The 71,690-nt window shown below is 34.6% G+C and overlaps 1 protein-coding gene across 2 annotated transcripts; it reads right to left on the reverse strand.

The window, feature by feature from the left end:
- Positions 1 to 28,211: 28,211 nt before the first annotated feature.
- LOC110456302 (brain-specific homeobox protein homolog) lies at positions 28,212 to 59,180 on the reverse strand. Of its 2 annotated transcripts, none has more exons than XM_021506952.1 (4): positions 59,138 to 59,180; positions 43,483 to 43,775; positions 31,838 to 32,031; positions 28,212 to 30,854 (listed from the first exon to the last, which is right to left on the reverse strand). In XM_021506952.1, exons 2-4 carry the CDS (start codon positions 43,745 to 43,747, stop codon positions 30,549 to 30,551), a joined length of 765 nt encoding a protein of 254 aa, XP_021362627.1. In that variant the 5' UTR covers positions 43,748 to 43,775; positions 59,138 to 59,180; the 3' UTR covers positions 28,212 to 30,548. The 2 variants fall into 2 exon arrangements, with proteins under 2 accessions (XP_021362627.1, XP_021362626.1); XM_021506951.1 differs by lacking the exon at positions 59,138 to 59,180 and adding an exon at positions 58,072 to 58,606.
- Positions 59,181 to 71,690: the final 12,510 nt, after the last annotated feature.

Below are 71,690 nucleotides of genomic sequence, written 5' to 3' on the forward strand. Positions count from 1 at the left end.
GGGGGGTTTCGGACAGAATTGCGACATTGATGAAGTGGAAAGACAGTTAATGGAAGATGATGAACTGAACAATATTTTGTTAGACTTATTTGACATCGGGAATTCTGCTAGTGCTTCAACACCAATATCGCCAGCTCAGGCAAGGACAGAAATGGCCTGAGCAATGGAAGCTACCAGGATGTCGAACAATCAAGCATCATCTTCCCTCTTTTTTTTTTTTTTTTTTTTTTTTTTTTTTTTTTTTTCTGTATTTTTGTTGTATTTTTTATTGAAAACTTTTAAAACTGGGCTATTTTTTTTCAGAATGGAACCGACAAATGGTGGGGGAGGATGTGGACCTTAGCTCCATAGGTGTAGATGACTTGTGTCTAAAACTACGACAATTCTTTGCAGAGGTCACACCAAAATGTTTTCAAGAATACCACAAAAATACGTTGGTAAATGTTCGAGCAGTCATTACCAGACACCTGAATGATATAGGCAGGTTAGATGTTGACATTGTCAAAAACAGATCATTTAAAAGTGCCAACACTTGACTTGACTTCCGGTTGCGAAGAGGAGAGCGACAGGTGTTTTTCGATTGAGCTCCGCCAATCCTCCCATGTTTTGCTATTTCCGTTACCCTCATGAATAATTTGTTGGTCTAAATGTTGTGTAACATATATATAATGCATTCTTGATACATATTTTTTGTTGTAGGACCGCACAGCGAAAACCTGACCCAGCATGTTAACCGTGCTAGTCAGGTAAATCCTTTAACAAGTTAGCTTCAGTATTTTTTCGTAGAACCGAAAATGTATTTCAAGTGTCCATATGTCGGTAACAATATATGTCTGAACAAAAGTTTTAAAAAATCTAGAGAAAGAAAAATTCTCCCTTCCTAGTGTCAATGCCAGGACTAGGTATCCTATTCTTATAACAGCCAGCAAAGGATATTCACTAAAAAATAGCAGTGGAACAGATTTTCCTTGCAAACTATGGGGACAAGCAGGAGCAAACACTAGTAAATTGGTCAACATACTACAGCGGAGAATAAGATGTACTGTGGAGAGGCATAGATCCGTGCTCTTCTACTTCTGGAATGGAACCTGTGATCTGACAGTTAAGGACAGGATGAATAAGTCTATAAATCTCCAATCTAGAGACAATGCTACAGTTGAACAAATTCTTCAGCAATATAGAGCAGCAGTGAACTTGGTAAAGAATACCCCAGGGGCAGACATCAAGTTCATAGATACCACCCACTACTCTATAGAAGTGTGGAACTTATTTAAGAACTCGCCAAATCAGTCGGATAAGGATGATGATCTTGAGCTTCGCCGCCAGGTTAACTTGCTGAACACAGGAATTAATGACCTTAACAAGGAATTACTTACTAGTGGCCTTCATCTGAACTCATGTCTGGTCAAAAGTCGTGGAGGAAAAAACAAACCATGTCGTTATGCGCATAATTTCAAACTTGTGCGCGACGGAATACACCCGGGACTAAGCCTTGCAAAAGCCTGGTCACTCATTCTCAAACTGGACATAGCTGCGCTCTGTTATTTTGTCCCACCAAGGAACGAAGACGGAATACAACTACATGCTGAAAATGAGCTCCTACAACAGGTCAGATACACATACCCTCAAATAAGTCGACGACTGTATTCTATATAAATAACTGGTAGTTAACTCTAACAGCATACTCATGGACATGGTCTAACCTGGCATGGAACCCGTCCTACATTATTTGAATCATAATATAAGGGAAAGCATAAACCCCAGCATGGAATCCATGCTAGGTGCCTACATTCTAACATGCTAAACCTGTATGGACTGGGATATTTAGTGTAGTATCAACCACCACGTCGCCCTGAAATTAATGTATGACTGAAATGGATCAAACTCCAGAAAATCCCTCAACTTCGATATGAGGCCAAGCCAGCTACTAGCCAGGGATAGTAGTACGCCAAAAACTTGCCATGTTAAAGGTGAAAGCCACATAGCCAAGAGATTCCGAACTGGACCTTCCCCAGCTAAACAAAGTAGTAGTACACATAAGTGTAACAACTGTAGCACCAGTACCCACAAGCCCACTTTGTGCTGCTCGGGATGTAAATTACCTTAATGCCAAACATGTTCCGGTCTACAAGTTACAGTATACCAATTCTTTACTAAGGGAGATAATCAAAACTGCAGAAGGTCGTGCAACAGCTGCTCTAACACACTGCCTACAATGGAAAATATAGCAGCCACCCTATCTAGATTGGAAGTACAAAAAGAACAGCGTATGACCAAGCTAGAAAAGAAAAATTGAAACCATTGAGATAACAAATAAGGAAAACATCAGAAGTGAGGTCAGCGACTTGAAGAAAGACGTGGTTGAAGAGCTTCGAGCAGAAGTTGACGCAATGGTCGACCATCGCACCAAAGAGCTGGAGCAGAAGCAAAATAAAGAGTTGAATATCATCCTTATTCGCGTGCCTGAAAACACTGAGCAGGATCAAATCATTTCTAAAGAAATGGATGCAGCGACCATCAGAAAGCTTGCTTCAACATTAGATGTTGACAATCTTGAGTTGGTAACAACTTACAGAGTGGGAAAATAGTCTGAAGATAAGGTCAGACCAGTCGTAGCCAAGTTGGGCAATAGGAGCCAAAGGAAGACCCTTCTAGAGAATGCTAGAAAAATATCAGCAAAAGCAGAAGAACATCTCCGTAGGGTGATTCTATTTAGGGACTTAACAAAGGAGCAAAGACAAGAACAGCAAGATAAGAGAAGAAATAGACGTATAGTTGCAATACCAAGCGACGGGACAGTTGGGCTGGGAGTAGATCCCATGGAAGTTGAAACCATAATAGATGCCCACAGTGAGACAAACACCAATAATTTGAATGTTGGGGTAGAAGATCGTACTATTGGTGATATGAGCCCAATCTCCAATATGGTCATAAATAGTCAGTTAACCGCTATAAGAAGACCACCCTCTCGCCAGGAATCAATGATTGACCCCGATGATACCGTAATCGGTGGTATGCCAATCTCACAACAGTCCGGGGATGCAAATAGTCTCTCGCACAACTCCCTTAATCCATAAGATGACGGTTTTAAAATTTTAAACACGGACGGCCTAAATGTTTTTTACACTAACGTGGACACGCTGACAGTCCCGAAGATGGAAGAACTAAAACCTGTTGTTGAAGAAACAAAGCCCGATATTATCGCAATAACTGAGATACTCCCCAAAAACACACTATATTCGATCCTTGGGCCAGAACTTTAAACCTAGAAGGATACAATCAGTTCAACAATAAAGAGAAAGATTTCCGGAGAGGTGGGCCATCTATATAAGGGACAATTTAGACGTAATCAGTTTGGATGACAAGTTGAATTATCAAGAAGCTGTATGGTGTAAAATAACACTCAACAAAACTGACTCCCTCCTATTGGGCTGTGTATATAGGAGTCCCAATTGTGATGGAGAGAACTTTACCCAGCTCAGTGAAATGTTTAGAAAGGTTAATTCAACCACACATTCGCACCTTCTCATCTTAGGAGACTTTAACTTTAAGGAAATCAACTGGAAGGAAAATACTACTGATGTCAATGAACAACATGTATCGTCAAAATTTTTAGAACAAACCCATGACTTCTTTCTATATCAACATGTGTTACACCCTACAAGACTCAGGGAGGGAACTATTCCATCAGTTCTAGACCTCATACTCACAAATGAAGAGAACATGATTGATAATCTGGAATATAAAAGTAGTATTGGACCTGGTGACCATCTATCGTTAATTTTTAAATTTATATGTTACACTGAAGACAAAGTTGGAGAAAAACCAAGACTAAACTATTTTAAAGCTGACTATGCAGCTATTAGAGAGGAGCTTTCAAATGTAGAGTGGGATGTCATGAATACTATGGATCTAACCGAATCCTGGGAATTCTTAACTGAAATAATATCTAAAGTTGTTAAACAAAATATACCAGTGAGTAAAGGACGACCAGGAAAAGGAAAGGACCACCATGTTCTCGACAGGAAGACTCTTGAAGCAGTAAAGACCAAAAGGAGAAAATGGAAAACATATGTACACTGTAAAACTGCTTCAAACTTCAAATCCTACCAAAGAGCAAGGAATCAAGCAACAAGGGCAATTCGTAATAACACCTACCATCGTGAGGAATTGTTAGCTGTTAAAAAATAAAAACTGAACGCAAACTCTTTTGGAAATATGTCCGTAACAAAGCTAAGACAAAAGAGAAGATAACACAACTGGACAAAGGGAACGGAGAACTCACAAAAAATGACCAGGAAAAGGCTGAGGTTCTAAATAACCACTTATAATAATAATAATAATAATATACAACATTTATATAGCGCCCTATATAATTTGTAAAATTACTCTAAGTCGCTTTACAACATATGGATAATAGTAATGGTTATAACAACAAAGGCTTGTAATCACTTTCATACATTTAACAAGCAATGTGCACATAATTGAACAAATAAAAGGGTGGTATTTACATGACGTCTTTGCAAAGATTCTAAAATGCAGACGTGAAGAGGTGAGTTTTTATGTCCCTCTTGAACTTGGCCAGGGTATTTGACTTCCTAATAGCAGATAGTAAGCTATTCCACAACGTAGCCGAAACCCTCCCAAAGCATCTGTTTCCGTAGGTCACAGTACGAGATTTTGGGACACACAACAAAGATTCTGACTCCGANTAAGAAACAATTTATACAAAGATGGGGATGAAATTGGCCTCATTTATATATCATATAAATGACGGCCTGAAACATAATCGTATACACTTGTACAAATGTAAAATGGACAACAATTTTCTGTCAATTTGATAAAAAAAAAAAGGGAGGAAGAGGAAGGAAGCGGCTTGTGATTGATATCAGGAATAATAGCTCCTACTTTCGGAATGATTTTGTTTCTGTAAAAAAAAAAAACGGCTGGCTTGCGTGTTACATCCCAATATTATTGTGAATGTATGCCAGTACGAGTGACTGCCCTAGGCCTTGTCCCTAACAGTAAAGGGAACTAAAACTGATCAGCGCTAAACGATAGGATGCAGGTATTGTTCGTGTATATGTATCTCTCTGTGATTAAATAATTGTTTGTTTGAGTGAGATTACGGTTTCGCTACGCTTATGGCGATATACAGAGGGTACATGTACCTAGGGAAACGACATCGAAAATAAGATAGGAGGGACAATTAAATACTAGGTCAAAAGTGTTTCAATATGGGCAGCTGAGTAATTTAGTTTTCGTCCATACAAGATACAATAATTTGTATTCAACGTCGCATATTAAACAATAAAACATTAGTATTGAAGTGTTATTCTTGCGACAAACATGGGGTATAATAACAATCACCTACATGTAATTACAAAGGCTAATTAAATGACAAACAAATATCAGAGAGTGTACACGATCAAAACTGCACATACATGTTGTTCCTTTGGCAGAAAAAGATCTTATTCTGCAAAGGGGCCTAAAATTGGTAACCAGTTACTACTTGGAGTGGGAATCAGTTGATTTATTCTTTCCTGAACGTGTACAGGTTTGTTGGAGTAACAAAAGAAATTGAATTCGGGTACATTGTAATCGTGAGTTAGATCAATAGTCTAGTTTCTAACATCGATATCGAGAATAAGGCCTAAGAATCGTTAAGGAAACCGAGTTCATAAAAAAAACAAATCCGGAAAGAAGGAGTCGTAGACGTAGCGTTCCAATAAAATTAAGACTAGACTTGTAATTCCGCACCTCTACGATACACTCCAATACAATATTTGTATTACAAGTTTACAATACTTGTATTGGTGTGAATCGTAGAGGAGAGGAATTACAAGTCCAATTTTAATCAGATTGAGGTGTTAAGGATAGAATGAGCTCAGAACATGGTTATACCGGAAAACGGGAACACATGAGCCCGGGAAGGGCTGTTCTGGAAGAATAAATACTTATAAGTGTTGTTAGGCTACGAACAACATAGGCAAATTCAGAAAATCCCGACTTAATATTAAAAAGTGTCACCAATATACAATTACGTAGAAATTACTGCCTTAGTGGTAAGTATACGTGACAAATGTATGTAGCAATTCAGATACTTGTCACTGGCTCTTGAGAAGCGCATCGACTATTTTGATGGAGAAAAAAAAAACAGTTTGTTTTAATCCGAGATATGTATGTCATTATCATCTATATACTACTTTATACCACCTTTCGGTAGCATGATAAATTCATTTTCATTGGTTGTTAGTATGAGAAGAAGTTGAGAACGGATTTTACCATTCCTAGCACTTGGGAACGTATTTTCTGAAAAAAGAACGTCTGCTCGCGCCAGATGACGTCCGAAACCGGAAAGAGTGTCCACACAAAAGTGACCCGCGTAAGAAAATAGTCTGTCTTAAACATATCAATACAAAGTTACGGGAAAAGATTGTGAGAATAACAACTCCGTTTCAGGTGTAAATGTGCATATGGAAAAGTCAATGACGATAGGATTGTCTTAAAAATAAAAATAAATCAACGTAGTTAAGGTTCATTGTATTCCTTCGCGCAAAACATCTATTTGTTTACGTCTGTCAAAGGCGATCGTTGACCATATTGAGCTTAGAAGTCATTTGTAAAACATGTTGTTTATTTGAGTTTTTTAAATGGAGAAACATATAAGGTAGTAGTATATAAATGATAAATAGTTTATCATACAGTATTTTCAGAGTTTGTCGTTCGAACAATTTTCTCATCGCTCGCACGTGGATAAAATATCGAGTCCACCTGCGGTGGCCTCTCAAATGTATCTCGCCATGAGAAAATTGTACACACGACAAACTCTGAAAATACAGTGTGATATTCTATAAGTATCAATTTTGTTTTAATTAAAAATACAAGCCTTTTTTTCTTTTCTTACAAATAAGCATATCGTTCACGCTCAATTTGGAAGCTGAGTTTCCTGAAATGTATAGGTGGTAATGTGCATCAAATACGATTTCTACTAGGGTGGTTCTCAATTAGCGTGGATCAGTCAACTTAACGTTTCACAAACGGGTGTGTAAAATCGTCAGCATTACACGTACAATTGCTAACTTAATTCATTAGAACAAACTCTTATGTTACGGTTGTTGAGTAAAATAAAAATTTCAGTATTTAAGTCAAAACATGATAAGATACAAGTGTTTACTTAGGAGTGGTGAAGCTGCCATGTTTGTAGATGTTCTCCGTGATAATGTTAGTATTAGGTATCCCTGCTAATTACTCTGCTTACGGCATCATGTTTAACACTCCTTTCCTCCATTCATCTCTCACAAATTGATAAAATGCACAAATAGGGATCGAATGGACCATTTGTACAATAAATCGCGCGCACAGCGTCAATTAGTTGGCAGTATGGTAGGACTAAAACCATTACTAACACATTCAGATTATAATTTGACATTTCACGCCTTCTCCTCTCGTCCGCCAGGGTTTGATAACAAGGTATTGTATAAATGCGCAGACACCGCCAGCAGTGACAGGGCGCGTATGATTGCCTCAGTCTCCTTAATTAATTGGCGATTTTGCTGCAAAACTTTGATGCCCAAGGGGACTACAACTCTGCAGCTCTTTCAGCCAATTACAAGCTGCTACACGAGTCCCTCGCTTAGCGACAAGTGATGATGTTATCGACATTTACACAAAAATCGAGTGGACATCACAATTGTTGTAATACTGTTACTACAGTAAACTGGTTGAATCGCTTCGGTACTGTGAGACATGATTACATTGTTGACATAATTGGTATTACACTACTTACCTTTGTTTGTTTTTGTAAAAAGTACGTGTAATAATATTTTATAATGATATTGTTATCCCGATCTATTTTCTGACATAAAAACTGTTTGTTTTGATTAAGAAACAAGGCATCAGGACGTTTTAAGGTAAGCCCTCCTTCAGTGATATTTGTGTTAAATTTAACATCTTTATTCCAAAACCATCACAACACTGTCCAAGGAAAAGGAACACTCCCTAAAACACATGACAACCCGAGAACTGTGTTTGAACTAATGTGTCGAGAACATCAGCACCCTGATAAGGTCCTGACATTTCGGAGGCATTGCTTTTGAGCCGCGCCAAACATTTTATACATAGCTTTTAACAAGTAACATGTACATTCTTTCTTCAAAGTTTTATCCAAAAATTTCTTTAAAGACAGAAAGGATAAATGCAAACGGTACGTTTTTGTATAATGTGTTATCCCTCAAAATTTATAGTCTTAATTAAATCGGGTGTTAGAAACAGAGCAACTCTTTCATTTTACTTATCAAAATAAGATATAATTTTATCTTGAACATGCCATTATGATATGGACCTTTGCGCGATTGCACCTTTAGGCCGTTTTTCTAAATACAAATTATTTCTTAACATTTAAATTTTGTTTGCTTGAACCCATTGACGAAAACGACATTCATTTTTGCATAACACAGGTGACCTCATCACTGCGTATTGGTACACTTCAATGACGTAGCACAGGGCGTACTTGGTTCACGTCCGCCGTGATGCAGTCCTCGATGTAGATTTGTTATGCCTAATATGAGTTAACACTTAACATGATTGGCTTGATTTTTAAGTTCATATAAGGTGTGAAAAGTATGTGATAATAGTAAACGACTTGTATAAACTCTAAAAATTAAATTGTGAAAATGGAACTTTATTTTGGTTGTTTTACATTTTCCCTCGAAAACACGTTGTTCCCTCTACTGCGTTGCCCCCGTGTATAAATAGGGGGAAATACCTGATATTTTTTTTTATTCATGCTTGCATCGGAAAGTTCGAAGCTTTTAAAAATGTAAATAATAAGGAATGAAATTATTTTTTGCAACATTCATGAGGTCATAAAATGATTCATGGAATATGTCAAGAAAGCCAATGTTGTTATGACCTCATGAATGCTGAAAATGTGTACAGTGAGTATTTCCTAATAATAAAACTTGAAAATAGTCATAAGATATCGTATACAAGCTTGATAATTTGCACTTTATAATTATAATGTTTATAAATAGGTAATCAATGAAATTACCCTGTAAACATAATCCCTCTCGATATACAATGTTATGATATAGCATGCCATTATTGTTACCTTGCAAAAACACTGCTTACTTTATACTGTTAAATTACTGTTAACGGTATTAAATGATCATATTGATTACAGTTTGAATTGTCATATTGTTTATTACAACGAATTGTCAAATTGTTTATTACAATTGATTGCCAAATTGTTTACTATATTAAATGGCATTTTTTATCATATTGAATTATCATGTTGTTTAATGTATCAAATGTATTATGTTGCTAACTGTATTGAATTATCATAGTGTTTACTGTATTGAAAAGTCATATTGTGTATAACAATTAAATAGTTTACTATATAGAAATGTCATGTTGTTAACTATCTGAAATGTAATATTGTTTACTTTATAGAATTGTCATGTGGTTAATTGTACTTTAATGTCATGTTGTTTACTATATAGAATTTTCATGTGGTTAACTGTACTTCAATGTCATATTGTTTACTATATTGAAATGTCATGTTGTTTACTATATAGAATTGTCATGTTGTTAATTATACTTCAATGTCATGTTGTTTACTATATAGAATTGTCATGTTGTTAATTATACTTCAATGTCACGTTGTTTACTATATATAATTGTCATGTTGTTAATTATACTTCAATGTCACGTTGTTTACTATATATAATTGTCATGTTGTTAATTATACTTCAATGTCACGTTGTTTACTATATATAATTGTCATGTTGTTAATTATACTTCAATGTCATGTTGTTTACTATATAGAATTGTCATGTTGAAAATTATACTTCAATGTCATATTTTTTACCATATAGAATTGTCATGTTGTTAATTGTACTTCAGTGTCATATTGTTTACTATATAGAATTGTCATGTTGTTAACTGTACTGCAATGTCATGTTGTTTACTATATAGAATTGTCATGTTGTTAACTGTACTTCAATGTCATGTTGTTTACTATATAGAATTGTCATGTTGTTAGCTATACGTCAATGTCATATTGTTTACTTTATATAATTGTCACGTTGTTAGCTATACTTCAATGTCATGTTGTTTACTATTTACAAATGTCATGTTGTTAATTATACTTCAATGTCACGTTGTTTACTTTATACAAATGTCATGTTGTTAAGCATATAAAGGGCCATACCGGTGAACAGTATTCTGGTTATAGAGAAAGTCTTGTAACGAGGTTGTCTCCAGATTGATCAGTCATACATTACCACTGATACAGAACCATTTACAGTAAAACACTTGTTGTAAGATTGCGTTAACCATCACCCAACTCAGCAGATTTTCTGTAATAGCGTTACATGCCTTCTCTCTTTTTGAAATAATGACTATCTCTACAAGTTTGAACTATCTGAAAAATGCTGGTATGTTTCAATAGAAAAGCGACCACAGTTCACTTTTAATATTAAATTATACATTTGTCGAGTATATTTATGTTTAATTTCTTTTTCATTTTACATTTTTTTTTATCGACTATTTATTGAACCTCATGAATTCTCGTCTGTTGATGGGCTGATAAACATATAATAATAAATCAATTAAAGTTAACTGCTTGAATATCGCATCGTTAAGAAGTTTGTTCTATTAAATCATGCTATTTACGTTATTGAATTGTCATATTGTTTGCTTTAAACAAGCCATCACCGAGGTCGGGAACTGTATCAGCACCTCTATAGTATATGTTTTTGTTAAGGAAGGGGTGCCATTTGTTTGTGTTATGTGTCCGATTTCAATGGTAGTTATATAGCTTGAAGTTGCTAGCAGTCATGTTAGAAAGAACATATGTTTCAGATGACATTTAGACAATACTCTAAATATATGAAATGTACTGATACATTGATTTGCGTTTCGTTCCAGGTCCGGTAGTTTGGTGTGTTTAGTTGTAGCCCCCCAGGGGTTGTTATTATTATATTGAAAGGTCACACTGTTTACTATATGTATGTTTAACTGTCATACTGTTCACTAAACTTGAATTATCTCGTTGTTTACTATATCTATATAATATCAAGCTATAAACATTGTATAATACATTGTATAATACATTGCCATTTTGTTTCCTATCTTAAATTGTCTCGCTGTGTACTATATCTATATATATCAAGCTATAAACATTGTATAATACATTGTCATTTTGTTTACTATATTGAATTGTCTCGTTGTGTACTATATCTATATATATCAAGCGTTCTGATATTTAGACTATCAGCGTTCCTTGTCCGCGATGCACTCAGCTTAATTGCTGCCTTCGGCTGTCTTTTGCCGAGGGGACTATTGGTTTTATATAATAGCTATATTTTCAATTATAGTATATCAGTTCTATCTTCTTGTAATATGATGTATATGTACATGTAACTGTTTTGTTTCACTGTGTCTTGATAAAGGAGCGGATCGCTCCGAAAATTTGACAGCCTAAACTTGTCCACACTGTTGGAATTACTTCTTTGCCCCATATATATATCAAGCTATATACTACATTGTAAAATACATTGTCATTTTGTTTACTATATTGAATTGTTATATAAGTATTATTTACTTTGTTTAAATAACAAGGGAATTTGCAATAATGAATTATCATATTGTGTACTATATTTATACAGGACCAACAGGGCGGTGAAGACTACGTTTTTCTGTTCATCGTCAAGATTTCATTGAGAAATATGTTCTTCCCGTGCCTGATACGAAGGTCAATGCTTTTGTGATGCTAGCAAGTGTGCCCTGTTGCCATGCTGTGCCTTTTTGTCAAGTTGTGCCTTGTTGTCATAATGTGCCTTGTTGTCACGTTGTGCCTTCTTTTAACGTTGTACATACTCCTATGCTTTCAAATCGTTGGATTTCACTTTGATAACTTCCCGACGTTCATCTCGAATTATAGTTTTCATGCTGTGATGGATGCCTTCGGTATGGCATTTCAGTGAGATAGCACTATAACGTCGACATCAGATCCGCGTTATCACAAGGAGGATATTACACCAATATACCCTGCCTTCTGCATACATACACACATGCATCCTTGCGCTACACACATAGTTGTTAATAGGACGTTAAACAAAATAAAACCAAACCAAGCCACTCCGTGTTTTGCTTTTTACTTACATATCATATCAAATGTTTTTAATCGTATGAATCATGTTTTTATCATAAAAAATCAATAAATATGGTTCTTGATGTAAGCTTTTAATTAAACATGTGATATCGTTAAAAAAAACATGTATATTGTCGACGTGTGTTATAAATATCACTGACCAAGGTATGAAATTAATTACTACATCGTACAGTGATAAATCACAATAATATTACTTACTACGTTATAAAATATCAATATTATTACCATATTTTCCATAGTATATCGGCATGACTGACCATATTATTATATCAAAATTACAAAAATCATAACGGTCACAAGTATTATTTTACTGACGAAACTGTCAGGGTTGAAGAATTTAGTAGACAGTTCAGCGTTTTGCCATTAATACATGTAACATAATTTTTATTAGGTCGCCATGAGTTTCTTCGAAAACAAAAACAATACAGAAATTTCAATTACTTCTTCTTAAATCATTTATTAATTCTGATGCTTACATTAGCATATAAAGTAACAACTGTGGTGTTATATCTAAATCCCTTCTAAGAAAGGACAAGTGTTTTAGCGAGATTAAACCAAAGCACCCCCAGACTTGGCAATTTGCAACAAGGCATACAAAGAGATATCTATACTACAGTGCCTCTCTTATTTTCATATCTCAGCATATTTTGGTAATAAAATACAAAAACCTTAAAAAAAACATAAAAATACGTTAGAACATATAGGAATAGTATTGTACGGCACCCAGTAGTCTAGAGGGAGGACAGGGCACCATTCTCCATTCGTTGTATAGTAGTAAGACCATTGTAATACACTCGAGGGTCAAGGGGATAACTGGTCACACAAGTGACCGCGCGAGCAGTCTAATGGTTTCCTTGTTTGGGTAGTGGAGGACCTCTTCTGTCCACTCTCACGAGATTGGGCGCTTGACTCTACCGCGGTACTCGGCCATAAGTACGTCGGCTAAATCAGACGGCCAGCTCCAGGCACTACCCGAGCCGGATTAATCCGCCCGGCTTTTGTGTCGAATTCTATACAGCACTGCTGTGGCTTTGCTCGTGTTTAGTTTGCACTGTAACCAATGTAATTCAAGTAAAGACTGTAAATATTTTTTCTAACTGGCGCTTTAGCTTGAATAGAAACTTCAGTCTTGCAGAACCCATTAGCGACATTATGTGAAAATGTGTGCTATCAAGCATTTGCCAATTATAAATTTCAAATAAATATTTAAGTAACAATTTTAAAATTTAAATTGTTTGCAGGAGCTTAAATAAATAATTGACAAAACGGGTTCTATTTGAGATGATAATGTGTGGAAACAAGTTTTCCTGAAAGATTTATGAAAGAAAAGTTTTATTTTCATTTCCGTCTATTTAAACATGTTTTCTTCATAATGCAATAACTAGCTTTGCGAACATGATTCTAACAAACCTATACTTGGTTAGAACTTCTATAAATCTTTATTATATTTATTCGAAACCTGATAGGTGTCATAAGGTCTAGAACAAAAAACAAACAAAAATTGACTTGCTTTGACACAGGTTATTCATGTCTGTTCACAGATGACTCTAAAACTCTGGCATATATATAGATATATGATTATTTAGGAGTTATATTTCCCATCGAGGGTGCAGAATAAGTTGCAATAATCGAGTCTTGTCGCGAATTTCGAACCGAAGTTATGTACCCGAGGTAAAGACTAATATAATCTTTCACCCCCTTGGGGGTGAGATAGGGTAATCTCAACCCGAGGGGTAAGATTCTTAAGTTGTCAAACACGAGGCTTGCCGAGTGTTTGACAGCTTAAGAATCTTACACCGAGGGTTGAGATCACACTGTCTCACTCCAAAGGGGGTGAATGATTATTTTTCTCTTACCCTGTGTTTACCCTCTTATGTATTTTATATAGACGTTACATCAATGCAAGACAATGTTGATGTGATGCGGCTGAATTGTCGACGTGACGTCATTGTATTGTTTCCGTGACGACATGGAATTGTTGCTATGACGTCATACAATTGTTGAGAACGTGCAAAGAACACATGTAGCTTGTCTCAACCCTAGGGTGAGATAAGAAAATCTCACACCGGTAACTGGTGGATATCCCTGTCCAGGGTAGGAGAAATTGCTATCCTACATACTTAACATATGATATGAGTTATATTCTTAAATCGCTTGTTAATTTATTTGAATAAGATGTGCAGCCATCCTCTGGCGAAATATCTTCTTCTTCAGTACTAACCGGTCTCACATCATCTAAACCACTGAAAATTTTACCATTATCGATACCAGGGGAAATAGCGTATCTCGGTTTGATCCAAAGTTATACATATTTAAGCTGGAAAATGAAAATTCAGCACAGTAGAAATATACACTCATATGCTGTAGGGTTCATCATTCCCTTTTACACTTTTGATAACGCCACATCGTAAGACAGTCACTAGGAATAATAGTGATACTGAAATCCAACTGAAGTAAAGATTTATAAGCTGCTTGATCCCTTCTCAAGTATAACAAACTCTCACTCTATCGAAGGCATTACTTGGAATATGCAGTCCTTGGATCTCTCCTCTTAATAGGCAGCTTGATTAACGTTACATTTGACTTTTTCATCACGTGATTTACATGTAAGTATGACAACGAATGGTTTACTTCCTATATAAGGAAGGACCTAACACCTCATTTCGTACGATGTAAATAATTGAAAATATAACCAACTTGTTGAACAGATAATCATATGACTCAGACATTGCCTGACAAGAACACGGCTTCTGATCTTTTTAATAATATCTTCTCCAGCAACCCAGGGGGAGTAAAAATAGGTATTGGGTGAATGTTGCGGTATCTGTGCCGTAGCATTCAAGTGAGGTGGTACTATAAATGATACCATTGGAAGCACGGTCCCACTACAAGCAAAACACATTACATCTCCAGCACGCAATCAGGCATACACACTAAGGGAGATATTAGCAAGGTGGCATAGGACTAGTAGTTAGAGCATGATAAGGCAGCTCCTGTGAATTCCTCAATACTGATTAATGTATATGCTAATTGTATTGATTGTATAAATTGTACATCTATGTACTGTAAAGCACTTTAGAATGGCTTTTTCTAGCTAGATAGGGCGCAATATCAAGTGTTGTATATTATTATAAATTTTGCTGTAATTTGAGCATTCTTGACTATATCTTGATGCACAAGATGTAGACTAGCTAATACAAATAGTGTTAAACAAATCCTGTTTTCTGTAGTTAGAAGGGTTTTCATTTTTGAAATTCAAAAGTATCCTAGCAAACGAAAATCTTCTTGAAGAACCTGAAGAGGATGATAATCGAAAATAAATATGTGTTATGTACAAGACAGTAGCGCATAAAACAATGTTTTATAACTGTGTTCTACGTAACCCGTGCTACTCTATAAGCCAAGTAAGAAAGGGTATTATATGGAGGAACATTAGTGTGAAAGCCACCATATAATTTTCTAACTCCTGACTGTTTATCGGATAAACGATTGTTAAAGAGACGATTAACATTAATCTTACCTGATATCGTATTCAGCATTCTGTCCATGCAGGTGTTCGTAATAGGGATTTTTACAATGGTATTCATGCAGGTGTTCGTAATATGATCCTTAATATATTTTAATATATTAATGGCCATTCAGCAATACTTCAGATCACCACTTAATGCGGGTAACTAGTAAACCACTTACTAATCACCCTTGTTTAACACGCTTATATCCAAGGGTTATGATCCGTCTATAAAGACTTACTGAGATTTCAATTATCAGATGTAATCATCTTGGGATAAATAAATAATCACGTGCTTGATTTCTGATAATTTGCTAATCATATTACATACACTAAAGAACTCTGAAACACATTTTAGAGTAATAAATAATATTTAAAGTACGAAGAAACAAAGTCCATAAGGAAACATGAGGAGCGACAAACAGAGTTAATACTGCACAATTTCCTTCGATGGAACACGTGTTTGAAAGTAGAATATCGAGTTTGTTCAATTTAGCATACTTTGTTAGATATACCACGACAAGTAGATAAAACTAATACTAAATCAGTATACAGTGACAGACTGGCTGGTCGCTGTGCTATATGACTCAAATCTTCATGGCACCGACACACTAAGGATTGGTGCAATTTTAACTTCCGGTTTCGTAGCTAAATAGCGTTTCAGCGCCTCAAATGACCATAGAAAAGATTTACATTAAAACCATTGAAAACCTGCACGAATAGGACCAGAAACACGTTTAACATAACCGGACTACAGAAAAAGTCTAATATCTTCTAGTATTCAAGTATGAACGAAATGATATATATTTCTTAATTTCATAAAGACCTTATGTACCGTTTAAAATCAAGACTCAGAAACCAGCCAACATCAACCGAGCAACATACACCGGGCTTTAGTTGTTCGACTCAGAAACCAGCAAACATCAACAGAACAACATACACCAGACTGTAGTTTATCGACTCAGCAACCAGCAAACATCAACCGAACAACATACACCAGGCTTTAGTTGTTCGACTCAGAAACCAACAAACATCAACACAACAATATACACCAGACTGTAGTTTATCGACTCAGCAACCAGCCAACATCAACAGAACAACATACACCAGATTGTAGTTTATCCACTCAAACACCAGCCAACATCAACCGAACAACATACACCAGGCTGTAATGTATTGACTCAGAAACCAGCCAACATCAACAGAACAGCATACACCAGGCTGTAGTTTATCGACTCAGAAACCAGCCAACATCAACAGAACAGCATACACCAGGCTGTAGTTTATCGACTCAGAAACCAGCCAACATCAACCGAACAACATACACCAGGCTGTAGTTTATCGACTCAGAAACCAGCCAACATCAACCGAACAACATACACCAGGCTATAGTTTATCGACTTAGTACCTGTTTGAAGTTATACGTTTTTCAAGGGTACATGTATCATGAACATGCTTTTTTCCTACAAACGTATGTAAAACAAACAAATGGACACACAAGCGTGTTAATTGCAATTGAAGTAGGTCTTTGTTGTCATTGTACATTCTACCTGGGTTGTCCCCTTACATTTTATGTCAACATTACTATAACGATGGCCTGACTTTATTCCTGAAAATTATCATGATGTATGTCATTTTTATTTCCATACCACACCGTATAACTAGGGTTTAATGGTGTCTCCTTTAGCCATTGTTAAAGTGAGATTGTTGCTATGTTAACTTGCGATTTGATGATAATATGCCATTTTTAAAGAATATCATGCAGTTTATACATGTTGTCTTGTTTTCCATCAAAATATTTTTCGTGCGTGTATGATACAAACACGAACGTTTTGAACTAGTGTATCACAGAGCAGATCATGGTGATGCAGCAATCCAATACGCTGAAACGTTGTACTACTAGTGTACATCCATAGTAATCCCTGTATAATTTCTGTGTTTTAATGTCAAATATTTTAATATTTTATTATTTGCAAAGCTTTATTGATTAACTGTATATGGGCTCTGTACAAAGTGTCCTCTATGCTTATATTGGTAAAGGCCTATTTTACCACGTGTGTATGGACTCTATATATCACCCACGGGATTCATCCAGTTATTTGTCTACATCTGGGGACGTTTGTTTGGCCCTGGGATGGGGGATGGGCGACTTGTCCCAACCACTCTCGCATATCCTAGGCCCAAATTATTACACGTCTTATGTGCTTTTGCCAATTGCATAGCTCCAATAATGTTAAAATGCTACTGTTAGATTTTAATTTATAATTATGTACGTATATGTAATATTTTTGTAATCTAGAATGATAGGAGAAGAGTGAGTGTCTCGTAAGTCTAGTATAGACTGGATGTAAGGGTAGGTGAGCAGACATATTTTAGAGATTGTAATACTTGTACCTTTTACATGTGACACTATAATAAACTAATTTGAATGTGTGTATGTTGTCTCTGGCGCAATGAAAGGGCATTAGTAATACTTAACTTAAATACTTTATTTCTAGCAATTACATAACACGATAGGCACCTGCCAACACTGTAATTACGGGGCACGACACCGGTCAACATAAATAAATAAATTTAATAAATAAATAAATTAATTAATTATTTTTTTTTTTTTTTAAATAGATAGATAGATAGATAAATAAATAAATAAATAAATGGATGGATGTATGTATGTATGGATGGTTGGTTGGATGGATGGATGGATGGATGAATGAATGAATGAATAAATGAATGAATGAATGAATAAATAAATAAATAAATAAATGACCAAAACAATTACCATGATTTTGATAACATTGAATTAATTAATATTATGTTGTTTATAAGTTGAGTTATCACAATGCAGAACATACAATACAACCTCGTTATCACACGGGGAATAAAGTTTACCTCTCCGATTAAAAAAATCGAAATTCCACTTCCTTCATACCCCTGAAACTAATGCAAATGTTATAAGTAGGAAATAACTAATTTCAACCACATTTCGATAAAATTCTAAACGCAACGCCTTTTGACTGATCCTACATAGTATTTAAACGTGTTGCTTTAATTGTGACGTCACAATAAAGACAGGTCACAAGTCGCCATATACATTGTATAAGATAATATGATACCTGTCATTATACAATCTTGCTTTTTTATTTTTCACAACGTATTGACGTTTGTTTACATTATTAAGATTTAACATCCGCTCGTGTTCCCTACCCAAAATATATCGTTTCTTAGCATAGCATAAAAAAAGATTGAGAAATTGGTCAAGAAAGTCGTGATTGATACTTATCATATTTATCTATTAATATGAATATTGATAAAATACATACAGTTACACTGCAAACTTCTTTTTAAATTAAAGATACTTTTTATTATTTAATAGAACCCATCACTTCGTACACTGCGGTTGAGTTGTCTAGTTATATATATATATAATAATAATAATATTAATAATAATAATATACAACAATTGATAAAGCGCCATATCTAGCTAACATCAGCCACTTTAAAGCGCTTTACAGTACATAGATATACAATTAATACAATTAGGATATACCATTTTTGTGGAATTCACAGGAGCTGCCTTATCAAGCGCTAACTACTAGTCCTATGACACCTGGCTAATATCTCCCTATGTGTGGATGTCTGCTTGTGTGCTGGAGATGTATTGCTGTAAAACGCACAGTACCATTCAAAAAAGAACCAATGTTTTATTAACAGGAATTTCCAGAGTAACGTGTACATACCCAATGTAAGTACTAGAAATTCTCTTAAAAACCACGTGGTTGCTGCATTACACTATAAATCTACCTATAAACTAACAAAAATATCTAAACTAATTTTTATTAATTGTTTGGGGGGTAATATTGTACACGAGTGGAAAATAATGTTGTAATTATACATGTAATTACATGGGTTGTATATTACTTGGTACGTGATTTAAGACAAGCTACGTTGTATTCAGTTAACCGAGCTACATCACAACATACATATCATATCTATTGATATGATCATCTTTAATTGCAATATATATACAGATGTATGACAAAGTATGAAATGTTGATAATATTATCCTTTTTCCATTTTTGCTAAATTATGCTGTCATAACTTTAAATATATAACTCAAACCAATGTTATAGATACATATGATGACATTCAAGATCATAGTTATCGTAAGAGTATGCTTTTCTGATATGTTAGGACAGCAGGAAGTCCAATTGAAACGTAAAACAAAGTAAAGAGTGATAAAGGCATGTTTTAAAACTAATGATTCAGTTGTGACGGAAACCGTGCTCATTACATCACACGCCATTACACTGAAACCGTGAAATCAGAATAAAGACCATTCCATGCCTGGCATGTAACTAGAACTTTAACTAAATGAAAAAATATAATATTCTACAAGATGTGAGGGTTTGACTCTAAATATGTTTATAGATTATGTTTCTAAATGCAACACTATACCTTTTACACTAGTCAATATAAATCAAAATAAGCGTATCTTCATATTAAAGCAATAAGTCATCATGATAATTAGCTAGACTTAAATAAACTAATATGTCGTCTTTATTTAGTTCGACATGACAGAGGGTTATCATGATCTGATTAATTATCACCATACAAAATAAAAATAAGTTACAATGAAGATAAATTACACTTAATTCGCAAACTCATGTCCATGTTTCATTTGAACCTTACTCGTTAGAACTAATAGTCTCTGGGTGGGTATTGTCAGTTTGACGGACTCCCTATGTTATTGCTGAAGTGGTGACAAGGTAATGATGGGGTATATATTCTGTTAACATTCAACATATGCCATGCAGTCAGTTAAAACGAACGCTAAAACTTTGTCAGTTATTCGGTGAATTGTGTCACCATATTGATTCAACTCGGGAAAGGGTGATCCAGATTTGGCGGGACTGGGGTTTATAAACCCTGTCAGAGTGTTAAAGGTGACTATATGCCTACCTAGGTGTAGAATACGTAACACCTCCTCGACCACATAATACCTGGCTACAAAAGGTGATAACTAAACCCTACCCTATCTACCTGGGGCGGCCTCGGGCTAACTCTAATCCCATTATGTAAATTGAGTGTTGATTTTAATTCTTTTTGACGGCGTTTAAACACGAACAACACGTCGGGTATAATGACTGGCACGTTAACTCGTTAGACTGACCACTCTTTCAATGGTCATTGTGATGACTATTGTGGTGGTCAAAGTGGACTTAGTCTCACCTAGGTGGACACGGAACTTTATCGAGGAAGTATTGATAGCTTCATGGTTTGAGAACATATGTAACCAGTAGGAGTCCTGTCGGGGCCTACTTAATTATGATGTGGTCCTTTTTTTACTTATTCGTCTGCTGGATAACCGAACTACTCCGTAGTGAAGCGAACGTAAAATGAATCAATCAAACAATCAATCAATCAATCAATTAATTTACTAATTGCACATATGAAAAGAATCTTATCTCAAATAACGATATAACACGTATGGGTCATTGTTATTTTAACCCTGCTGATATTTTATTCTCCCAGTGAAACATTTAAACAATGTTTCCTCCTGATATCCTTTTTTATATCTGAAAATGTGTGTTTACACAATATCAAACTAATAGTCCTTTATCAACACAACACAATACGATTTTATTCTACATTAACATATCAGATATCATGTAATGGGTACCCTTAACACATTGCTGTTGATGAATTCACAACAAAAACAGCCTATTGCTGTTGATGAATTCAACCTTACATTTGCATTTTTTCATATATTTTTTTGAGGATGAACGTAAAACACAATCATGTGTTCCACTTTAAGAACACGTATACATATTGGCACATGATACAGTATACCAAACATTCTTTAATCACACTGCAGTATAAAGCTGTCATGTCCTTGTGATGTGGGGGGCCCAAAATGTTAAATTGTAACTTGGTCTAAACTACTGTTGAAGAAGGAGGGCAAGTGCATAAAACGCATCAAAAAAATAATTACAGCATTTAGATGAGTTCTGTTCAGTTTCAAATCAATGATACGAAAAGTGTTTAAAACAAATATGTAAAATTCGAATGTCTGCACATAAGTTAAATATTGAGTGTGGCAGATATAATAGAACTGAAAGACAAAACAGATTGTGTACAGTATGTGACCAGAATGATGTCGAGTATGAGTTCCATTTCATTTTAAAATGTCCTTGCTATATTGATATAAGGGTGAAACTTATTAATGAATATTATGTTAGACATACAAGCATGTATAAATTTATTCAACTACTTGCTTGTGAGAATGTATCCGAAATTAGAAATCTATCGAGCAAACAAAAGGAGATCTGAGCTTGCTGGTTAGTGTTCACTCTCCACGGTGAGTGTGTGTGTGTGTGAGGGTGTGTGTGTGTGTGAGGGTGTGTGTGTGTAGGCGTGTGTGTGTGTTCATATTGTATGTAACCTATGTATCATATTGTTCTGTATATATGTTATAACTGATAAGTCAACCGACTTAAAGTAATACAGAACTTGAACTTAAACTATTTCGGACCCAGACACAATTGTGGCCATCAAGATTACGGCAAGCTTCACGGATTAAGAAACTCACCAAAATAGTCTACATCTACTGACTGATGAAGGTACAGTGGAAGACACATATGAAGTTGTATCAATAAAGATAATTGATCATTCAGTATGCCAAACATGAATATATTACGCTGCACAAGGAAGTTGTTTTGTCCTTTAAGTGATGAACAGACTGTCATAAATAGTACTGTATAAGGGGTATTGCAATTTTTCAATCATTGGTGAACCCAACAACGAACTGTGTATAACGGTTTATGTTTACTTTTACTCAACATGTTCATGTTCACTTCTTCTCAATCAAAACATTATAATATATTCAACTTCAAGTTTAAAGTTTATCGGTTTGATGAGGTACATAATTGTACATGTATGAGAGTACAATAATACACATTTGTAAAGACAAAACTTAAAACATCAGTATACTGTCCAAATTATAGCACTGTCTTATAAATTAATATAAATTGTATTTATATATTTATTAAGTAAACACAAAATAATACTTTCATTAATGGTATTTTAGTTTCATCCCTTAATCAACATGTTGTGAAACTATCTGTTTCATTGATGATTTATTTTTCATTCTATGAAATAATAAAATTGTGTTTGTTTTTAAATAACGTTTTATACAAAGCGATGTGAGTTTACAGAGCAGTAGACTTAGATAGACAATATAAACCATACGAATGAGCACCAGTAGAGCCTTTGTTAAATGAGCACCAGTAGAGCCTTTGTGAAATGAGCACCAGTAAAGCCTTTGTTAAATGAGCACCAGTAGAGCCTTTGCTAAATGAGCACCAGTAGAGCCTTTGTTAAATGAGCACCAATAGAGCCTTTGTTAAATGAGCACCAGTAGAGCCTTTGTTAAATGAGCAGTGTCTACCTATATAACCGTACTGTTGACTGGAACATGACATTTAAAAAAAAAAAAAAAACATTTATCGATACATTAAATAACATAAAACATGAAATTATCTCACTCTAACAATCGTATGCTTATCAAATGCTTAAGCTGAAACCGCAACGAAACAGGGTGGATGGCATACACAAGATAGTGTTAAAGAGGGTTTGTCTATCACACCGGAAACATTTACACTGTTTTTGAAGTGTTTGACTTCATTAACTGTCAAATAAGGATTGTCGAGTGCCGTTCCCCTTCCCTACAGGAGCTTTGAAACTCGCAGAAGCCCATTTCATAGAATTCGTGCGGCAGGATAACTTGTTTCATTTGCATATAACATTATCATACAATTGCCCGTCATATGGTAGCTGGTTGGTCCATCGGCAGTCGATCAATATACGGCCACTCCCGTCGCCGTGACAAGCTCCATGGACAGGTGCTCCCTCCTGATCAGACAATTAGCGTTCCTCTACAATCATTATGTTATGTGTGTGTAAGGATTTCGAGGTTAAATGATATAAGTAACCGACATTTAAAGCGTGTTTGTCAACTTCATTAATGTAATCATTGTCCTAAGTATGTTTGGACATGCGTTCCTATCAACAATTAAATAAAGCTTCTAATTCTCAAACACTGAAATGTTTCTGTTGGTTTTTAAACTGTTCAATAAAGGTTGACGTTTAAAGTCACACTGCGTCGTTACTTTGTGTGTTTGACTGGCTAAGTCAGGCGTCAACATCTCAATACAATTAACACTTTGATGTGTGGTACATGCGAGTCGCTGTGTTTAGATACGGACAGATGACTACCATTAACAGGACAAAACATGTTTACATTCTGTACACGTTAAGACCACACAATTCACCCCTCGGAATAATACGTCAGTTCCGCACTTTTGTGCAACGTAATTCTTCATTCTCTCTTCTGTTTATGTAAATGATGCCTGACATTATGATACCATCAGATAAACTTTATATATTTATCATATTATTTAGTATTCTTTTTAATGCATCACCCTCTGAAGGTTAAGCACCGACTCAAAAATCTCCATGTCTTCTTGATGGTGCTTTCCTTTGTTCAAAGATTTTCGTCATTCAAAGATGTCTTCTCGGTACGGGACAAATGTGTGGAAACAACTACCTACTAGGTTTGGTTTGGTTTAGTATTGTTTAACGTCCTATCAACAGCTATGTTCATTTGAGGACGGCCTCCCCCGTGTGCAAGATGCATGCGTGTAGTGTATGCGTGTGTGTTTTGGGAGGCTGCGATATGTCCGTGTTTGTCTCCTTGTGCATAGCGCGGATCTGATGCCGACATTATAGTGTTACCTCACTGAAACATACTGCCGACGACACCCAGCAGGACGCCCCACCCGGTCACATTATACTGACAACGGGCGAACCAGTCGTCCCACTTCTAAATGCGTTAAGCAGGAGTAGAAACTACAATTTTAACAGACTCTGGTTTGTCTCGGCAACGGGAAAGAATACAAAGCCTTCCTTACAGGGGCGATCGCTCAACTAAAGGTCAAAAGTGAGGCATTGTAAAGGGAGACATTAGGAAATATAAAGTTGTTTAGAAAGAAGAGAAAAGAAAAGATCCCAAATTTAGTAACTACATACTAGTACAAAATAGTATGTATGTTTTCAAATATGACAAGTTTTATCATCCTCGATATCCACTTTCGCTCTCTACAGCCCTGGAATATGTCACAAACAAATCGAAGACTCAATGTGCAGCACCTTGTGGATGAGACTCCCTTTGTAATCTTCAAAGGAAAATTATCAGCCTAGTGATTGGTCAGGTATTTTTACCTGACACCAATCAAATAGCTAGCCGCGTGCCTTCAATTTTGCTATGGCATATTCCAGGGGTGCAGTGAACGAAAGTGAGCGCAACCCCTGGATATCGAGGATGCAGTTTTATAAAAACAACATCGTTGTGATGTTGATGTACATTGCCTTTTGTTTATATTTTGCCTTAGTTGTTCAAGGCTTTTACAACCGACTATAAAACATGAAAATAAGAAAACAATTTAAGAGAAACATACATTGTAACATAACAGTGAGCGTGCACAGATGAGAAGATAGTGTGTAAAATAAAACTTTTTTTTTGTAAATTGGGCAGACGGAATGTGACCTGTGCTCAGTTATTAATATTGAGACTGTATGTATGAGTTTGTATTACAGTAACTAATAATATTTCAATTGCTTTTATAAAAAAATGCAGGGAACTGAAATAAAACCTTTATCTATGCAAAAAGAAGGAAAATATGTATACGGAGACCCGTAAAAAAGTACAAGGAGAATAAGACCAGGGCCCGTATTCATGAAACCGTTCTCATGCTCAAGCATGGATTCTGTGCTCAAACCTACTTTCTTGTAACTCGCTTAAATCATGTCTAACGGTCAAAAAGTCAAATGTAAACAATGAAAACAGTTGTCGGCTTTAAGTCTCTTCAATGTTTTCTCAAATCATTGAAAAAATAAGATCTGTTTAAGAAATTCGGTTTGAGTACAGATTCCATACTTGAGCATGAGAACGTTTCCTGAATACGGGCCCAGGTGCTCCAGAAGGCTAAGCATAAGTAAATCTAGGAAATGTCACGTCCTTGCATCGAGAACTTTGGCAAAGTGATAACAAATCACAAGGCACACTATAATGAAATCCTCGACCTAAACTTCACGGAGAGAATTACGTATTTCTCAATGAGATTCTGATCAACACTTGTCAATATTCGTCATCAACCTGTATCTTTGGAAACCACGTGTTGAAAGTTTTAAAGTACATTGAGAATAGGACCAGGTGTTCCTTAAGAATAAGCGTCCTCACTTCATCGACAACACTTGTCATGTAAATCTAGGTCAAACGAAAGTAGGAATAATACAAAGAGTTCATGCCTATGCTAGTTTACTTTGTTGGCAGTAGTTAAACAGTAGCTTTCTGTGAATACTGCGATATCAGATACACAAACTACACTATTTGGGTTAGAAGTGTAGTTATACATTCACTGATTTTCTTTTATAGCAGTCGTATTGTTTTGTTTTTTTTAATTGTCATGTTTCAATTTTTATGACGAAATTCTTTAATAGCGTAAAAGAGTACATATATCTTAATGTCATAAATTGCATTATGATGGAAGCTAACGTCAGATAAAAACTGTAAACAGGGTCATTTTGCACAGATATTGATTGTTTTTGTCGCCATTTTATTGAGGCTACCTGCATTCGCCAGGCACACCGTCTTTGTGTACTTTGGTATTTAAAAATGTTTTTGTACTGGTCATCACAAACGAAAACTGCTAATATGTAAATGTTAACGTTTTTAATTGACAAGTAACGTTGTTATTGCGTAATGTCTTGTTCTTAATTTGACAGAAATGGCAGGAAATATGTGTTAGATATTTTATTTTGGTATTTTTACCGATATCAATTTACTGTAATACCTGACAAGCACAAATAAATCTGTCTCATTGCCAATAGAAATTAACCAGTTAGTTTGTCAAACGTCATACTTCTGGAAGTATAATCCATCTCTTTTATTGTTTCAGAAGCATTTGACGTTATATCGAACATTTCTTGCATTTCATCATACGGGGTATTGTTATGATTGTGACGTCGCAAGACCTGGTTGACTTGATTATGACGTCAACTATCCTGTCTGCTGATTATTTTTGACAGTTCGTTGGTAATTTCCTGTTGTTTCCGGAAATAAAATAAAGACAATGAAATTGTTTTCAGTGAAAATCATAGAAATTTTAAACGTACAGTATAATCAGACTTATTCTATATTAGTATCATGTAAACCTCTCAAGATAAATAAGTGATATCCAAAGGGTAACATTAGTGTTTCCTTATTATCATCCTTCAAACTAGCGTATTTACACGTGAAGTACATGGACAAATATATATTATACTGTAATGGACCTCAGTTTAGGGGTATCGATCACGAGAGATCAGATCCGTTCGGACCTGGTGATCTTAGAAACTGACCAATAAGAACGGCTGACGACTAAGCTGTACGATAAGCGGGACGATTTCGACTTTCTGTTTGTGAACGTTTCCCCTTCCTTGACACTAGCATCCCAGCTTTCCTTACGTAAGGTGTTTACATGTTGCAGTTAATTCGTTATAAATCTAATATGAAGGGAAACGAATGACAGATTCTTTTTATCATATAATACATAGTAAACTGTATAATTGTGATCTGAAACGAATATTTTGCACTTCACCGCCTCTGAACGGATGAAAATTGCGTCCGCTTCACAATGACGTGACGTCACATTTGTTGTTTTTATTCGATCGTGACGTCATTTCCGGAGTGACATTACGCACGTTAAATAAACATAATTTATGTGATGGCTTTATGGCACTGTATAACACGGTATTCATATTCAAGAGCTTGTGACTTTACATGGTTTTACCAAGTTCTATATGGCGGGTGTGGTTGATAAAGCAAAATGCGCTTACTCTGCCGGAACACCTGGTCTTATTCTCGTTGTATTTTTTCGAAAGGTCTCCGTGTAAAATATTCCTTTGGTCATATTTCCCTTTAGCTTAGTTTTGTTTTGAGGTATCGTGTTGCTGACACTATGGTATGGTCTTGTTGTGATTTGATAAGATCAGGTTCGTAAATAAACAGTTAACCGAGACTGAAGTACATAACTGTTTATACAATCTCAAGATTTTACCTTCTCATTCCGAACTCAAAGAATGATCTGCGTTATGGTCTGTAAAACTGTTGATATCATGGAGTTTATAAAAACAGACTGGTCACATGACGTCTTTTCTCCAATCAGAGCTGTGAAATCGCAGTAGGTGTACATATGTATGATACATGTTACACTGACGCCATCCAATACTATACAGGCCCAAGGATCACGAAACGATTTTAAATCTGAGTTTGTATTGAGTTTGGACTTAGCCAATCCAAAATAACATCATGAAAGTGACGTCATAAGTGATTAGCTAAGCAAAAAAAAAAGTCTAAGATTGTTTCATGATCCCGGGGCCAGGAGTAAAATTATAAGACAACAAAGGACAAAAGTAGTATTTCTTATTAGTTTATTCATAGTTTCAATATTTCAATATTTCTCCGACGGGTTTTAACACAAATCATTGTAAGCACTAATACTATAACATGATAAATGCAACATGGATCTCCTGATGCACACGTGTACGTTAGGTTTGCGCGTGTCAGTTAAGTCACGTGCGGACAGGACATACGCGTGCATACGACACTAGAATGCATGCATAAATCTAATAAAATGTTAAACAATGAAAACTGTACATTGTTATATATAGCACACACGTGTAAGTAAACTGTCATACACTACATACATGGTATATGTTTTCATACACGTGCATCCACCATTATTACTCGTTAGTTCTGAACTAACATGCCTAAAAGAGAGTGTGACGTCAGAGCACGTAAGTTTTGTGTTAACGTCACAGTGACACATCCCATTTACATAAATTTTGTATGTCATACGAAACATTCCCATTGGTTACAGAACGATTGATACAGTATTTGGATGAGACTAAAATTAACAAAACAAAACAACATAAAACATTTAAAATATGCATTGTAATATAATACAGTTTCGTCTTTCTCTGACACAAAATTTTCCACATAACAGCACGATAAATTATCATCTCACTTCACTACAAGGATACAAAGATTGGTTTCTGCGAGTGAAAGTGGGTACGCAGGGTGACGGACAAGGGTGGAGGTAGGTACCACACTATGGGAGAAGGGATGGGGAAGGTTGGGGGTGAGCACCACGATATGATGGAGGGGTACGTGAGTTGGTAGACAAGGGAGGGAGGTACCGCAGGGGAGGGGGAGGTGGTAGGGGAGTACGTGAGTTGGCGGACGGTATTAGGAGAACAAGTGAGTCCTTGGGGTGGGGGACTGCGTACATAGTTCATGTTACGAGAATAGTTTCATTTTATATGGTACCGTTGGGCTTCCACAGAAACACCAAACCTGACGACATGCGCATGCGCATTGTGACTAACACTACATGCGTATGGACCAGAACGTTTAAATCTGACTTCATTCAGTCTTGGAACTTTTGAGATACTATAGGTAGTGTGCTTGTTCGTGCTGCTGGCGGATTACTGTTTCTTTGATTAATATAATGGATTGTGTAGCCTTTCATCTGTTGTTATGGATATATAGAATTTCATCTGTACTGCTGGTATGGATATATAAACTTTCATCTGTTACTGCTGGTATGGATATATAAACTTTCCTCTGTTACTGCTGGTATGGATATATAAACTGTCATCTGTTACTGCTGGTATGGATATATAAACTTTCATCTGTTACTGCTGGTATGGATATATGAACTTTCATCTGTACTACTGGTATGGATATATATATATAGTTTACCAGGTATCACTACCTGTACTGTTCGTGGAAACCTGCTACACGTACTCAGAGACATATAAATTAAGCCGAGTATATACGTACTCTGACGTACGGTAATGTCAGCGTTGAGCTTTCATATTTTGTCAGATCAAATAAGACAGTGTTTTATTTAGGACCTCGCTCGTGGACAGCTCGTTAAGTCTCGTCATCTTAAATAGTGACTTTTAATTGGTTTGGAATGTTAACGATGTAATTGATATTTCAATTATAATGTTACATGTCGTACATGGACAGCTGAGTGTTGTTTACAAATGTTTTACCATTAAACATTTTCATGTTTCTATTTAAAACGTTACTCTCATTATTTTTCGCAATTATTTGACAGGGAGAACCAAAGGTAAAATGTAGAACTAATGAATGCTTTAGCTGGATGGTTGAGTTATATGTAAAAAGTAACATATCATAAACTCGTTGTCACATAAAATGTAAATAATTGAGCACCAATTAAATAACAGAAATGAAAGGGAATGCTTCGCGGGGACAAAAGTGAAAGGGAATGCTTCGCGGAGACAAAATGAAAAGGAATGCTTCACGGGGACGAAATGAAAGGGTTTGCTTCATAGGGAATGTTATGGCGTTATGGCGTAGTCTGTAATGATTACTTAAATAAACGTATCATTGGTGATAGCATCGATAACAACTTGTCGAAAATGACTAAGAAATATTGATAAAAAAAACGTCAATTATTAAATAATACAATGTTAACTTAGATAAATATTCAAGCGTTTCAATCAAATGAGACGGATCCAGAAAACTAAGCGGAAAAGTTGGCTTTGTACATCGAATACATGGTCTAGGCTTGTTAACAAACGATATCAATATGGTGGATATATCAACAAATACACCCAGAATTATTACAAAACTTGATACTGGATCCGGTGTGGTTGAAACGTTAATGATAAAGTTTATGGCGGTCATAACAATGATATAAAATATGATGATGTACAATTTGAAATAATTAATCATGGTATCTTTTCACTGTCAGAGTCAACAACGTCGATTTCCTCATCTGCCTCGTTGTCAGAATCATCGTAAATGGTAACACCAGAAGCACTAGACTGCGCATGAACGTAACTGGAATTTAATCTTCCACTCGACAGAGATGGCATGCCCTCTACAGGCGAGCTGTCACCGTGTTTAGATGAGAAATTGTCTGCAGTATTTGAGTCGTCATTCATTTCGCTGGTATTTTCGTCGTCGTCGGCGTCGTCTCCTTTCTTTTGTAACTTTTTATGTTTCATTCTTCTGTTTTGAAACCATGTTTTTACCTGTAACAATTCAAAGGTATTTTGAAATTAAACAATCAAATCACTTTTTAATTTAAGCATGTTTTATTCAATATGTAACAAGATATCATGGATGAACGTATGTAGTAATCCTAATTAACCGCTCTTCGAACGTGATATTAGTAAAAGAGAAAGAGACCACATTTTTTGTCGTGATGTTTACACACAAAGAAAATTAGAAATTCGCTGTCGATACGAGTGAGCATTTACAGCTAACGAGACAACGGTTACCGAGACAAGAGTTAAAAATAAAACGGTTACCGAGACAAGAGTTAAAAATAAAACGGTTACCGAGACAAGAGTTACAAATAAAACGGTTACCGAGACAAGAGTTACAAATAAAACGGTTACCGAGACAAGAGTTACAAATAAAACGGTTACCGAGACAAGAGTTACAAATAAAACGGTTACCGAGACAAGAGTTACAAATAAAACAGTTACCGAGACAAGAGTTACCGAGACAAGAGTTACAAATAACACGGTTACCGAGACAAGAGTTACAAATACAACGGTTACCGAGACAAGAGTTACAATAAAACAGTTGCCGAGACAAGAGTTACAAATAAAACGGTTACCGAGACCAGAGTTACAAATAAAACGGTTACCGAGACAAGAGTTACAAATAAAACGGTTACCGAGACAACAAAGGCAACGACAACAGTTACCGAGACAACAGTTACAACAACAACAGTTAAAACAACAACAACAACAGTTACAACGACAACAGTTGCCAAGACAACGGTTACCGAGACAACAGTTACAACGACAACAGTTGCCGAGACAACGGTTACTGAGACAACAGTTGCCGAGACAACGGTTACCGAGACAACAGTTACAACGACAACAGTTACCAAGACAACAGTTACTGAGACAACAGTTGCCAAGATAACGGTTACTGAGAATAACCAAATTGAAATGAAATACATCTATGAATCAACCCACAATACCGGAGAGGCAAAGTATACCTGAGTTTCCGACAGACTGAGCTGAGAGGCGAGCTCCACTCTCTCGGGAGTTGATAGGTAGCGTTGAGATTCGAACCTCTTCTCCAATCCATTTAACTGTTGGTCACTGAAGACAGTGCGCGCTTTCCTCCGTCGGCAGTGGGTATGTTTCCCCGGGGTGTCATGTTGGAACAGGGGGTTTAGTGGGAAGCCGGCTGGAAAGAAGAATCGGATACAGAATATTAAACATAACAGTTTAGTAACTTTTTAGAAAGGGAACTTGTGTTTGAGCATACTGGAATGTTTACAAAATAGTTAAAGTGTTTTTCACGAGACCGTTACTTACATGTTAGTGTTCTAAGTACAAAGGAATACATATGTAATAAATAAATATATAAAAATAAATGAATGAATAAATAAATAATTACTTAGATAAAGCATCTATAAAAAGGTCAATAGTAAAGGCTGGTACCACGTATTCTGAAGGGAACTACATGTATAGATAGCATTTATGTAAATGTCTTTTGTAGTTGTACACGTAAATTGACACGAATACAATATGATTTAAACTAAATAGCAGAAATGTGCCGCAAACTGGAACTTTTTTGGCCGTGCTCATAAAAAACTTCTTGCATGCAGGCGATAGTGTTTATTTAGATAGGACAAGTTTTGTTTTATAACTCCCAATAAGGCAATAGTATTTAGTTTAAGCGAGTTTACATTAAATAGAAGTGAAACGTTAGAAGTAAAACAAATCAGTTTAATTGCAGTCACAGACAGAGAAGGAATGTGCGCCTTTAAATGAAAAAGAGTATCTGAACAAATCGTATCTATCAAATGATATTGGCGTGAAAAATATAAGAATGGTAACTATGGGTCATTAAAACACGATTTGTAATACACGCAAAGCTAGCGGCTGGATACTAACATGCATATTCCGTCTTTGCGTATTGCAGAAGTTGTAACGTCATTGGTTTGTGTGAGAAAATTACGTCGATTTCTCAAAAATTTATGACGTTACTCTCACAAACAGATGACGTAATAATATTATTCAATACCTGTTCACAAGAGAAACTAGCTCTGTAAAACGAAAAGACGGAATAAACTATATAAGTGTTTTGAAGACAATAACGGATTTTACTGAAGCAATGAATATTTTAGCAAATGTTGTTATGGTCCTATAACACACATTGCTATGATGACAAACTGAATAAAGCCCGGCAGGCATTATGTAAGTTTGTCAGCAATAGAAAGGGGATTATAGGACCATAACAATATTTGCTAAAATATTCATTATATATATTTGCATTTTGATAAAGCAGCTACGCGTTATTTAGTCATTTCGAACAGTTCTTTGAACAGCAAATTAAGTCTTGACAACAATGTAATTGATGACCTTACAATAGCAAACGTTGTTATAGTCTCATAACAACATTTGCCTTCTCAATGCATTACAAAGGAAGGAAGCAGAGCAACTGTGAATATTTGGCGTTAATGTCAATTGTTAATTTCCATACAGCTGGGCAACAAAATATGTAACTTATACGCGTCAAAAGAAACAGAATGAGGTTATCTAAAATACTAAAGAGTGACCTTTGTTTATATACTCAACATTAAAACTGGTATGTAACGTGTCAGACTTAACTGTCCGTTCCTATGTACTTAATTTATCTTACTGATGTAAGCGACGTTTCTTTATATTTGTAATGATCTAAAGGGCTGTTTACTCAGTGGATGTGTCAATACGTTACGCCGAATTCATGTACAAGTGTACCTCGCCTGCCTACATAATGGTCCGAGAGAAAGTTGAAATAAACGGACGGTATCTTCCACTTATAAGCTGAAAATCAAAATTATTTTATAACAGTGAAATGTCATAGATGTATAATAGTTTGGGATGTGTTAAATGTGACGTGTTTTACGTCTGAAATGAGCATTGTATCATTTAAAAATCATGTTAATACGTATAGTTAAGCTGCGCAGACACCGACACACAGGATATACCGTCTTATCTTAATGATGTAAGCGATCAGTCTTATTTAAATGTTACACAACGGCTATTGAGCCCGCTATCGTGTCGTCACAGCTTCAGTGTCGATATTGCCCGGATGTCCTACGACAGCGTGGAGACCGTATCTGAATTGCCAACCTAACACTATACAACGAGTGTTGTATTACGAAACCTGTGATAATGAGTGTATTTAAGATAGAGTTATCTCCCCCTTTATCGAAACACGAGTAAGTCTCGTTGACACAGTGGTATCGCTAAAGGATAAGATTGAAATGTGAAGTTCACTTCCGTACAACATGTGGTAAAGGTGGTGATAACGACTAGTGCACGTTAACGGAGACAAGAGTAAGTCACGTGATATCACAGACGTAGGCTGCAGTGTTTAGTTCTGTTAGGTCAAAAACGAAAACCTAACAATCAGGAATAAAAACCATAAGCAAAAAAAATATTATAAAAATTATCATCAATCACAACAATAATCATGATTCCTCTTCTGACCGGATTTAATTTTTAAGATATTTATTGCCACACATTGGGGAAGGGATTAGGCACAATTTATCAGAATAAATATGTATCTAATTTTTCTCTCTGCATTCACAGTTGTATTGTACCAATGGAAACATCAAAATTATTTGATTAAGTACATTTTGAATTGAACATTTATTGTTTTCTTTTATTGTTCCACCTGTCCCGAAATTAATTTATTAAGATCCCAGAATATTGATGATACTCGTCCTGCTATGTTCTAATAGGTTCGTGTTTAGATAAAATAAACTGTTTTTGATTGCTTATTTTCAAATTAATTTAGTTCTGATTTCCGATCTGCTACGTTTTAGTAAATTCGAGATTCTGGTCCGTCATATCGTTCTATGATTTTACGGATAATATTTTTTTGGCATTCTTTCGAAAGTTTCAAGAGCCCTGGGCAGTCAAGAAATTGTTAAAAGTTCAATTCACTTCAAGAAAAATAGTGCATATAATGTGTATCAATGGTACACACAAAACAGTTTTAAATGTTATTTTAGTGTTTTTATTGTGAAAAAAATCGATCGTGAAGTAAAAATTACAGATTTAAATATTGTTTTCATGAGCTTAAAAGACATTGTAAATAATAGTTAAGAGTAATTCAAATTGGCGCGTTTGAAACATCCTCTAAATGATATTTATGTAGACACCCTGTCGATACTATTTATGGGCTGTTTTATCTAGTAAAGCCTTCAACTTCTATTACCGAAACAGTGGTGAGTCAGTATCACACGCTGGCGCATTCACTTAACATCAAATCTGGTCGTTATAATGGGGTTCCGAGAGGTCAAAGGATATGTTTAGCTTTCGATAAAAATTATATTGAAGATGACACACATTTTATTCTTTTTTTTTGTCCTGCTTATTTTAGTAAGAAACACATACATTAATCATTAGTACTACCGACGCCCCAGTGTGTATAAGTTGTTCCGATTGTTGTCACGTAAAAGTGTTAAAACATTCGAAAAGTCGAATTGGTAACTATTTACGGCATGCTACCGCCAAAAGAAAAACCCTAATATTGTGATATTGCTGAAGTATGATTTCAATATTGTGTGATAAATGCAAAAATATGTATGGAGTTGTCCTCCGCCGTCTTGAACATTGCAATAAGTATCTTTTATTATGTATATATCTGGCTATATTGTGTATTGCATTCGGAAAAAACCTTGAAACATGATCTGACGCAAAACTCAAGGGGAAATGGTCTGTACTCAGACACAATCAGTTTCAGTTTAAAAACAAATCCTTCACCTACTGCTGTTTCATATTTTTTTGAAAAATTTTATGTCGCTTACTCATAGATGATTCACTATTTAGAGGAAAATATTTTTGAAATATTGTCAGCGCACCCCAGCCTGTTCTGTAAGTTTTTTTTAATTTCCTACTATGTATAAACAGCTTAGTTGAGAACATGCTTATGACTGAGTAAATATTCGGACTCGTGTGTTTTGTCACACTACAGTAAAGTGGTACTCGTGTTATTTGGCAATTAAAGAATACAACGTCATAATTATCTATATATGAAAAGAAATATGCAGATCTGCGTTCAATACTGTAACACGTTAAATTCAGTTACAAGGCACCAATACAGTGATTAGCCTATCGTTGTTACTGACTTATATACATCACTGATTGTGGTGTAAACTAATACCATCACACGCTAAATAGACTGGTAATACGTAAAAAAAACTATATGACGAATCGGATAGACAAAGGTCAGCAAAGTAATGCATAACAATCGGTGTCTAAACTGTAGGTCTACGGTCCCCGGGGAATCCTCACGTTGGAAGGGAGATAACTCGTCGATAGGGACTGATACACCCCGGCGTTACCTTACCAAGACCCGTCCGTTTAATTCAATTGGTAGCATACTTAACAGCCGTCACTAACACAGAATCGTCGGTAGATCAACGCTTACTAGTAATTCCATCAATTACCAACTCAATTATCTATTTATGTTTAAACAATATGAATCAATTTTTACATTTTTATTAATTACCCCTTGGTTAAATTAATCAGAAATATAATTTTGATATGCAATAGGGGAATAACGGAAACATTTGGTTGACTGTTTCAAACTTGGTTATTTTATTAAATATCATATGTTTAACTCTAAAAATGTAGATCACTTGGATGTCTGATTAAAATGCAGCCGATTAAATTCTTCATAAAAACTTAGGGGCTGGTAGCCAGTCTTTTAGGCATGTCGGTATACTTAATAAATTAAACGGAGTGGCTATTGACACTGGTTAAATTAAACTGGTTTACATGCGAAAATGTTGACACCGCTAAGAAACGTAGTGATGTGTATGTTGTTATATATCTAGGCAGTGTATTGTTGCACAACTGTACGTATCGGTTATAGATGATTTGTTAAACGGAAAGTAATTCCGTGGAAATAACTGGGTTGATGTTTTAATTTGAAACTATATTTGACAAATACTGAGAAATGAAAAAATAAAGCATTATTATATCGTTAGATTTTTTTTTTCTACAATTTTATATATTTTTATATTTTTATTTGACCAAAAACAAACCCTATCAATTCAAAGCTATTGTATTTTTGACCTTAAATAATTTAGTTTTCTGATTAGAAAATCTGATATCAAAATCGTTTTTAACTTTTGATTTTTAAGCGTTCCAAGGACACATAGAAACGTGTACAGGAAATGTCCCGACGTTGTTTTTTCATGCTTACAGTGTATATCTCAATACGAGATACAAGAAGCTTTATTTAAAGCCGTATACATATGAACACGGAACTTTATTTATCAGTAGGTGTGAGCCAATATTACTAACTACGACAAGATCAAAGATGCATATCAACTGTTATGCTCACATAATAGGGTACAATAAAGATATTGTACTGTTTTGCTGAACAAAACTGTTTACGATAAAACATAAAATTGAATAGAACTTCATTTAATTGGTGATTGTTTGGTTGCACACGATCACAGAAGCGTATAAATAAACAACGTAATTTATATCGACAGGTGTTGTAAAGATGCCGTGAGACGGTCTGATCCGACACTTTGTGTGCCGGTCCGACACGCCAAGTGCTCTCAAGCAGTCTGGTCGTAAGTAAAAGTCAGACGTCGGGTGAGGGATTACCTCCCCTTATATCCCGCCTAGCTGATGAAAGGGGCGAAATCGGCGTGAAAAAACAGTCAGGAGAATCAACGGATTAAATGCACGGCACTTCAAATATAATTATTTTGATAACCCGACAAATCACCGACAGACAATCCATTGATTTCGGGTATTAACGCAAGCTAAACACGTCACGATGTGATCATTACGGCAATTATCTCGCGCGAGCTGTGCACCACGTGCGTCCATGTAATTATGTGGTCAATCACTGAAGTTTGTAAACACGGCGGGGAGGACCTCAACATGTCGAGTGTACAGCGGTCAAAATATTGATAATTATTAATTATATCAAAATCAGTCTTTGTGTATCCGTCACATTCTACATTTCGTTATTCAAGTTTCAATTTTGACAACCTCATTATCAAATTAGCGGTCCTTTCCGTGACCACGCTCTCAACACAATGGAAAATGAAACAACGGAAAACAGTGGTGTTTTTGCGCCGGTAAATAGTTTCCGTATATTACTGTCAAAACGTCGATATCTCAACGGCTCGTGTTTTCTTTTGGTGACAAAGTCAAGTCTGAGGAAATGTTCGGGTCCGCATAGTCACGTCATTAATAGAAGTTCTAGTTTAAGTGAAATAACGCAGATCAGAAAAAAATAATTAATAATTGAGAATATAATGTATGAATCACTTGAGCTAGACACTGTAATAATTAGTTTAAGTAAATGCTGTATTAACTAGTTTATACACAGAACATGTACTTACAGATTTTGACAATATATCAATTATACATAGTATAATTTGTGCGACGTTAATAGTTTGTTAACGATTATAAACAGTATTCGCTATTTAGACAAACACTGTATTAATCATTAAGACATACAATGTATAAACTAATGACACAAACACTGTATTAATCATTAAGACATACAATGTATAAACTAATGACACAAACACTGTATTAATCATTAAGACATACAATGTATAAACTAATGACACAAACACTGTATTAATCATTAAGACATACAATGTATAAACTAATGACACAAACACTGTATTAATCATTAAGACATACAATGTATAAACTAATGACACAAACACTGTATTAATCATTAAGACATACAATGTATAAACTAATGACACAAACACTGTATTAATCATTAAGACATACAATGTATAAACTAATGACACAAACACTGTATTAATAATTAAGAAATACAATGTATAAACTAATGACACAAACACTGTATTAATCATTAAGACATACAATGTATAAACTAATGACACAAACACTGTATCATTAATTAAGAACAGGCTGTATTAACTATCGGCCATTAACTATTTGGACATGCACTGTCTTTTTTATTCCGACACTGCGGTAATTAATAAGAAGTACAATCTGTAAATTATTATAGTATAAACTTATCATTTATCAATAATTTAATGTATCAATTTTTAAGACAAGTTCTTTATTAACGTTAAGTCTTGCGACTTATCAGTGTAAACATATAATAAACAGGATACTTAAATATGTACAAAAAGTCACATTGGTCACAGAAGAATGAACAACAATGCAAACATAAACAAATCTGATCGGCGTGCAACACTGTATTAATAACTATTTAGATAAGCAAGGGATTTAGAAACTGTACAGGTTAACTTTAGACAATTATCTCTCATATACAAACATATCACATTTGTTCAGTTTGAAATCGGATTTTTTCTTCAAAAATAACAGAAATAATCGTGAATGATTCTGAAACAGGAGCGCTTAGTGTATCGATTCAGTGTATAGTCTTGTAAGTTCAAATTACTGTTTATTTGGTTGTTTCAGTTATTTTTTGTAAATGTCCACTTATTGTTTAATATACGTTTAATAAACATCTAGTAAGTGTTTTGTACCTGCTAGCCGTGTGTTTCAGTTAGTTTTAATGGATGTTTAGGAATCATTTAGGTAAATATTTGGTAAATATCTCAGTTAATGGTACAAGACATGTAGATAAATAAAAATACTTTTTTAATGAAGTCTGAATTACTTATGAATATCAGAATATTAGCTCGAAACAAGTTTCGGACGCACTATCAGTTAAACATGCTAATTGATGTTCTAGTTTTGCTATAATCTATTTATATTAGATACATTAATAATTTGTGAAATTAAAATAAAATGTAATATAAATAGACATTCACAACGATGCTGTCATCATTGTCTTATTACAGAGACTAATGAACAGTGTTAATATAAGACATGTCCGCTAACTTTAGACGTACATTTGTATAAACGATCCAACCTGAAGTCAGTAAGATGATACGATTGTTTCAATTCAATATTAAATTTCTATCAGTAAATATGTGCGAGCTTTCATGATACAAAAACACTACATTCTCACCAACGTGTCACTAAAAATAATCGAGAAAAATGGAACACAACATCGAATTTAAACAAAAGAAAATATGTTGGTAATTGTTGATAATAATTAATTACATGTTAAACTTTATTATTTCTCGAATAGTAAACGCATTCTTCATTAATATATCATTAACTAAAATCAGAACGTAATACTCAATTACAACATTGTCTCTCTCTCTCTCTCTCTCGGGCGATTCAATCCGTGTGCTAAGGCCCTACATTTTATTATCCTCCTATCCTTAAAGCTGAAGAACTGAAGTCAAAGATCGTTAACTAATTATTATATGTGTGAATTTATGAGTCAATGAGACTTTTATCTTTACTCTTTATTGTCCAAGATTATCATTCCTTCATTCGTTCGTTCATTCCCTATTACCTTAAACCTTGCGGTTTATTAGTATCTCAGGTTATTGCCGTAGAAATAACAGATTAATATGACGAAAACCATTATTTTTATTTGTGTATGTGTATGTTTATGCCCAAATATCTACAGAAGCAATGCCAATCGTTGAAGAATTTGTACATGTAGCATAAATGTGAATATTTTAGTCGATGAATCTTTTGTCTTTCTTAACCATGTGATATATGTGCGAGGATGAAATATCTATTTAATACATTTTACAAAGGTGATTCTGCTACTACACATTAACCCTATGTGATCCGTAAACGCTGTACCTAACAGAACGGAGTCAATACGATTAATAAAACATAATGAAACTATGTTGTAAACAAATATGTTTTATTGTACATTTTACTCAGGTTATGTCACTGCATCTTACTAATTCTGTCACATTTAAACTTGTATCCAATAGACAATCAAACTAGCTATAATAAAACCATATTGTGATTAAACAATCATTACTTTACTGTCGCCGAGGTCGACATGTCCTGGTCCCTGGTCATCACTGCAGACCGTTATCCAATATATAAACCTCATCTACCACAAAATACCTATCATCACCGACTATAGTAACGTAACAGTTATTGGTCAGCTTTATTGTATTTTGTTTTGTAATGACGTTGACTTTTAAATCATTTCCCCCTCTCTTTCCTATCCTGTCCTCCCATAGTTTCCGTTTTTACTCATATTCTCAACCATTGTTGCATATTTCTTTCTCAAATATTATAGTCGTAAAACATGTGGTCCTCAAATCTCATAGGTATTTCTTCCACTGGAGATGGATTTGCTGTTATTGTTATTATTTGTTATTATCCTATTCTGTGTTGTTATAATGTATGTTCGATACTCTTGCTAAGTATTTCCTTATATCTTAAAGCTTGTCATGTATATTTTATATCTATAGTATGTTTGATATTCCTGTTCAATGTTTCGCTTTTCTAATAGTAAATCTTTTCATTCATATTCTGTAAATATTTCTGCTTATTGTTCATCTTAACTAACGAAACGAAAGAAATTAAATACGTTAAAACAGTAACGATTTATACAAAACGCATAAACAAAGACTGAATAAGAGTAACACATATACAATTATAATTAAACAGACATATATTTTAACAACGTTTGCCATGTCGTAGAAATATACATAACATGTCCAATATTTATTAACGGTGAATATGTGAAGGATAAAATGTTTCATATCAAATGTTCATGTTTAGCATCCGTGAAATGTTTCGGATTAAATTCATCCGTTTTCGAAAAATCGCCGCCCAAAAATTTCGTTTCTATTAAAATATCTTTAAATACTACGAGTTTCGCTAAAACAATGAAAAAAAATAAAAGTAAATCACTAGCAAATCTATAATATTAACGAAATAATAGGGACATTATTTCAGATAAACGTTTACTTCATATTTAATTTAATTAAAACATGCAACACTTTTTGTATGATTGCTATGATCTTTGCACATAAGTATTGCTTAACTGGAGGCGTCGCCGTAAAGGTAAAGAATCGAAAATACAGGTGAAATGAAGCGATGATAAAACTGTTTATCTATAAAAAGGCTGTAGAAAATACACGTTAGAAAATATATCGAGTAACAGAAATTTAAAATATTTTTATTTTTATTAGATATTTTATGACGTACTTAGCGTAAATTCCAATTCTGCGCAGTGTTTTTTTATTATTAAAACAAAGACATATCATAATGACAAATAATGTCGAAAAAAAACCAAGAATATAAACACATATCACTGGTTAACTTTCTCCAATTAAAAAATAGAAAGCTAGGCATCTTGTATTGGTAAATCTTTTTGCCGAATGTAAAATCGTAACGAAATTTAAATGATTTATTATAAACAATCAGTTCATTTTGTTTTATTTAATGTGTTTCCAATGTTTTTACCATTAATTATTAATGCCTTGATGACGAGGATATATGATAACAGTTAATTGTATAGGTTTGTTATATATTTGTTCTCTTTGTCAGCTTTAAAAGTGCTAACGTAATTAAAAGTTATATTTACAAAAGATCATGATCATTCGCAAAGTAAGACGATGATTGTGCTAACTGTTGATGGCGAATGTTTGGTATAGTCTGCTACTATTTGTCTTGGTTTAGGTTTCGGGCGGTATGAATAATTAATCTGGATCTTGGGCTACATGAGTAGTTTCTATAGAAATTGATGTAATCAAAATGTTACTCTGTTATTAAGAAAAAATAATTGACACTGATCTTTAAAATTTATGACTCCGATATTATCTATTTTAGTTTGTTGTATACCCGCTTTCTTCTTTCCTTTTTTCTCTTTTTCTGTTATGTCTAAAATGATAATAATGAATTGTTGTATCTATTTCGTGGTAACTTATATGAAGTAAGAATGTATCAGAAAAAATATGATTTAAAAGCTGGCATTTTTGTGTGCGTGTTTTTCTTTCTTTTTATATTCGTTTTACACAATATTGCAAGGAAGGTTTAGTTAATAGAATACGAATTATATTTCATATTTATAAATAAAACAAAATAATCTAGTAATATTGACTTTATTCCTAATAGGTCTGAAAAATTAGCTTTCATATGAACAGGTTTTCTTTGTGGATTTTTTTTTTAAATTATGAACATTTTAACAACACGACCATAAGTACGGTTAGAAAGGTATTTCTTAGGCATATTTAGATATCGGTAGATATTGATACCTTCGGTTACAGGATGAGTGTGTCATGGTTTTCCCTAAAGTATGTTGTTCTCTGCCGGGGAGAGCGTCACACATATTGGTGTATATAGTACAGGTGATTTGTTGGTGTTTGGATATAATAGTTATATTAATATTATTTTCAAAATTATATCAATTTTCAAAGTTTAATTATTATTTACTTGGAATATACGAGCAGAGTATAACTATTTTGTTATTTCGTGACGACAGGTCTCTGGATCCGCCACTGTCGTCACTTTGGCGTCATGTAATGTCAGAGGGAAAGGAATTTGGCAAAACTTTTATTGTGTTAGTTTTGTTCTTTATTATGTATTTTAATTTTTATCGAATATTTTAGTTGCTTTATATAAAATACACTGCAGTATATTTTATCAGGAAAACAATCAGAACACAGTGGATTTGAAAGAGACTTCATCATATGAAACACAAACAAAGTTTATAATAAAGTAAATATGATGTATTGTCAAACAAGAAATGAAAATAAAGACAAATATTTGGATAAAAACTTACCGGAGGTCGGGATTAGAAACGGGTGCTCGGAATGTTTTGGCATGAATCCCTGGGCATGCTGAAAAAACTGGTGCGGGTAGATGACATGAGCGCCCCCTAGACAAGGGTACCCGTATTCTGAGAGACCTGGATGACGTACTAGCGCTGAAAGAGAACTGACGTCACGACAAAGTTGTTTTGGTTTGTGAAGTAAAATGTCTTCGATGAAAAACGAGGTATGACGAGGAGCGGGGTGTCCTTCCGAGTTGAACGGTGTGAGGTTCATGTTGTCGTGGTAACCGAAAATCCAATTTCTGAAATTAGTTAGAAATAATTGTAAATCAAATATTCATGTAATGCTTGGAATAATCGTTAATATCAATACAACAATTTCTCATTTTAATGAAGGATAACAATGAAAAATACGATATTTGTTTGTTTAAAAGTTGATATTATAAATTAAATGACATTTTAATCTCAAAGAAGGAATTTCAAAAATTATTGTGTACCTGTAATAAATGAGAGATTTAGATTATAATGAAATTGAAAACTATCTCCTGTTTTAACACCAAGTTTTTGTCGTACAACAAATGAAGAACAAAAAAACTAAGATGCCGGGATTTTGTAAGAAAAGTTTTCTCTTATTTGGTACATTAATTAATTGACCTATCAATTATAAACTTACGTCGATAATATAATTTGAAGATAAACTTTTAAACAAATAATCCCAATTTGAAGCTAAAGTGAGTAGCTCCCTATGTTGGCGCGTGCGTCGTGTTCAGACGAGCCAGTCTGTGTGAGGGGAGGATGTTACAGCGCTCGACAGAGATAAAAATCAAATCGCTAAATACTATCCTCTTCAACAAAATGCACAATTATCCCTCCGCCTGGACTATTTGTCGACGGCCGCACGAGCCTAGAATGGCGGAGGAAACCGGAGGTGTAGTTAATCAAATGTTATTAGTAAATGGATGAAATTAATCAGCGCAGGGGACTTGTTAATTCCACTTTAAAACACTCTAATTCATCATTTCCTTCTCCTTCCTCTTGTAATTTGCTATTCCGGTCGCCTTATAGCGTTGATTCGTGATCATTTGAGATTGTCATGAAGCCATCTGAGCCCTTATGCTTCTGTGTAGAGTATGGGGCTAATTAGCGACTCCGGCTTGGAAGGAAAGTCGGCGTGTCATTGCGAAAGCGGACTCGGAGATGATGCTTGTCTCGCTAACCGCGTCGGGATGATAAAGAAGTTAGGAAGAATAGAATACAATAAATAGTCGTGATCCGGATTCAGGGTTTTCTATTTTCTCTATTAGTTTCTCCTTTAATATCATTACAGCGACAGTGTTTTTGATAGAATCTAATTATGATTAATTAATAATACAGAATTCGTAAGAGCGTAATGTTAGTTGCCGCAGAAGTTTTGATCTCACACGTCAAGATGAAATTAGTATGTTACAGTCCATGTTATTTTATCACAGTCCATATCACTTTATTACAGTCCATTATTTCCGAATTCGAATATCGTATATACACTTTAAGTAACCCGGAAGTAGTCATTATAAGTCAATGTTTCTACATAGCTTCAACACGTGTTTGCCGATATCATCATACTTTGTGTTGCAGTAAAAAAGTTTACTTTGCTTGGCTTGTTACAAACAAAATGTTCAAAACGTTGATTGTTTTTAATGATTATCTATTCAAATTTTCTGTGATTATCGTCATACACGACTTACTTTTATTGGTTGATACACACATGTTGGTCACAACATATTTTCCCTTTGAGTTGCTGAAAACCAATTATTCTATTTTCAGGGATTGCTTTTTGTAGCTTGTAAAACAAAAATGTCTCGTCGAAATCTTGGCTGTCAAGCCAGATGTTCCTGGATAGTTTTTGGACAAATAGGCCTTTCAAAACGCTTGTACGAAACCAAATAACAAAACACTTAACATACAAAGATGGCCACGAATAGTTTTGGTAAAAACGTGTTTGTTGTATTTATTTGAATCGTCAAGAGGAGGTTGTGAAATCAGTTCGTTACAAAAACGTAAAAAAGTAAATTGTGGGGCATTGTTTAAAAAACAGTTAATGCATTATTGAGTTTAGTATCGCTGATATTCGACAAAAATCCGACGAAACATCTGTACGGGCTGAGTGTCCAGTGACGTTTCAGCTATCTTCATTTCAAAAGACCATGTTTGGGAGAAAGGATGATTGATTTCTAACAAATTATTTAAAATCGTAGAATAGTAATACGTTATTAAACTTAAATAAGTTTTTATCATTGTTTCACTGCTGTTTCTAGTTTTCAGACTCATTTCGTAAGAAACGAGAGAGGACGCATCGAGAAAATAAGCACGAAATAACAGCCAAGTAACAGAAATAAAAAAAAAACAGAAAGAAAAAAAGGAATAAAGTAATTAAAACAATTACAAAAAAAGAGAAACAGAAATAAGAATCAAGAAATGAGAAATAAGATAAAAAGAATGTAGAATAATAAAAAAATAAAAAATAGGCAACAATTAATCACCAAGAAGCAATAAAAAAAATCATGAGAAAAAAGACACCCCACCGAACCAATCAAAACGTAACAATAACCAAGAAACAAGTAATTAAATTAAAATGTCGAACGAAAAAGAATGGGAAGAAATAAGAACAAGAATAAACGTGTAATCAAGATATACCTAACAAGCAACACGAAACAACGATCATCAATAAATATGTAACAAGTATGCAACAATATGTAGCAAATAACTAGCAACCAAAGTCAGAAATACGAAACAAAAAACAAAGGAACTAAAACCCTAGAAAACAAGACACAAGCAAAATGAACACTTAAATGATGAAAACAACGCATCAAGAGTCGGGAACAAAACTCTCATTAATATAATGTCATTCGAACAACCGAAGAAACCTTTAATAAATCGAAAACAAACTATAACAAATATAAAAAATAAACACAATAATATAATGGTAAATACTACGTGCCTAAAACAGTAGGGGTTTTATGTGTAAGTTAATACCTGGCAAAGAAAGTTAAAAGCTCGCTTCCTTCGATAGAAATAGAGTTTACGTATATCAACGCTGCAAAGTGAGCTGTATTTAAGGATTGACTTGAATGAATATTTATGTGATTGAGCCATAACACTAAAAAGGTGTGTAATCCTTTTAAAAACCGTTCTACGGTTTATTCAGGGTACACTCCTGTTTTATGTTATGGCTCAATAGCGTAAACAAATCATTAAAGTTTATACTAATTTTAATATAAATAAAAAGACGAATACATATTTTGAAACATTAAATTTGATAAATCACGCATCAAATGATGCATTACACAAAATCAATTAAAAAACAATATGCCGACGCCAAAAAGAAACTGTTTCCATCATCCAATCAAAACGCTTGTTACAGTTCGTGGGGTTTCATTCACCGTAATCGACAAATTCAGTTGTTTACATGTTTGTATTGAGATGTCTGTCACTACTGAGTGAAAATGAAGCTACAGTTGTTTTAAGTTCAATCACTCAGCAACACAGGTGACAGAACACAACTTCCGGCCGGACCGAAAGTGGTTCTTTCGTCAGTTTGTTATATCATGAGCTGATAACATAAAAAAATAAACCAATAGAAATACTTGCTTCAAGCAGGATTAAGTTATTGTTAGGTATTCGCACGATATCGTAAGATGTCGGATAAGAAACAAGAACAAAAAAAAATGAAAATAAAAAATCATAACAATATCAGCAAGAAACAATAAGTGGATTAAAAATAGAGAAAAAACAGGCGACAAGAAACAAAAAAAAATATAAAAAAATTAAGACACAAGCAATCAGCAACTACAGACAAAGACTGTTTCACCTGTCCCGATGCTTGAACGGTTGACTTTTCGTAAGTACCGAATAAATATATAAAAGGATATCACACATCACATCATCTTTGATTTCTCTTCATGAACCATACAAGACAACAATGTTATTCAGATATAATCTACATTTGTGTCTTCTACCTAGAAAACCCTGGACAGACATGAGTTTGTCCGCTTGTGCTCTTTGCAAACTTGTTATGTGATCTGATACGAGTATGTAAGCTGTGTAGGCTCTATAGGGCCATTTTCTGATATACTCGGACGAATCGATCAGACTTAAAGGAGACAAATCCTGTTGAGCAATCGCAGAAAGAAACGATTTTCGACTTTTACGATTTAAACATATTCATTGCCCCAAATTTGAACGGAGTATTCGGCACACTTATATGAATTCCTTTTTTTCCTCTAATATATGTATACATGATAGCATCTAACAAGGCATACAAACCATGTTTTACAATTATCATATTTAACTTAAAACCTGAATCACCAATAATTACAGAACCATAAACAATAAACAATATCACAGGACCATAGCAATCACCAATATCACAGGACTATCGTTTCGCACTGATATTGATGGACAGTACATGTTTATGCAAATTTCCAATCATAATCCAATAAATACGTTCTAAATCGATATCCAAGTGTATATTGCTCCAATGATATTCCCATTTGTTCCTGTTACAATCACCTACACACAAGTCAGTTATATCTACTGTGAAAGCATGTCATTGGTCAGAAGAAAAAACAGCATGCAATGTCTTTTCAACCTTATTAATATTACTGCAGTACAAAGCATTGTCACGAGATGCTTATTATTGTTTTGTTTCGACACAGTTGACAGTGTTTATTTATAGCACNAAACAATATCACAGTACCATATTCAATTAACAATATCACAGGACTATCGTTTCGAACTGATATTGATGGACAGTACATGTTTATGCAAATATCCAATCATAATCCAATAAATACGTTCTAAGTTGATATCCAAGTGTATATTGCTCTAATGATATTCCCATTTGTTCCTGTTATCACCTACACACAAGTCAGCTATATCTACTGTTAAAGCATATCATTGGTCAGAAGAAAAAAACAGCATGCAATGTCTTTTCAACCTTCTAATAATCAACAAAACGATCATTAGATACTATAGTTGTACCGACATAAATAAAGACACTATTGTCAGCTGTATTAATATTACTGCAGTACAAAGCATTGTCACGAGATGCTAATTATTGTTTTGTTTCGACACAGTTGACAGTGTTTATTTATAGCACATCGGTATACCTATAGACCTGAAGGTCTCTTTAGTAACAATAATTGAAGTGTAGTCGGTTTAAGGAGCTTTGACGCCCATCACGTGATTTGCATCATATCGAGTTATCATTATAACAAATTATTGGGGAAAAACGTTTACCACGGTAAAAATGAGAAACGATGCTTTGTTATATTAGAGTACATTTTGTCTTGTGTATGACTTCGTGTAAGTGATAACTTTGACTTGAAATTTTCACCATATGAACTGTAAGTAGAGCGAACGTTTTTGCACTACAATTAGTGCCACCATTGTTATTTCAGTAAATAGATTTTTGCGCTGATTCAGCGAACGCGAATAAGTGAACAGTTCCACAGCAAAAACACGCCAACGACGATAAAAAATACCATAGTGTAAACAACAGCAATGTTTTGGAGTAGTGCGCCCTCTACATGAACAGGAAGATACTGGCTCATACCTTAACAAAGGGGGATAACCATACCAAATGTTTATCACATACAATCATCGACGCGTTAAAAAAATATACAAATTTAGATAGGACCTCTCTTTTAACTTAAAGAATGAACTAATTTACGTAAATATTTATGATCCAATTCTTAAAAGTCTGTAACTATAACGACAATAATAATGTGACGGATACCAAAGCTACATTAAGTCTCTCCACAAGTTAAACAGATTTACGGGAAACATCCGAACAGAAGGACGGTTAAGAGTTGTTTTTCCTTATAGTTACATTTCCACTTGACCCCAGCAGGGTAGATGCGTGCTTGTATTTGCTAAAGAAAAGTTACAATTGGATTGTGAGCCCTTGATTGAATTGAGGGATATTAGATAAACGCGTCCACCAAAGAACGCATTGATTAGGTTGTTTTCCTAACGGTTTTCCGTCATTTGTGAATATGTTTAATTATGGTATGGCGTGCGAGCAGCGCCCCCTGGGGACGGTCTCGCGGCGAGCATTCTGACAAGATAAACTAGTAACTAGGCATGGTAATAGCAAATAAAACGGCTTGATGTGAATATTTTCCCAATTAGGGAAACAAATGAGGACGAAGGGGAAACGCTTGTGTGTCGGGTTTATCCAAATCCCAATGAGACTAATTTTCTAAAATCTTCGTCTGATGTTCCGCGAACCGACCGGATTGTAAGGTAATATTCTCAGAGGGATTCCGAACAGCAACGCAACTTTTCCCGACCTTTCGTAATGAACCGTTAAGTTGCCTTTATCGCCGTCTCGTGCACAGAATAGAAAAATCCAAGCTACTTTCCCGTCGCCTCTTACCGTATTGTTGGTATTAGTTAATTAGGTATGAGCCCTTTTTGTCGTTATATCCACATTTTACTCCCAATTGCTGCGAAAATTGGAACATTTTGGGATAACAAGCATTTCGTTAATCCCTTCTGCTTCTAATCCGCTGTTTCCAACAGTTTCGTAGCTGCAAGGAATTGGCAAAGTTTTTGTTTATTATCGGTATATTGTTATACTGCTTTGTATTTGCTCTTTAAAACCTTGAATGTTATCCTTTAAATCAATCTAAAATATGATATCACATAAAAGAGTTAAAAAGGGTGATGATAATCAGAGAAAATTTTGATTTCTTTTTGCATTTTGAAGCGTTACTGCGTTTACGTGTCATGTGATCGGTACTCGAAAACAGCGCCCTCTTTTATCAGAGATCCCTACTTGGAAACAGAGCCCTCTATTACCACAGACCAATACTCGGTAACAGCGCCCTCTGTTGCCAGAGATCCATACTTGGAAACAGTGCCCTCTGTTGCCAGAGATCCATACATGGAAACAGCGCCCTCTGTTGCCAGAGACCAATACTCGGAAACAGTGCCCTCTGTTGCCAGAGATCCATACTTGGAAACAGCGCCCTCTGTTGCCAGAGACCCATACTTGGAAACAGCGCCCTCTGTTGCCAGATACCAATACTCGGAAACAGTGCCCTCTGTTGCCAGAGATCCATACATGGAAACAGCGNGATTTTGATTTCTTTTTGCGTTTTGAAGTGTTACTGCGTTTACGTGTCGTGTGATCGGTACTCGAAAACAGCGTCCTCTTTTATCAGAGATCCCTACTTGGAAACAGAACCCTCTGTTACCACAGACCAATACTCGGTAACAACGCCCTCTGTTGCCAGATATCCATACTTGGAAACAGTGCCCTCTGTTGCCAGAGATCCATACATGGAAACAGCGCCCTCTGTTGCCAGAGACCAATACTCGGAAATAGTGCCCTCTGTTGCCAGAGATCCATATTTGGAAATAGTGCCCTCTGTTGCCAGAGATCCATACATGGAAACAGCGCCCTCTGTTGCCAGAGATCCATACTTGGAAACAGCAACCTCTGTTACCAGAGACCCATACTCGAAAACAGCGCCCTCTGTTGCCAGAGATCCATACTTGGAAACAGTGCCCTCAAATGCCCTTCGTAATAATCATAAATAAAATACGTCATTAAGCATAAAGACCATTGGACTTTGTTTAGATTAAAATGAAATGATTTTTTTTTTATTGAGCAATAACAATGAAGGTCCTGGTTAATAATATCCGTTCAGCAATCAGATTGTATACTTTCTGAACTAGGTTTCTTAATAGTTGTGTTCATACTGCGATATTTCAGTCATTTGTATATTCAGTTAGGTTAAATACTTATTTATCATTGCTTATTACTTGGTTCATAGACTCCCTAATCAGTATAAAAAAGTGCAGGTATGTGTAATCAGCTAGTGTTACTATGTGTTATACAGGACATGCTTCTCTCATTCATAAAATTCATTCATTCAAGGGGTTCTATTGGGTTTCCTACTTTTTGGCCCCTAGCATTACCGATGAGACCTAAAAGGACGAAACAGCTTAACAAATTCAATTTTGGAATATTGTTTCTATTACCAAATTTTATAGATACGATTACCTGTAGGTGTGTGGGTGTGAGTGTCATAAACGACAAGAGTCGTATCAGTTAAATAAACAATGTTGTAAGATGCCTTTGTATTGACAACAGTCAGAACGTTGACACCATTCTTTAAGCGAACTAAGTTCTTAATGAAATGGAAAAACTACAACAAAAAGCCGGTTTTCTGCAGCACCATAGCAAGTTAAGATATTCGATTTAGATGTAATTATGTTTCATTTTCGTTTTAGGGTTTCTATTTAAAGCTTCGTTTATGTTGATTTTTCGTTTCCATATTTATAAATGCAGGAGACTATGAAAACAGGGGCTTTCTGGATAAGTCGGGGTAACGATATTTCAAACAAGAAAACGATTTGATTTTAATACGATTTTTCTCAAGCGAATCCAGCAGGATTCCCCTACAGAAATGTGTTTTTGCCGTCTCTTGAAGGGGGCAATAATAAAAATTCAATCAACACCTGATTACAAATTTAAATATATCTTTGTATACATGTACCATGATTTACTATAAATCCGTGACTAGTAAATAATCGCAAACGGAAATAAGACAGTACACCGGAAGTTCGTTTTGTAAGACAATTAACCAGAAGCTGGAATCATATCTATTTGTATTCTATGAAGTTTCTGCGTGATCAAAACAGTCATCGTCAAGATTATTGAAAATGGCAGTGTTTTGTCGTTCATATCGATAAATATGACATCTAGATATAGGGTATTGTTGACTTTGTATTAAAATCACTTTTTTCTGTGTTTATTTACACTTCATATGAGCGAGAAGGTGTCAGTCTGGTGATAGGTGGCGCTCTGAACTTGCGTGCGAAGGAAGAACTCCGAAGTCCGCGCGCTTGCGTGCATCACGTGTGGGCCTTAGGGCTGACAATCAGATTTAAGGCCCGCGGATAATTTCGTCCTGACAGCTATCGTGCGTTTAACAACTACAATGATGGGAATTAGCCCAAATTAGTTTAATTCTCGCCAGTTCGGTATAGTTTACACGAGAACAACGTGTCCTGAAACACCAAAGTAATGCCCGCACCCGTCATCACCATTCGTCACAGGAACCGTTTTCAGTCGGTTTAGCAATTTCAGTAATTTTTCTCCCAGCGTGCGTCGCAGAAACAAGCATCACTAGGACTGTGGGTGTCGGATACACTAAGTTACAAGCTTTCAGCGTCTAAGCGATTTCTGAACAATATTTAAAAGCTTTCCTAATATGAGTAAATGGGTTTGGCGCGGGAAAATTGCTCCTTTAAGTGAAGTAATGCTACTTAATTTCATATAATGAAATGAAAAATGATGCGAATTGGTTTGAAACGATGGTTGTCGAACGATTTTAGACATACAAGTAAGGTGAATTATCTTATTTTGTGCCTAATTTTCCTTCAAGACGATATTACTTGTTCAGTGAATTTGGCGTAGACACGAAAGCTGGCATTTTACGTCCTTTTAAAAATCAATACTTTTGACAGGCTGACATAGTATATATACATATGTATATACTGCACGCGTAACCCGCCTTATATCACCCGTCACACACGACAAGTTACCGCGGACAATGCTAAAGATTCACGCCTTTTACATTGATCATTACAGCAATTGATTTACAAACTGTTATGTCATATATATATAATGGATCTGTTAGAGATTTATCATACTTAAATTAATGTATTCAACAAGATTGGTATTACTCCGACTGTTAAAGCTGTACAATAAAAATAGTTTTGCTATTCTAAAATTTTGCACATTTTACGCAAAATGGTGTTATTAAATTTTGAGGTGTCATATTTTGGCATTTCTCATTTACAGTGTGTAAAATTAATGCTAATATCATTCAATGTTGTTCAATGTATTCGGTGTTTTCTTGTTTCCGAACACAAGCGTGACAACGTAACTGCCAAAGCGTCTTCAGAACTGTGGCAGGCGTGCGCCATCTACAGGAACCAGAATAATGTTATATCTAGATTAAATGGGTCTGTACTGTATTGTGTTGTTATCCTTTACGCCATTTGTCTCATAGTCATTTCAGTACAACATATACATGTATATAGTACTTAATTAGCTATAGCGTGCGTTATAGAATCTTTAGACAGATGAGGGACAACGCAATACGGAGCTTGGTTTATATGATCTTGTGCTAATGAGCTTTAAGACCAGGCTAATGTGTTTATTTCTGAATTGCATTAATCTCAGACCAAAACTTGTACTATCTAAAACAGTCATTTCATATCAATTAAACATATTTATTCAATATATTTTTATGTTAAATATATGATTTATTAAACGTGAGCATTTGATATGAGCGAGCCGGAATTATAATTACACAGAATACCCCTCCTGGTTAGCTGCTTGTATACATTTGCGAAATGAAGAGTGGGTTCCCATGTAATCTGACAGCCGATTTTAATTTAACTTTTAGCGATTAAAGTTACACATAACTTTAGCTAATTGTCGTCTTTCTCCAATATTTTCCTTATTTTCTGTTCTTCTGTTTCTGCCTGTTTCTGCCTCGGCTTAGAACTTACATAATGGATTTTTTCTGTATTAACAACTTATAGTGATCAGTAATTTTAGATTGTTTAGCATAAGATAAATGTTGTATTGTTTTCATTTCATCGAAGATCAAAACATTTTATAGACTATCGACATTTTGGTCTAAATATCATAATACATGAAGTACAAACCACATAGTCTAGATTTACACCATTATCACATGATATTCAATTTAACAAACATCATTTTAGGATAATATACACTGTAATACCGAGTCCGTTTTTTGAAGTAAAATACTATATCATAAAAGTTTTAATTAACCATAGAGAACTTCAGTTTTGAATTCTCTATAATGTTATGTTATAATTACTTGTCCACGGGTTGTCTGGTTGATGTCTATGTTAACATGCTCATGTGGAATAAACGGCTTGTCCGGTTTTTTTAATGTAACCTGCATTTGTCAAGGCTCGCCTGAAAGCAGCGTCAGATATGACTAGGTCAGGCCTTATAGCATAAACGAACAACTCTGGTCCGACCGGTTCAACCGTTTGTATTAATTAAACACTGCAATTACCTATATAGTATTGATTATTGATTATTGATTATTTAGCATCAAATGTTGATAACTTATCACTTGTACATTTGTGTATATCAATACGTTATATAAAATAGTTTATTATGAAAAGAAAATCAATATTTTCCCTATAGCGCTTTAGAGTAATTTTACAAATTATATAGGGCGCTATATAAATGTTGTATATTATATATTATCATGTGCATTTATGACTTATATAACTTTTTCATAAGTTATCTATTGAATTTGATTTGAATGCCAGACCATATTAGAAAGAAGATGTTTAGCTGTGTAAGGGAGAGGTATATTTGTCATGGCTAAATACTGTAACTAACATGATCGCGTCATTTTTCTTTCCTTGCAATCGAAGATAGGAAACCTTTAATAATAAACTGTACCAGATTTGGAATATTTCATGAAGAGAAAGTCAATAGTATTTTCTATATATATATGTATACGTTTCGTAAAACATATCTTACATGTTCATAAATATTTTTTTTAAATTGAACAAAATGCCAGACCATATTAGGTGAACGTAGATGTTAAGCATATTCGCGTGACGATTGTTATCCATATTTATCCATCTTCAGTTATAGCTGGTCAATATGAAAAAAAAGTTGTGTCAATTACATTTCTTAAAAAAATGTCCAAAATCTTAAATCAGGAATTTGTGCCTCATTATACCGACTGCTAAAATATTTTAATTATAATATGTTTATTTGAAGCAGAATTAACAACATTTTGCATTCATTATTACATGAATTAGTCCAGTTCTGGTGAGTGAAAATGTCTCTTAATATGCGTAAAAATACGAACCTATTTTAGAACAAATTCGTTGGATTTATCAGGATGTTTTTCTTGCTATATATTATATTTATTGCATATTAAAATTTAACACATTATCAAAACATAACGTGTTCATATAGTTTTTAAATACCAGTATCCACATTAAGTCAATGGAGCGAAATTTGACCAAATATTTGCTTCACATCCAACACAGGAACAAAGGTTTTATCTTTTAGAATTCTAAATATTTTTTTCTGAAAGAAATACTCGTAATTTTAGATGTTGACTGTATATATACCAACGCATGATATGTATATGCAGGTTTGGAAATTTAGTTTTATAGATATTTGCGAGACGATGATTTTATCCATCAAAATCGTAAATTGTACCTTAAATCCGTTGATTTCATAATAAAAAGTATTCAAAAATAAAAGTTGGTTCAGTAAAAATTCACAAACAAACATTGATATTTAACATTCTCAAAGGGTAGACGATAGTATGACCGAGAAAATAAAGTAAAACGTGACTGAAACAGTAGATTGTAATACAGACAACCAGTCTTGTCTGTCATCAAAACATTCGAATGTCACTTAAACTGTATCATCGATTTATGACATAGAATTTAGTTCTACAATTGAAATAAATCCAATTTCTTGATTGAACACAATTCATAGAAATGCCAGTATTTACCGATTATAACCTTGTCAAAAACGATCTCAATATTTATTCTTCAAAATTGAATATGAAAAATAACCTGTTTTGGATATAAATATCTGAATGTCAGATGTGTTGACTTGTAAATAAAGACCGCACACCACATATCGATTATAAACATAATTAATATGAAATTCATTAAATTGAGACACAAAACATCATGCAATATAAAAATAATAACAAATAAGAGATGTTAAGCTCTAAGCTTGTTTTCCCGTCCATTATTTGTATTTGTATCTGTGATATTGTTGATTATTGAATAAAATATTCTTTAAACTAAAAGATATTCAAGATGTGTAGTGTTGGTGTATATTTGTCCAAAGTGAGACAGGTGTTGTGTTTTATTCCTTGTGAACTGACCCTCTTAAATTTCATTTAAACATTTCTTATTCCATATTTTATTCCAATTTTTAACGATTTATTTTTAATTTTTAAACCTAAATAACAACTCCGTTGATTTACTGTCTTTGTACACAGAAATTTAAAAGTGGTTGCTATTATATTATAAAGTTAGTTGAGTTTATTTCGAGACTTAGGAAGGAACATTTCAAGTCTGTATTTACGTTAAAAAAGGACGCTGGAATGAATGAATTTATTTATTTATTTACATATTTTTTTCCTATCTAAAATATTCTAATTTTTAAATAGTGGTTATGGTTTAAATTGATAGACGTAATAATCCTACATATCTTGACGTGAAATCTTCAAGTACATTTTGGCATAGTTGATAAATAGGGCGAAAAGTGAGGAGAGAAACTGTTGTTGATAACTAGAACAATTTAGGGGAAACGCTAAAACCGAAGTATACTCAATTACCGGATATATATATAAATTAATTAAAATTATATAAATTCAAAAATGACGGATATATACATTGTTTAAACCTGTCCCCGATCCCGGCGCTTAGATACGACATATATCGATTTCTGCTACTCCGATGAGCCAGAGTCCCTGTAAGTCATTAGCAGATATCGCCCCAGCAAATGTAATCATAATAATGATTCACTAAAGTTATTTATTATGATATTAAATTGAATTAAATACTTCATTAACTTTGATTGATATTTATATCAGTGTAATTTAACATAAGAATTTCACAACAAACGTTAGAAATTTATATATATTCTCTATATTTTGTCAAGATGTTTTGAAATGAAAATTAAACGATTTTTATATTGCCATTTATTTCTTAACTTGTCCACCGTTAATATTTCATGTTTATAAATAATAACTGCATTATCACAGAAATTATTTACTACATTTATAATAAGTTTGATATTTGATATAATTAACCATTTAATCTCAATTTTGATACTGGATGGATCCTAATACAAAAAAAAAAAAAATGAATTGTATATGTAGCTCAAATCTTCTATTTTAAATGGTAAATTTATCCTGAAATAGTGTAAACTGTGAATTAAAAATAGTACTTCATATCTTATAAATTATTTCAATGTATGTACATACCTGGTTTAACAGACATTGACATTTATAATGGGAAGAAGCTCCTATTAGTTCCATGTGGATCTATATATGATCGGCGAGTAAAGGTATATGAGCTATTTCTTGAAAACCTGCATGTTAAATTTAGATTAGTTGTAGAAATAAAATGAATTGCAGAAATTTTCTATATTTCCTTTTTTTATAACTGATCAGTACAAATTAGTTTTTATGAAACTTAGGTTATTATTTTAGCTGGCACAAAGAAATAAATTTCGTTTTAAGTTCTTTGAGTTAAAATCATTTGTATGCATTATGTTTCTCTCAAAAAAATAATTAGCTTTGTCAGTTAATTTGATTTCTCGATTTTCAACAATTCAATTTAGTTTAATCTGATGTCCCTTAAAAACTTAAGAACACTGCAGCTAAAATTGAATCTATGTTTTAATATTGTCAGATATTTTATAACAAATTATGGGATAAGAATTTGTTTGAAAACTCCGGCTGAACGTGTTGACATCCCCCAATAAAAACAACTTACCGACAAATTTAGAGATGAAGAAGTACAAGTGATACACTGTCGTGAAAAAGTCTTTGAAGCATCTTCAGTCCAAAAAGCTAAAGTTCTGTCCCGTTTTATAACACCAGTTTATCAAATCGTTTCGAGAAAATCCCAAGATATGTTGTCGAATTTGTAGATCTGGTAGGTACAAGGCCACGTGCTTCATCTATAGTATTTACATCACTAGTGTATTGGATCCATTCGTTAGGGAACTTCGAAACACAAGAGATATTTCCATGATGTCAGGTCCGTGGGACGTCTTTCAAAATCCAATTTTTGAAATAAAACAATCCACTCGAATAATAAACCGTAAAAACTCGATTTTGCTAGAAGGAAGGAAACACTCCTTCAGAGTTATGAAAAAAATAAAATTACTGAAATTTTATAAAATTCGTTGGAATATCTCGATCCCTTGATCCCGTCGTAATGTCATGTCTCTTCAAAGGACCAAACTCTCAAATATACAGATATGTACATGTTAACGAGGTGGTCAAGAAATTCGGCCATTTTGAGCTATTTTGATATACCTATTGTACTGATAATGAATATTCATGAGATACAATTGTCCAGCTGATGACGTATAATCGGTGAGAGAGCTCTACGTTGAGGTACCGACGGGGTATCTTTGATCGTTACTCGATTTCTAACCCATCGACATCGTATTTTAATTCAATCAATAAGTTTATACTATTTTCAATGTTCTACCGCTCGTGTAACAGGACATATTAGATCGCTCTCCAATCGGTATCATAAATTGTCCTAGTGACACGGTTTTTAAAATTTCATTTCAACAGTACAAGTATTGTGTGCTTACTGTACGAAACAGATATTGTTTTTTCATTAATATCGGGATTCCTGGCAGCGCTACCCTTAATATCTAACTACGTCTTTAACCATACATGGAGTTACTAGTCTACATATACGTTTTGGTTGTTTACAGAAGTAGATAGAATTCCACGAAAACATCTTAGTTTGGTGATTAAAGCTGACCATATCGTACCAACACAGTGCCGTACAGATCAAGATGACCTTATAATGCGGACACCTTAAAAAATAACCTGATCCGATTGTGTTTGTGATAGCACCGAGCTCCGGACATTCACCCAGCGACAGACATGTCAATTGCACTTCGGTCGACTTGTATTACGTCACAACAATAACAAACCCGACAATTCTTTGTAACGACCCTACTGATTGGTTGTTTAAAAAAACTCAACCAACAATGGCGACTAATTGCACTACCAGGAATTGCCGTTATCCCGTCTGGCGAAAAATCGAAACAATACAAAAAAACCGTGAGTGTATACGTTAATACTTAAAGCTGTATCAGTGACACCTGTGTTTGTGTTCTACCTTTGGTTGTTTGTGGTTATTTATCTAACTAATAATAGAAATTATATCCTCCAGGTCACGTGGAGTCTGGCAGGAGAATTATTGAGGAATCGAGGATAAATACGACCATTATCGTTGTACAAGTGGTGAATGGACAGGTGCTCTGTAGACTGTAGGTGACATATGTTATAAATATCGAGATACGTGTTATAAAGATTGGACACGAGGGTTGACGTCCTCTTAATTACTACTTTGTTTGAATCATTTGTATTGCTTTGTACAAACGATAACAAATATTTTATATACTAATAATCATCAATAATTTTTGATGCAGTTTTTGAATTAAAGATATGTAATTGTATATTGAGACAACAGGAGACAGCATATTAAAATTTACAAATCTGTAAAACATGTCTATCTTAATTATAATGATGAAATGTTATTGCTAGTTTTAATGTGAAGACTTTCTCTTTTGATATTTATTGCGCATCTCTGTGACAATGATATCAATCGTGTCTCGTAGACCAATTAGTGGGTTCGGGATAATTTTTATTGTTGCGGCATAATTTGTATAAGAAAAAAAATGTAAAAAATCGTGACATGCTAATAAATAATTTATTCTTTTCATAGGAATTTTGAACAAGTACATGGCCTCGTTCTTCTTCCTTTTTCCCTTTCCTCCGGTTACTGTCATAATGTTACTGCCGCCACGATTTTACTTGATAATTTACCCAAAACAAAAGATGAAATAGCAATTACTGATGATGGTTACCGATATATTTAATTATTGATAGCGAAACCGGTCGGCTGTCACCGTGTGAAAGGGTGGTAATAAAAAAGTGATTCCTCTCAGTAAAAAGGGCACTGCTTCTCAATATCTTAAACATCCCCCTCATTCATGATATAAATAAACTAAATTGATAAAATCTTGGGAGTGTTCATCAATAAAGGGAATCTCTATGAACTGCTAAATATTGTAGTATAACAATGTTGGATTATTGAAAGTAATGATGTTTATACACTTATGAATATCAGTAATATATATATATAAGAAATTATTAGATTAAAATTTATGTAACAATGAAAAAATCATGTTCAGTATGCTTTCTTCTGAGGTTTAAATCACGTAAAAAAATACTCATCATAATTAAATTTAAAAAGCAAAAACTGGATGTCTGTTGTTGGTAGATTTTCTGACGTGAATTTTAAAATATGACCTATTCCGGCGGCCATTTCGAAAATGTGTATTTCTTGCGCGTCACTAAATGCCAAAATTTCACATTTTTGACACTAGGGGCCTGTTCGTTTATGCGGAACAACCGGTTAGTCCGTTTTTAAATGTAACAATTTCGGGTATTAAGCCTGGTGGACCTGCAAATGTTTATGCAGGCCTTGCAATGCTTTGTAAAATGCTGGCCTGAAACAGCATCTGATTACTAGGTCCGACCTTATTTCTTAAACGAACAGCTCTGATCAAACCGGTTCAACCGCTTACATTGTAAACGAAACTGCCTAGATTAACCACTAAAATGTAGCAAGTCAATTGTTGCTGTACAAGTTTATAATGTTAAGTATAATGACTGTTATATGCAACAAAATCAGAATTTAATTCATGATTTGTATTTTTTTTAAACTTATTTAGTGTTATGGAATTTCATTGATTTTTTGACCCCGCAAAAGGTAAAAATTCTCACAATAACAATTTGACAAAAAAGAAGCACACGGACCTCCTATTTTTGTGTCTGTTTTAGAAAGAAAAACGCATTTTCCAGTCATTGATTATTAAAAGAAAGTTTAATGGCAGAACTTTCTCTATCAAGCGTTAAATCTGCAAACGCTGGTGATAAATGAGATTGTTTTTTTTATTTAAGATGAGGGGAAGGGGAAACCAAAATCGCTTTTCTGAGATTTAGGAATAAAATAAAGATATTTGACTTTCATAATTTAGAGGAAAATTATATTTTTAATACATATGTGGTTGTGGAAACATTCATATAAATATGGTAACACACGTGGAAGATATTGTATGAATTTGTTCAGCAAATGGTGAAAAAAACCCACACACCAACAATCATATGTTGTGTTAAATTGTTATTTTTGACCGATAAAATTACGCGGACAACTTTTCTTCTGCATTTTCTACCATGCCATCAGCTTTTTTTCCCCCAAAAATGCATACAAGTAAAAGTGATTTTTTTTCAATATTTTTATAATATTTCAGAGGAGTCCATCCTTAATTGCTTTAAAAACTTGGCATCAAACAATTTTAATGCAATTTATTATATTTTCAGAAATCCGGTAGCTCATTTAAATGAGATCTTACTGACTCTCTGTCTTTCGTTTATTTGTCTGTCTGTCTGTCTGTCCTACTCGCCCTTTGCTGCCTTCTTCAATTGTCTTTATCTTTTCTGTTGTCCTCTTTGCCTCAAGGACTCCATGCTTGTTTTTGAATTCTTGTATTATATATATTATTTGTATTATTGACAATAAAATAAAGTTTAAAATCAATATCTGCCTGTCTGTTGGGTTTTTATCGTGGTCCCGTAGACGATATATAGAATACCGTTTACTTCATTGGACTTGTTTTAATTCAAAACAATCAGAAAATAATGTTAAGGATCCCCGTCCCAGCCAGAGCAAAACACTCTGAAAAACTACCGCAAGGTATGGGTTATTATTCAGAAATGACATGGTTATGCAATAGCGATGCCGTAGAAAGAAAAAAAAAATGCCTCATTATATTTTTAGGCGGAGGGACGAGGATCCTTAATTGAGGAAGAGACGTCTGGTACACAACAACAGAAAGCAATACATTTCACAGTTTTGGATATCCCGCCTCATCTGTAGTCTGAAAGTGGTGAAGAAAAATTGATAACAAGTCGTGAAAATTTAAAATCACTCATCATTGGTATTCCGTCTTTGCGTATTGCAGAGCTATCTTCTCTTGGGAGCAGGTATTGATTGTTACGTCACTTGTTTGTGAGAGTAATGTCATCCATTTTTAGAAAACGACGTACTTTTCTCGCACAAACCAATGACGTAACAATCAATACTTGCTCCCAAGAGAAGATAACTCTGCAATACGCAAAGACGGAATACAGATAGGTATGGACTTCAGAGCCGCAGCCTTGACACGTTGGGCGGTTTTTTTTCATTGTATTGTCAATCTATGAAATATATCGAATAAATAATACAATATTATAACGAATTTTACACTATTTTGGGACGAATGAATATTCAGAGATTGACAAAGGATTTATTTCATATATAAAAATGGCTGTTTCATATACAACATATACTTAATATTAATCTGAAGCGAAATATACTATCCTGTAGTTAAGTATCTAATAGTTATGCAAGTTTCCCAAAGTAAGGTATGCCGGAGACAATTCCAGTATTCCGGAGTCAATTTTGGTATTTCGGATTCAATTGAAGTAATCCAAAGTCAATTTTCGGAGTTAATTGTAGTATTACGGAGTCAATTCTATCATTCCGGAGTCAATTTTAGTATCCAGGAGTAGATTTTAGTATTCCGGTGTCAGTTTTAGTACACCGTTAGTATTCCGGAGTCAGTTTTAGTATCCCGGAGTTAGTTTTAGTATAACGGAGTCAATTTAATTAAGTATTCCGAAGTTAGTTTTAGTATTCTGGATTCAATTTTAGTATACCGGAGTCTATTTTAGTATCCCGAGTAAATTTTAGTATTCCGGAGTTAATTGTAGGATTACGGAGTCAATTCTATCATTCCGGAGTCAATATTAGTATCCAGGAGTAGATTTTAGTATTCCGGAGTCAGTTTTAGTACACCGTTAATATTCCGGAGTCAGTTTTAGTACACCGTTAGTATTCCGGAGTCAGTTTTAGTACACCCTTAGTATTCCGGAGTCAGTTTTATTATCCCGGAGTTAGTTTTAGTATAACGGAGTCAATTTAATTAAGTATTCCGAAGTTAGTTTTAGTATTCTGGATTCAATTTTAGTATACCGGAGTAAATTTTAGTATTCCGGAGTCAATTTTAGTATTCCGGAGTCAATTCTGGTATTCCGGAGTCAATTTTAGTATCCAGGAGTAGTTTTAGTATTCCGGAGTCAGTTTTAGTACACCGTTAGTATTCCGGAGTCAGTTTTAGTACACCCTTAGTATTCCGGAGTCAGTTTTATTATCCCGGAGTTAGTTTTAGTATAACGGAGTCAATTTAATTAAGTATTCCGAAGTTAGTTTTAGTATTCTGGATTCGATTTTAGTATACCGGAGTCTATTTTAGTATCCCGAGTAAATTGTAGTATACCGGAGTCTATTTTAGTATCCCGAGTAAATTTTAGTATTCCGGAGTCAATTTTAGTATACCGGAGTCTATTTTAGTATCCCGAGTAAATTTTAGTATTCCGGAGTCAATTTTAGTATTCCGGAGTCAATTTTAGTATCCCGAGTAAATTTTAGTATTCCGGAGTCAATTTTAGTATTCCGGAGTCAATTTTAGTATCCCGAGTAAATTTTAGTATTCCGGAGTCAATTTTAGTATTCCGGAGTCAATTTTAGTATCCCGAGTAAATTTTAGTATTCCGGAGTCAATTTTAGTATTCCGGAGTCAATTTTAGTATCCCGAGTAAATTTTAGTATTCCGGAGTCAATTTTAGTATTCCGGAGTCAATTTTAGTATCCCGAGTAAATTTTAGTATTCCGGAGTCAATTTTAGTATACCGGAGTCTATTTTAGTATCCCGAGTAAATTTTAGTATTCCGGAGTCAATTTTAGTATTCCGGAGTCAATTTTAGTATTCCGGAGTCAATTCTGGTATTCCGGAGTCAATTCTGGTATTCCGGTGTCTATTTTAGTATTCCTTTAGTAATCTGGAGTCGTGTATATTTTCTCGGACTCGAGTATGGAATCCCAGAACCAAATATACCTTTTTAGTATCCCAGTGTATAGTACACACCCTGGAATCAAGTATATAGTATCCAGATACAGGGACCGAGACTCTGCCGCAGTCAGGAGGCCCTCCAATCTTACATATTACTCTGTAATGTACCACCATTACACTGTCATGTAGCCAAATTACCAATACGAATTAATTGCATAGAATACAAATAATATTGACACAAATAAACAACAGTATGTTCTTAATGACAGTTTCATATGATACGTTAAAGGATGGAACATCGCTTTATATTTGCAAAGTAAAGTTTCATTATATAAAGTCCCTAAATGTTCCGTCGGAGTGGACACTATGTTAACAGTCTGACCGTTAATTAGTCTGTCAGCCCATCACTATATCCAGGACAGACATCATACAGATATATACCCTGTCACCTACAACAGCCATTCTATATATGAGTACCTATTGGGATGGCAATGTCTTATACTGTAATAGAGACCTGTATCCATATAAGTATATATACAGAGTTATTACCCTTTCTGTCATCAATTATGTCATGTCTGTACATGTAGACTGTATACTGACGACAAAGGCGTGACTAAAGGGAGATCATTCGTGCCCCTTTCCTATTATGAATAGAAAATAGAATTTAGATAAAAACAAACAATACAATGCTGAAATGTATTGAGCCTGGTTACGACATCTGAGTACGGAAATATAGATTATACATGTATTCTTTAGGACAATCTGATAAAGATAATTTTGTTAAGACAATCTGGATAAGACAATATCGATACGCCTACCCGAGTAAAACAATTGGGACAGACAATGTCAGCTAAGGCAATCTAAAGAGGACAATCTAAGGGACACAATCAAGATACTACTATTTAAGTAGGCGATCCGAGTAACACAATCGAACCAGACAATCTGAGTATAGTGTAATACAAACCGATTAAGACAGTCTGAGTATAATGTAATTTAAACTGAGTAAGACAGTCTGAGTATAATGTAATACAACCGAGTAAGCCAATCTGAGTATAATGTAATACAAACCGAGTAAGACAATCTGAGTATAATGTAATACAAACTGAGTAGGATAATCTGAGTACAATGTATACAAACTGAGTAGGATAATCTGAGTATAATGTAATACAAACCGAGTAAGACAGTCTGAGTATAATGTAATACAAACTGAGTAAGACAATCTGAGTATAATGTAATACAAACTGAGTAAGACTATATGAGTATAATGTAATTTAAACTGAGTAAGACAGTCTGAGTATAATGTAATACAAACTGAGTAAGACAATCTGAGTATAATGTAATACAAACTTAGTAAGACAATCTGAGTATAATGTAATACAAACTGAGTAAGACAGTCTGAGTATAATGTAATACAAACTGAGTAAGACAATATGAGCATAATGTAATACAAACTGAGTAGGACAATCTTAGTATAATGTAATACAAACTGAGTAAGACAGTCTGAGTATAATGTAATACAATCTGAGTAAGACTATATGAATAAACCTATATGATAACACATCCTGGTAAAACAACGTAGAAAATTTGGGGAAGGACAATTTTGGCGAATAAATCTGGGTTGGGCAACATATGTTTTAGCGAAAGGAATCTGATAATTCAGTGCTACATTGTACCTGTATAAAAAGCTTTGTAACTGCTGGACGTGTAGTAACATGCCCATATCATGTACCTGTTTCCTCTCAAATGATTAATTCATTTAATTCTCAAACCTGACCCCATGTTATTTTGCTTTCATCATTGCATCGTCCCCCAGTTACATATTGCAATGCATCACCTAGCAGGACTCGATAATGCTACTTAGTAGTTACACTGATGCTTACAGGCCATAAATTACGTATGTTTCTGGTACTCCAGCCGACCTTATAGTTTTTGCCTCCACTAACAATTTTATCTCACTCGAATGCACTTAAACGTCCAATTCGAACGCGCCGCAAATCGCTAGTGATCAACCACCTCCTTCTTCCTAAAAAATAAAATATATAAATAATGAAAATAAATCCCTACCCTCTTACCTTTTAATGTATCTGTTTGTCTTAATATATGTCGATCTAAGTATCTTTCTTTCCGTTTCTTTATTTTTAGGAGTGTGTTTTTATTGGTGTCCATCTGCCGAACTTCTAAGTATCCGTATTTTGTAGTGTTTAGATGACGTTCGTGGTACATTGTATCTGTCTCCCTGGTTACGTCCGTATTTGTTTTTCTTTATGTTTGTCTATCTTTGTGACGTTATTAATATTATGGTACAGAACTAAACTGTATTGGATCTGTCAAATAAAGACCAAGTTAGTCGATACATTTTGTCCCGAGTCACAGCCGAATATTTTGTGATGTATAACGTGACATCTCGGAGATTCATGCTGATTTAGTTTAAATTTTCTTTTATTTCAGTTCAAGCATGTTATTACAATGAACAGAGAAGACAAAGGGAAATAGGAACAATTATCACAGACACTTATGTAAACCTATCACCAAGTATACTAAACAGCAACTAATATATTCAGTACATGATAACACCATTCATACACACAACACACGCATATATATATACCAATAATTAATGGAAATAACAATAGTTTAAACTTCCTTAGAGTAAGGTGGTTGGGGTAAGATATATATTGTACAAGTTTACATGTCATATTATTTAGTTATAGAAAATCTGCCAGTTTTAAGTATATAATTCTGTACAGCTAGAAATATTAACTTATTTTCAGCCAATGAAAACGAATCATCTTCAATTAATAATAACTCCAAAGTAATATTATGGGGCAAACATTGTAGGTAGCGTCTTCTTATCTGATCGTTTCTGTTACATTCCAATAAAAAGTGTTTATTGTCTTCGACTTCACCGGAGATGGAGCAATATTTCTAGCAAATACATGACCATTTAAGGAGCTACACTCCATTCGTAGTCGTGCGTGACATATTTGGCCCTTGCGTGTACCAACGTTGTAATAGATAGGCGTTTTCTTAGTATGTTGCTTGTCAAGGTAAGATCTTAAAGCAGAAGACGGCTAGAAAAGTGACGTACCTACCCGCGTACCATCGCACCCCCACGGCACTGCACGTGCCAACACTGATTGGCTGACCATATCTGACTCGGTCCACCCATAATTCCAATAAATAATAACTTACAGCGAAGAAAACTTACGCCTTATAAAAATACATTAGTTAACTTACTTAAATCCCTTGTTTGTATCCGCCATGTTGACTATCTGTGTCAATTCTGATGCACTTGCACGTTTTAACGGCGTGACCCAAAGTACAGCATTTCCGAAAATGAGTGTTCCGAAGATGGGGTGGTTAATTTATGGGAGTAAAATACGATTTTGAGAATAATAATGTACTCGACCAATGATTTATTTTTGGGCCAGTAACTATTCATCATTTGACAATTTCTAGTCGCCCAATCAAGGTTTTGGTCGCCTTTGGCGACCAGGCGACCGGCTGTGTCCTACGCTGCAATGAGAATTAGACGTATTTCATGCTGATTTGAAGTCAATTACCGGGAAAATGTTGATCCCGAAGTGAAGAACTTTCGTTTTAAATATACACACTAACTAAAGAACTGAACACTCTCCGTAACGCACCACCAAACATTTTCTTGACGTTTCTCCTTACTTCCAACAATAACTTATATCGTTATTCGGAATCTTTTTATAATGGACGACCAAATTTTTTAGTCTATCGCCAACAGAACAATATAGTTACATGCCCTTGATTAACATTAAATACAAAGGTAAAGCTATACCCATTAACATTAAATACAAAGGTAAAGCTATACCCATTAACATTAGATACTAAGGTAAAGCTATACCCATTAACATTAAATACTAAGGTAAAGCTATACCCATTAACTCTAAATACTAAGGTAAAGCTATACCCATTAACTCTAAATACTAAGGTAAAGCTATACCCATTAACATTACATTCTAAGGTAAAGCTGTACCCATTAACACTAAATACTAAGATAAAGCTATACCCATTAACATGTAATACAAAGGGAAAGCTATACCCATTAACATTAGATACTAAGGTAAAGCTATACCCATTAACATTAAATACTAAGGTAAAGCTATACCCATTAACACTAAATACTAAGGTAAAGCTATACCCATTAACATGTAATACTAAGGTAAAGCTATATCCATTAACATTAAATACTAAGGTAAAGCTATACCCATTAACATTACATTCTAAGGTAAAGCTGTACCCATTAACACTAAATACTAAGATAAAGCTATACCCATTAACATGTAATACAAAGGTAAAGCTATACCCATTAACATTAGATACTAAGGTAAAGCTATACCCATTAACATTAAATACTAAGGTAAAGCTATACCCATTAACATAAACTACAAAGGTAAAGCTATACCCATTAACATTAAATACTAAGGTAAAGCTGTACCCATTAACATTAAATACAAAGGTAAAGCTATACCCATTAACATTAAATACAAAGGTAAAGCTATACCCACTAACATTTAATACTAAGGTAAAGCTATACCCATTAACATTACATACTAAGGTAAAGCTATACCCATTAACATTAAATACTAAGGTAAAGCTATACCCATTAACATTGTAACACTTAAGTCAAACTCCAGGTTTCTAACACAATGGCACATATTACAGAAATGTGGCTTATGCATCGCGAAGGGAAAACAAAGGCAACTTTTTTAGACTTCGAAGGCCTTCTGCAATTTTTACAAAACCATCAAGAGGATGAGTGGAGTTTCTTTTCACCAAGAGTTGATAAAATAAACATATAACGTCTTACAATTTTCACTAGCCTTCTATAATCAGTCAGTGTCTTCTGGAATTTAGAGTCGTGTTTTTAGTTCATTATTATTGTTTTCTGGTACATCGATCTTATTCAATTGAACTATATTATATAGCGTAAAAAGACAGCTACGTTTGTAAACGTCTTGCTCTTGGTTCCGTTCAGCTGTGACCGTGAAATGTTAACTGCGACTAAACAACAAAACAAAACAAAAATCAGAAAAAACTGGTAGAAATTCTGTCGATAGAAATAGCTACTACGAATGTTTAGTAACATCTAAATAACGACAAGCGTCCACGTCTCGTCCTTAATCCACGAAACAATATAGGTGTTGTTTGGGGACGAAGCTTTACCACAATTTAATTGAATATTAGTCTCCAACGCTTAACACAGACAGAGGACACATTAACTGTTGTTCAGAACTCACTTGATTCACTTACAAATTAAGGTACATTCACTCGGGAATGAAAAAGTTGTCCTAAAAAGAACAGAATATTGAAATGGAACGGAGCTGTCGAACGATCATCGATTTTTTTGACAAAATGAAAGACATTGCAAACAATTATTCTAGAACCAAAACATGATTCAAGTGCTATCTGTAGCGTCTTAAACAGGCACTAAGATTATGATCTTGTATACTCTTTGAATAAATCTAAAGACGAAACAGCAAGAGGATGACGAAGTGTCAACAACAACCAGAATTTGAACTAAAATTGATAAAACAAGGACAAGATATGAACAAAAGGGACCCCTGCACAAATTACAAGGATAATAAGAACAGGTGTTTTGGAAGGGTCGGCGTCTTTTGCTTCTAAGCCAATTCAAGGTAATGTCACGTCCTCACAACGAGAACTCGGGAAGTAACAACAAGACATTCTAAAAAGCATATATGTAAGGGACCATCTTCGTCATTGCCATTATCCAGGATATGAATTAGGTTAAGTATTAGGTAATTACTCTTGTCACATGTTATGTTTCGCTGTAATTCTAATTTACTTCAATGTCTTTCTGATATGTCAGTTTTCGTTTTGTGTAAAACTGCATTCGTTTTGGTCAAAGGTATGTGATTTACAAATTGTATAATGGAGAGGGTCTTTGTACATGTGCTGTTTTGATAACTTCTGCCCAATTCGTTCGCTTCGTTGATGCAATGAAATATTTCAACATCTTCTATCAAACATGTAAGTTACATTGGTCGTAATACTTGATTACCAACCTGCTCCTATTCTTCTTTATTTTGAACGTTCGGCAATGGGTTTACCCTTATCAGTATAATGTGACCGGAACTGTGCCGGGTGCTTTCGGCCATCCTCCGTACTCCAGGGGTTACGCCCACTTATGTTATCTGCACCCCTGGAATATGTCAGGGGCGGATCCAGGATTTCCTAAAAGGGGGGGGGGGGGCCGCTAAATTTTTCTCAATAGTCAACGGGGGGCTGCGAAAGGCAGCAGCCCGAGCGCGTAGCGCGAGGAGGGGGAGGGTACAGACCCCCTCTCCGTAAGGTGGGTTTGGGGGATCTCCCCCCAGAAAAATGTGTTTTCTAGAACGTCTCAGAAGCGATTTCCCGTGTTCTGAGGATTGTTTTTATGTTTAATTAATAAGAAGAAAAAAAACATATTTTAAGTATGGCCCAAAGACTTTTTTTGTGTACTGGAAAGAAAATTAAAGTTTCGGTTCAAATTCTCTATCAACAGCGTGTTTTAGAAGTCAGATGGTATTATCATAGGGGCAACCTGGTGATGACAAATGTATGAATCCACAGCGGGCTTGTTCATTATTACATAATTTGACGTCCCGCCCGTAAGGGGGATACGAGAGGTCCACCGTCAAAATATAAATCTAGTCTTCAGACATTGTACGTTTGTCGTACAAAAGAACAAATAACACCATAACATCGTTGCTGTTTAATTAATGAGTTACTCATGGCATCACTAAGTTGCTAAACAAACGGTNATCCGCGCTTGTATGTCATTGCAAAATTAAAGGGACTCAGTGTGTGCCATCTTGTGGATGAGACAAGAGGACTAGTTTGATCCTTTGATGTACGCCAAAATAATATCGCGGTCGACTGACGGTAACATTGACTGGCTTTGATGTCGAGTGAAATCTTCAAAGATTTAGTAGCGATTAATCCGTTTTGTTTTACCTGTGACCATCTAAATAGCTAGCTGCGTGTCTTTATATTTGCTAAAACATATTCCAGTGTTGTAGGGAGCGAAAGTGAGCGTAACCTCTACAGTATCGAGGATGGCCTTCGGCATGTTATATCAGTGAGATAGCACTTTGAAGTCGGCATCAGATCCGCGCTATCTGCACTATCACAAGGAGGCAAATAAACCAACATACCCTGCCGTCAGAACACACTAGCATGAATTACAAATAAGGATACTCTTCCTAAATTACCTGAGCTTTTACTAAGACGATAAACATGATAACAATCAAACGAGGAGCCCAAACCAGACATGTGACCGGATAAATATTACTTTAATCAGGTTTTGATATAATTTTCTAGTGAACCAACTAACCCGTTTTCTATGTTTCATACATATGTGATTCATATA

This window comes from Mizuhopecten yessoensis, unplaced genomic scaffold (genome assembly GCF_002113885.1).
Source record: "Mizuhopecten yessoensis strain PY_sf001 unplaced genomic scaffold, ASM211388v2 scaffold8649, whole genome shotgun sequence".
NCBI classification, from domain to species: Eukaryota; Metazoa; Mollusca; class Bivalvia; order Pectinida; family Pectinidae; genus Mizuhopecten; species Mizuhopecten yessoensis.

Coding starts and splice junctions, on each gene's coding strand:
- LOC110456302 (XM_021506952.1), bottom strand. CDS start 43,747: ATGAACCTCACACCGTTCAACTCGGAAGGACACCCCGCTCCTCGTCAT. Junction 32,032..43,482: donor GTTTCTAATCCCGACCTCCG/GTAAGTTTTTAT, acceptor TCTTCTTTCCAG/CCGGCTTCCCACTAAACCCC. Junction 30,855..31,837: donor TCAGTCTGTCGGAAACTCAG/GTATACTTTGCC, acceptor GAATTGTTACAG/GTAAAAACATGGTTTCAAAA.